This window comes from Eulemur rufifrons, chromosome 17 (genome assembly GCF_041146395.1).
Source record: "Eulemur rufifrons isolate Redbay chromosome 17, OSU_ERuf_1, whole genome shotgun sequence".
Classification (NCBI taxonomy): Eukaryota; Metazoa; Chordata; class Mammalia; order Primates; family Lemuridae; genus Eulemur; species Eulemur rufifrons.
In genome coordinates, this window is record NC_090999.1 from 95,569,923 (window position 1) to 95,641,361 (window position 71,439).

General features: G+C 45.4%; 1 protein-coding gene and 1 long non-coding RNA gene across 2 annotated transcripts; both read left to right on the top strand.

Annotated features, from left to right (window-relative positions):
* Positions 1-869: 869 nt before the first annotated feature.
* On the top strand, positions 870-33,166 carry LOC138397917 (uncharacterized). Its single transcript, XR_011235923.1, has 6 exons — positions 870-1,096; positions 3,616-3,680; positions 5,750-5,867; positions 25,897-25,940; positions 30,716-30,892; positions 32,999-33,166. It is a non-coding gene; the product is annotated as an uncharacterized lncRNA (long non-coding RNA).
* Positions 33,167-54,767: 21,601 nt separating this feature from the next.
* On the top strand, positions 54,768-66,892 carry LOC138398065 (putative neuroblastoma breakpoint family member 5). The gene is made up of 11 exons (XM_069492241.1): positions 54,768-54,933; positions 56,596-56,623; positions 56,718-56,864; positions 57,792-58,006; positions 58,917-58,968; positions 60,065-60,222; positions 61,137-61,188; positions 62,017-62,195; positions 66,323-66,335; positions 66,398-66,567; positions 66,783-66,892. The coding sequence occupies exons 1-11, from the start codon at positions 54,768-54,770 to the stop codon at positions 66,890-66,892; spliced, it is 1,290 nt and encodes a 429-aa protein (XP_069348342.1).
* The last annotated feature ends 4,547 nt before the right edge of the window (positions 66,893-71,439 follow it).

Genomic DNA, 71,439 nt, shown 5'->3' on the forward strand with positions numbered 1-71,439 from the left:
TGTGTATGAGTGTACTGTGTCGTGTGTGTAATGTGTGGTGTATGAGAGTGTGATGGGTGTGGTGTATGGTGTGTTTAATGTGTGGTTATGAGTGTGTGTGATGAGTGTGCTATGTGGTGTGTGTGATGTGTGGAGTATGAGAATGTGTGAAGAGTGTGGTCTGTGGTGTTTGTAATGTGTGGTATATGAGTGTGTGTGTGAATGTGATGAGTGTGTTGTGTGATGTGTGTAGTGTGTGGTGAGCGGTGTGTGACGTCTGTCCCCCCCATGTGCAGGCAAGTGCCGCCCTGTCACCTGGCCACCGCACAGGGCTGCGTAGCGGGCGCGCATGCGCGCACATCCCCGCCCAGGCGGGGCAGCTCTGGGGTTCCCGGATCCCCAACCGGCCCCGCGGGAGCGAGGAGGAGCCGGAGCGTCGGCGCGAGCTCCGAACTTGCGTCTGGAATGAGAAGAGCCCGATCCCGTGTGCACGTGATGGGAAACACTGCACGTCCAGGGACTTTTTCAGGGACTTGCTGTGTGGGGGGTGTGGCCGGGATGCCCTGAAGCTTGGACTGTTCTGGGACAGGAGCGGCTGGTCCCGTGCTGAGGACACAGGTGCGCCCGGCCGCTCCGGCTCGGTCGCAGGGTGGTACGTGGCCCTCAGGGCCCTCGGGCCGCCCAGGCGCTGGGACCCCCGGCCCCGCCTCCCCCGCGGCTCCGGCCGAAGCCACGCCGCCCAGGTGAAGCCGCCGGACGCGTCCCCGCGCGCCCCTTCGCCCTCCCGCGACTTCCTGGTTTGCGGAAGGTGCAGCGGCCCCGGTTCAGGACCTGAGAGGCCCGGCTGTGGTGGCGGCGGGGGCAGGGGGCAGCGGCCAGCAGAGAGGGGGCGGCGGCCACGCCGCTGCTGTCACGGAGGCTTTGGGGGGTGGGGGGAGGCGGGGAAGGGCCGGGGACGCAGCGGACAGGGGTCCGCCACCGCCGCCGTCACCGCCGCGGCTGTGAGGAGCCTCCTTCCCGGCGGCGCGACCCTGGCGCCCGGGGCAGCGGCTTCCAGGCCGGCGCGGGGGCGGGACGCAGCCGGGCTCCGACATGTAACCACTGACCGCGGGACCAAGTGAGTGGGGGCCGGCCGCGTGGGGGGTGGGCGTCCCGCGGCGGCCCCTTCCCGCCCCGCGTCCCGGGTCCGCTCGGCCCCTCAGCGCCCGGTGGGCTCCCGGGGCGCCGGCGTCGGCGGGCAGGGTGGGGGTGCGGCCCGACCCCCGATCCCGGCCGCCGGGACGGCGCCAGGCCGCAAAGTCTCCTCAGCCTCGCGTCCCGGCCGGCCGGGTCGGCGCTGCCCCTCGCGGGGCGGTGGGAGCGCCGGGTCGCCGCCGGCGTCTGGGGGTGGGGGAGGGGGAGGGGGCGGCCGCGGGCACCACCCGCTGAGGGGATCGTGTCCGTCCCCGGGTGTGTCAGGCGCGACGGGTCGTGCCCTGTGAGGTGTCCGGGAGGGAGGCAGCGTTGAGGTGGAGCGGTTATTATTTGAAATGCTCTCTGAGCATTAAGATCACCGTTTCTTTCTTAATTGTATTGATCAATTTCGTCTTGGCTGTTTTCTTCTGCTGTTTCTTCTCATTAAATTGGTCTCTGACGTTTGTTTACGAAGCGCAGGGTCTGCACGGTGCCTGCAAAATACCACGCAATTAGATGGTATTTTGTGTGTGCGCTAAAGTGTTCGTCAGTGGCTATGTTACTTCAGGAGATTCGGTAAAAAGCGATTTTAATAACGATGGTGATTTTGTTTCTAGGTGTCTCAGAGGCGTGAGTTGTGTATTTTTCTCCTGAAACTTACTTTGGAAAGAATTCCTTCTTCCCTCACCCATCCTTACCCCGTCCCCACCAGAGTTCCATGAATATCATGTATATTTATATTACTGTGAAAGGCCTTTTAAATTTCACAGAAGTATAACTGAATCAATATTTAACTTTTACACCTAAGAGGGGTACTAAAGGGTATTAGGAAAATAGGAAAATTGTGTAATTTGGAATTGTTTTCTTCATTGTTTGACATCATGGTGGAAAGGGGGAGTGAAGTACACCTGTGAGGCTGGAGAAGAAATCAGAGTTGAGATTTTTTTCCCATTGAAACCAGTTAATAGTGGGAGGGCTGAGGAAATGTGTATTTGTGAATTAATTTATATGGCTTGTCTTTTTCTATGTTTCTAGATTCATGTCTTGTAACAAAAATTTTCAAAAAAATCAGTATACATTTAGAAGTCAGAGCTGGCTTTAGTTTCTTGAAGGAGGTACCTGTTAAAAACAGCCAATGTGTAATACAAAGACACTAAAGTGTTGTTAGCAGGAATAACTGAAAGATGTTAACACTTTGGACTTGTGGTATCAGACGAGGCTTATTGTTTTACCCTCTGACGGAAAGAGAGATAAAACAGAACTGTTTTGAAAAAAAAGTGTCTTAAGAGATTTCAATTTACAATTTGAAATTTAACCAATGAATAGGTTAAACGTGTGGCAAGTTAGTAAAAAGACAGTAAATTCTGACTGATGCAAATCAGCCTTACAGTTTGTAGCGGGAAAACTTAATCTGGGGGCTGATGTCCAGTTTCCCCAATGATAATTGGTGTGAAAGAAGTCTTTTTTGGTTATCTTTGGAGTCTCTGAATAGTTTGCTACTTTAAACATGCTCAAGTACCATAAATACATCTCAAGGAAAGCATATGCAAAGTATCCCATTCGTGACCTTTACAAATGTCCTATGGTGATCTATGAATAGAACATGGCAGGTGAAGCCAGGTATTCATCATTTACACTCAGATTGCAAGTCTTTAGAAGAAAGGCTGAGAGCTTGTGTTAAGCTCGGTTGGCAGGATCTAAAAACACTTAGGGACACACTGGCCTTCCAATTTTGGATGCAATAAGATCAAAGCGATGATTTGCATTCATACAGCACTTAATTTATAATGTAATTGCCCATATGTTATTTGACTTGCAATACAATTATTCTGTGAAGTGGACAAGGCACTTTATTTATTTATTTATTTATTTATTTTGAGACAGAGTCTCACTTTGTTGCCCAGACTAGAGTGAGTGCCGTGGCGTCAGCCTAGCTCACAGCAACCTCAAACTCCTGAGCTCAAGCGATCCTCCTGCCTCAGCCTCCCGAGTAGCTGGGACTACAGGCATGCGCCACTATGCCCGGCTAATTTTTCTATATATATAATTTTAGTTGTCTATATAATTTCTTTCTATTTTTAGTAGAGACGGGGTCTCGCTCTTGCTCAGGCTGGTCTTGAACTCCTGACCTTGAGCGATCCACCCGCCTCGGCCTCCCAGAGTGCTAGGATTACAGGCGTGAGCCACCACGCCCGGCCTATTTTTTTTTTTTTTTAAGGTAAGAAAACAGTCTCAGAGGTTAAATGCTTTGCCCCAAGTCTCAGATCTCATCTCTTAAGTATCAGTAATCTTAAGTTTCTAATCTGAGAAAACATTTTCGTTATTTCTGCCATACTGTAATCATATAGTTACATTTAATATGTAGAGGTAAGAACAAGATTAGTCTTAGAATTAAGAAAATACAAGCTTTATGGAGATGCTTATTTGTTATAGGAAATAAATATAAAAACTTTTTTTTTTTAGGGCCAATCCAGAAAGAACCTTTGACTTGGTGTTGAAAGTGAAATGTCATGCCTCTGAAAATGAAGGTATGTGTGTTCTGTTAATTCTTCAGATAACTGATTGAGTCTGTCAAAGCAAGTGTTAACATTGTGGAGTATTGGAACATGATAGTACCAGGAAAATAATAGTACTAACTGTGTACTCTGCATTGAGTGTCTCAGGTTTCTGGTAATAACATAGATGCTAGGTCTTTGCCTTGGGGATATAGAAATCATGAATGTTATCTGTGCAGCTGGAATTTCAGGTGTGTGTTAAGCCCATATAACTTACAACTCAACTTTAAGTTATATGGGCTTAAATCGTGATTCATCGATAAAGTTACTGTTAGTTTTGGGAAAGGGTTTGTCTTTTTATTTTCTTTCATTTGTGTTTGAAAATGTAGCATCTTTTTAAAAACATTAAGGCAGATTCTCTGCCAGTATCAATGGGAGCTACACCAATTCCCTTCTGATGTTTCTGGAATGCAGAATGTAGACTGAGTGGCCCCTTGGGCTGGATTTACTTTAGTGGCACAGCACTTTCAGAGAGAGAGAAACAATGGCGTGACATTACTTGGAAGGGTTTCAGTTGTCAGTTCCGTATGAGGTCCTGAAAAGATGAGAGTATAGTACTTTAATATCATGATTTTTATAATTTCCCCCCACATTTGCTGTATTGTACATGTGCATGTGTGTGTGGGCATGGGTAGCAGACAAGAATGAGGAATGTCTCCTTGCTTATTCTTCTAATGTTTCTTTGCATGGCACATCTTCATGGATATCTCCAGTGTAGGACCTTCCTTGTAGTGCACTCAGATCCTGGATAGCATGATGGTTAAGTGTGGGGTTTTGTGGAGACTAGTGGACTGTCCTAAAGCCTTGGTGGAAAGTTTGCTGACACTCTTAGCTCCAGAAACCAGCCAGCAATTATCTTCTCTTAAGCAGTTTAGAGCTGTACACCTTAAAATAGAGGAGCCCCACCCAGCTGTGGTGAAATGGGCATGGCTAATTTTAGATAGGAAGTCACCCACGTTTCTGGCTCCACCAGCCCTGCCTGCTGCACCTCTGCCCTATTTGAACTGCTGCTGTCCTCAGGTCTGTCCACAGGCAGAGAGTGATCCTAAGTTATAGGGAGTATTCTCTGATTAAAGAAGTTATTTTGTGTTGTCCTACATGGAGTAAAGTTTGTCTATTTGCGTTCTTTCCAGGCCCAACGAAGTCATCTTTGCAGAATGAGTACTCAAATGGATATATTATTTTTTCAGCTCCAGTTTAAATCTATTCTATAGTGTATTTGTTATGAATTAATCTTGAAAATAACAACCATAGCATTACCTAAGGTGTGTGGAATAATGCTCACCTGATGTTGTTTGTAAAATAGGCTAACTTCATTTGGCAAACATGGATTTTCCATAATTTTAAATTCATGCTAAAGTGATCTTGAAAGATAGATCAGTCTGCCTTATATAACATTCAATCTACGCACGAGTAAGAGAGATTGTAACCTTTTCATAAAGACTTGTGAGTGATTTCCTCCCTCCTTCCTCCCTTCACTCTTTCCTACTGTTCATGAACTAGTTTGTATCTTCTATGCCTGCCATGCTTTTATTACTTTCCTGCTTTCTGCTGTTACTGTTTAAATCACTAGTTTTTAGAAACATCTTCATGTGTATTTTAAGTTTATCCAGCTTAGTAAAATTTGAAATACAATAAATGATTAAAGTAAGCAATTTTGGCTTCTCTGGGTTGTGATTAATACATTCTATATGGCTAATTGGCACAAAATTCTAAAGATTTTTTTTAAAAGCTAAACTCAACCATGCAAAAACCAGTAACCTTTCTTCTTTTGAAGAAGGACTTCAGTAGTATGATAACTAATATTTTAGTGTCTAACAAGTTACAACTTTTTGTGCCCTAAAAATAATGCTATCTGTAGGTAAGAGTAAAAGTAAAATTTTATGTTGAATTGAGTGTTTATGTAATGTTTTCTTAATTTTCTGTTTTATTGCTAAATCTTAAATGGATAAAGTGCATAAATTATTTAAAAAGTTATTGGAATGTTCCTGTTTAACTGTCAATAGTTATTTTTTTTTCTTTTTTTTTTTTTTTTGAGACAGGGTCTTGCTCTGTCACCCAGGCTGAAGTGCAGTGGCATCGTCATAGCTCAATGCGACCTCAAACTCCTGGGCTCAAGTGATCCTCGTGCCTCAGCCTCCTGAGTAGCTGGGACTACAGGTGCGTGCTACCACGCCTGGGTATTTTTTCTTTTTTTTGTAGAGATGGGGTCTCATGCATGCTCAGGCTTGTCTGGAACTCCTGGCCTCAAGCACTCTTCCTGTCTTGGCCTCCCAAAGTGCTAAGATTACAGGTGTGAGCCACTGTCCCCAGCCCTTAGACTGTTATTTTCATCTGCATTCAAAGCTGGGTCACTAACTGTGTCCAAGTTTAAGCCACAGGACTGGCAAGAGAAATACTTAAGGCAAGAAATTTCTTAGGCAAGGCAGGGGAAAATTTGATATGTCACTTTCCTTGCTAAGAACTTAGCCACACAGTGATACTACTTAGCTATAAGGGAGATTGGAAAATGTCATCTCTAACTTTATGACCAACTGCTGAGGAAAAAGGGAAAAAACATTTAAGTAGATCAACAGTCATTTGGCCGCTCATGCCTGTACTGAATGGGCATCTTGTATGATCTTAGGAGCTCACCCCAGTCCAAGCAGCTTGGACACCTTATTGGCCCAAACTTGTTTTTTGTTCTTCCTTTTGTTTTTCGTCCTTCACCTCTGATGCAAACCGTTTCTTATCTAATTTCTAAACCTAAGCTGCTGTACATATCAATGGATTTAAAAAGAGACACCAGGGAAGAATGGTGGGAATGGAGTTACTCTTTGTGCTAATTCTAGCTCAGCTGGCCAAAAATGGCCAGTTACATTTGTAGTAGAAAAGCACTTAAAACTATGAACAAGCTTCATAAAAGTGTCACATATTAGCTAAAAATTAGTTCTTACAGTAAAAACCTTGACTGGTCTCCATCGTGCCAGAGCATTCTCTTTTGTAGCCTTCCTTTATCTTTCTCCCATATTTTCTTCTTCCTTTTCTTCCCTTGTGCTTCATTTATTCTCAGAATGATTTATTTCTAACATTAATCTTTCTTAAATTTTTAGAAGTTGGAAAGTTAATATATTTTATCATAAGCCAGATCAAATTTAAATTTTTAAAAGAAGCATTGAAATTCTTGATTTTCGGTTTGTTGGAGGAAGTGACTATATAGAAGTACTTTCAAACAAGAATATTTTGTTATAATGTATTCTTGTTTCCAAAGTCAAGTTACTCTATAAAATAATTAATTTTTCTATTAACTATGATAGTAGTCTAATGCTGATAGATGTATTAATATATAGTATATTTATGAGTATATGTATGCATACTTACTGACAGAAGTTTGGAAAATAAAGACATGCATAAACAAGAAAATATAAATCCCACCTAATCCCATATTCTAGAAATTACCATTGTTAAATGTTTCCTTCATGTCTTGAACGTACATACAATATTGATTTTTAAGAGTCATGGTTAATTGGTTGTCTTTTTTTCCATCATTTTACTGAGGCATAATTCATGGACAGAAAAGATATTTAATGATAGGCATGATAGATCTATTTAATCTTAGGTTTTGTACCATTCTGTTAACCATTATATAGATTTAACTAAATTTATTTTTTTATATTTTTCTGTTTTATCAAATGTTCCTTTTAATTTTGTTAAATTTTTTATACATTTTTTTCCTACAGAAGTAGGAATGAAATATTTAACATTTCCTGCCAGTCATTGCTTATGCATTTTGTTCCAGAGTCTTCAATTTAAATGGTGTTCTTTGCCAGACTTAGATTTTCATGTGACTCTTAAAAGAATAACACATACTTCTCTAAATCAGACATCTGCTATGCATAAGCATTGATTTTTTTTTTTCTTCGTAAGAATAAATTTATTTCTTTTGTGAAGTTTGTTGGTCATGACCTATTGAAGTTGTCAGGCTAATCATCATTATAGGTTAAAAAAGGGCATGTTTATATTTCTCCTAAAATTTGGGGAATCAATTTATGTTACTGTATGGACTATGTTACCCATGATTTATTCTTGAATTCTGAATACTATAGTCAGTGGTTGCACTCTTACCTCTCATTAATTCCTATCCATTGTAGCCTTTTGAACTATTCTGGTTATTCTGCACAGTTCATTTTTTAAATCATTCATGTTATATATTATGGACAATTTTGAAAAAAGGAAAAAGATGATTGTTTTTATACCAATAACATAAAAATATCTATTTTTGTGCATATCCTTTCAGATTTCACTATGAGCTTATTTAATATGATTGTAATCATATATAATAAGTTTTCACTTAATAATTTTCAACATTAGTTGTTTCCATGGATGTGAATTATAAGGTTATATTTTAAAAACTGTAGTCCTCCCCACAATCATTGTAAATATTCATGAACTCACCCATAACTTAACATACTTAAGGGAATTCTTTTTCTACTGACATCATATGACCAAATTTAAATTTGTTTAATGTGTTTAACATTTTACAGGTTAAAAAAACTTACAGTTTTTATAAGTATGATTAGTTTTATGTATGACTTCTGTTTTAAAGTTTTAATCGAATATCTGCTTTTGGTTTACTATTTGTCTTTTGTTCAGTATTAAAAACTTGTAAAATATATAACTATTAAGGGATGTGAAAAGATATGACAGTTTTATTTTGACTTCTGCATTTTGACCAGTTCCTTCAGTGATAAACACAATAGTAAACTTTCTAACGAGAAATAGCTAATGTAAAAACTGCAAATAAAATATGGTCTATTGTAATATTTTTGAATGTATCCTCTAGTTAGATTTTTAAGTGCAGGAGATTAGAATGTCATAAATAAGCCTGTGTATTATTTTAAGAGAGTGTATAGAGGAAGGGGTTGTATGTTAGTAAAATACATTTACTGACCCATGTGTGAATTGGTGACCAAGATTGTTAAAGCATTGAGTTCTGAAAGTTTTTCTCTTATCTTTATGTTCAGCAATGGAAAGTTTTACCATATGGTCAAATAACATCTTCATCAGGTTCTCAACAGGATACCTTAGTTAATTTTCAGCTGAGTGCTTACAGGATTTTCTTTGGCTAGCTGGTTGGGTGAGAGTCTAGACACCGAGAGGCCAGGCTTTCGTGGCCTCACAATCTCATCATTGTGCGTGTTGAGTAGGAGCAGTTTCCTCTGATGTAGGGCTCCAGGCACAAACAACCAAGACAAAGGCACAGCTTTTGTTCTGGAAGAGAGGAGCTAATCCAACTGCTGCACACTGTGAAAAACCTTTTGTAAAGAGAGGAAAAAAAACTTTCCTGGAAGGTGAAGGGTTAGCAGTTTAACCTCAGACCGCAAAATAAGCCAGTAAGGGGGGGAAGTGTTGGGTAAGGTAGAAGAGCAAGAGGAGAAACACTCTTTGAGGTCTGTGTGTTGTGTTTGTGAAAACAGATCAAGCAGATGACTGTCAGCGATGGATACTTGAGTTCTGATAATACACACGTATTTCCAACTGTGTCTTTTGACTTACAGTTCTTAAACATATGTTTAAACTTCTTAATTTGGAAAGTGTATGTTGCAGACCACACTATATATGCAGGAAACAATAGATACGTAATGTTTGTCTTTTGTTCTTTTTCCCTAATTAAAAAGCTCCATTACAGACTTTTGTCAAGGTCTGAATATTTATTTCGTTATACGAGGATAATATCTGGATCATTTTTATTCATTTTTCCCCAGTTTCCTTATTTAATATGATCGTGTATCTCTGCAGAAATGGAAAAGTTGGGTAGAGCACATCTCTGGTACATATTAAGACTCCCATTTGGTCTGTGGTATTTTAGTACCTATTCTGTTAGTACATACAGGTCTTGAGGTGGTCAGTGTTGTTATAACATATTATACAAGTCCAGGTAGGAGATGGTTGTAGTTCTAGTGTAAAAAGAATTTGGAGATTTCTGTCTGATCTTATATTGATATTAATGTTATCAGTACTGAGAATTTAGTTATAATCCATTTAGAACTGATGGAAGTTAAGTTGCTAATCCTTGTGTCACCTGCTGGCTTGGACCTATCGATCTGGACCAATTGCTTCTCCTTCTCCTGTCAATACGATATCAGTCTAGAACAATAATTAAGGTTTTCTGCACTTGGGCTCTTTGCTTGGCTGTATTAACGTATGTAACTTATTCCTGAGAATAACCATGTGTAGATATAGGTAAGCAGCTGCTTGTATTGTATTATTTGAGGCATATTCCAAGGTGCAGTATGATGTGGTGCCATCTTTTAATGATTCTTCTCTTGTTCTGACTCCCTTTGGTAACATTAGGCACTTGTTCCCATAGCTGCCTAGTTTCACTTTTACTCTGAAAAAGAGAAAAGGAGAAAGAGGGGGAGAAAGAGAGGTTAGAGATTGTGCTGGCTATCCAGTGATAAAGGATAAGGGAGAAGAAAAAAGGGTAGAAAGTAGAAGGTGACAGTGAGTTGAAGGAAAGAGAAAAGAGGTGAAACACGTGAAATGTACAGGTTAGGTCGGAGTGGGTGGTGAGCTATTGTGCAGTGCTCTAAGTTTTCAACTAATAAATAGTTGATGAAAATTTGGTAAGGAATTATTCCTAAAGACAGAAGTACGCAAGGATGGCGTAAAACAAGTGACCAGAATTAGGAAGGTCCTGGGAGTGGAGCGAGGTAGATTTATGTGAAGATAAAGAAAAAATAACAACCTATCATTTTGCCTCGTGCATTATCTCCATTCACCATGGCCAAATGTCTGCATCTGTGTCTTAGCGTTTCCCCCCTTTTGCCTGACAGTACTGAATATAATGATAGTTAATGACGCAAGGCTTCCGAAGTGTTAGGCGCTGTTCTAGGCAATGTGTGTATGTAGGCTCACATGGTATTTATGAAATGTTTAATTATTTTTCCCAATATAAAATTAGGTGATTTTTTTTTTTGGATAAAAATTCTAGCTTCTCTTGAAAAATCACAGTGTCTGTCAACACTGGGTCCACTTTCCACGTGGCTGGAGCTGGATGATGCTGCCTTCTTGAGAAGGGGTCTGGGGTCTGTTTTTTACTGCATCCTTCTGTTGTTTCCTGCAGGCTCACTGCACTAATTTGCACCACCTACATCTATAGGTGTGGGTACACCTATGTGCTCTAAAAGCATTTCACCTTGAAATCTTTTTCTCCCTTCTGCCTATAAAGAGGGAATATATTTATGTAACAAATAAATAATTATACCTTGACTTTTTCATAGGTTTTAAAGAAAATCTTAATTTTTTAAAAGCTTTATGCCACATTTAAACATGATTTTATGCTGTTTTCTAAATTCTTTGTGTTATGCGTGTGGTTCTCCACATGGAGTCGGGGGGCTATGGGGATCCCCTGGAGTCCTTCAGGGGTTCTGTGAGGTCAGAACTATTTTCATGATAATCCTGATATGTTGTTAGCCTTTTTTACTCCCATTTTCACAAGTAGGTGGTGGATTTTTCTACAGGCTTTGGGATGAAGTTATTGCTCCAATGACTGATGCAGTGTGTACTTGGGACAGTAAACATCATTTGCGGTAACTCACATAAACAGTAGTTCTTTGATGACCTCAGTGATATTTAAGAGTATAAATAATTCCTGAGACCAAAAAGTTTGAGAACTTGTGTTCAACGTTATGGAGGCTAACTAAAACACATCAGTGGCCAATGTCCAAGGACAATTCTGCATAATTACTATTTATTCTATGTAGTTACTGTTTAATTGACCATTTATTTCTTGAAGTGTGGTGCTTTCTTAATTAGTGATGGCTTTACCCTGTTCATTTGTTGTTATCTTTAGTGAAACCATATAAGGGCCGAACACTTGACTCTTTGATATCAACAAGTATTTGATTCATTATATTGCCTTTAAATCAGAATTGATCAGACTTATATTAAAGTAGGCTAGCTACTTAAAATAAGCACATTGATATAAGCATATTAATGTCATGAAATTTACTCTGAAAAAAGTGATATGATAGGGAAGAATTTTATATGCATTATATATTTCCATTGGCTGGAAGGAATGAAAAATAAATTCCATGAATAAAATTGAAAAAACTGCTTTTATAAAGTATACATCAAAAATAAAAACCATGATTTCTGCCTTCAGGATCTTTATTGAAATGAGGAAATATAAAATAGTTAAGTAGCAGTGTAAGGCAGTATAACATATTTCAGAATAACTGGTTTAGATGATATGTATTGCCTGGAAGTGGGACCGTCTGTGAAGTTGCAGTGTTTTGGGAAGGCCTCACAGCAATGGTCCAGAATAGTGCAAAGAATTTGGAGATGCAGATAAAAGTGAACATAGTATTTGAGGAAGGGGGTACAGCATGTATTGAAGTATGAGTAAATCCTTGGAATTTGTCATTTTATGTACGTGAAAGACTGGATGCCTGGATTGAATAGAAAATTTGTACTGGAGTGTAGAGGGAAATAAATTTTAGGTTGGATGGAATTGGGTCGGAAGTGCCGAGTTTGCTACATCAACTGGTCTTAATGTGTAGAGTTGTTTATTGTGTTAAAATTTGAATATTCTGCTTGAGGTATTAAATACCAACATAGATTGAGGAATTGGGTTTTCTCAGTGTAAGCAGTGAGGAGCCACTGAATATTTTTATTTGAACAGGGGCATAATAACACTATTTTAGGCTGGGTGTGGGGTGGCTCATACCTATAATCTCAGCACCCTGAGAGGCCAAGACAGGAGGATGGCTTGAGCCCAGGATTTCAAGGCTATAGTTAGCTATGATTGTGCCAGTGCACTTCAGCCTGGGCAACAGAGCGAGACCCTGTTTCTAAAAAGCAAAACAGGCCGGGCGTGGTGGCTCACGCCTGTAATCCTAGCACTCTGGGAGGCTGAGGCGGGTGGATCGCTCGAGGTCAGGAGTTCGAAACCAGCCTGAGCAAGAGTGAGACCCCGTCTCTACTAAAAATAGAGAGAAATTATATGGACAACTAAAAAATATATATACAAAAAATTAGCCAAGCATGGTGGCGCATGCCTGTAGTCCCAGCTACTCGGGAGGCTGAGGCAGTAGGATCGCTTAAACCCAGGAGTTTGAGGTTGCTGTGAGCTAGGCTGACGCCACGGCACTCACTCTAGCCTGGGCAACAGAGTGAGACTCTGTCTCAAAAAAAAAAAAAATAAAATAAAAAAAATAAAAAGCAAAACAAAGGACAACACTATTTTAAGGAATTAATTTAGTGGCAGTGGGATGAGAAGAGCTAAGTGTCAGCCAGACTAGTTAGTAAGAATTTAGAGTAGGGTTAGAATATGAAAGAGGAGAAATGGATGAGAACTACATTTCAAAGGAAGAACTAACATGATTAGCAGCCGATTAGATATAGAGGATGAAGAGGGTGTGTTAAGGCTGATTCTGAGATTTTCAGCTTTGGTGCCTGGGTTTCATTAGTAGAGTGAGAAGGGTACGATCAGTTTAGACACTAAGGGAATGGTGTAATGAAGTCATTGGAAAAATTTGGCTTAAGATACAGAATTTTCCTTTATGCTTATGAACATCTATAAAAAACACTAATGTTTTACATGGAATTATGTATTATGTTGTAGTTTTGAGTCCAGTTTGAAACTTGAAAAAAGGCTGAAATTTTTTTTTTTTTTTCCCCCAGAAAGATTGAGGTAGTGGTTCCCAACCAGCGCTACACATTACAATCACCTGGGGAGTTTTAAACAAAAATTGCAGACATTTAGTATGGTATGGGGTGGGGTAAAGAGGCCAACTTTTTCTTTTCTAAATGGTGTTCCTTAGGCAATTAATGAACAGAAAGGGTTGAGAACCACCACGTTTAGGTAGAGGAAATAATTTGTGAGATACGGGAAATAGAGTTTCAGTAACAGCTTTTGGGTTTGTTTTAAATTACGTGTGGGGATGTTCCAGCTTTTCAACAAGAGAGAAAAGAGTTAAGTTCTCTTGTGAGAGATTTAGTTGGACATGGGGAAGAATTTTTATTTATTTTTTAAAAATTTTTATTTTTTATTGATTTGTGGGGTACATGTGCAGATTTGTTACGTGGACATATTGCATAGTGGTAAAGTCTGGGCTTTTTATGTCACCTTCACCCAGTGAGTGTACTTAGTACCCATATGGTAATTTCTCATCTCCCACCTCCCACCTCCCACCTCCCACCTCCCACGCTCCATCCTCCATCCTCCATCCTCCTGCCCCTCTGAGTCTCCAGTGTCTGTTCTGCTGGGAAGAACTTTTTAAGGCTGGTCAAGTGAGGCCATGGGAATGGAGAAAGAACAAAGGAATCTGTAACTGGTTGTGATCAATTAGTTGTAAACACCACTGCACTCGGACCATCCTACTGGGAAGAACTTTGAACCATTAGATTTATTGGACACTGCAGGAGGGAAGCTGGGAGGTTCCTGGTAGTGTGTGTGCAGAGTGTAAGCGGATATACCCAGTTTGGTGTAATGTGAAGGAGCCAGACATGCAGGGAGAGGGAACAAGGCCTCTTGTGACCCCTCTAGCCTATAATCTCCAGTACGTGGTTATTTTGTAGGTAAACTCACGTCACAAATAATCCCTGTGAAATTGTGTTCGCTCTTGCAGTCTATGTATTATAGAAGTAGAATTCAGTCTAGTTGGCCTCAAAACCCGATCACTGTTTTCTATTCGCAATACCTAGCAAGGTCTTTCTAATATAATTCCCAAACTTGATAATTATGTGTTTTAAGAAAAATGAGTAAAAATTATTCTAGGTGTTAATAATTGGTAAGCATGTTCAGACTAATAGCTTTCTATCCCTACAAGGAAATGATTCTTTTTGCCAATTTCAGTGTTATATTTACCAATCATAATATTGACCTTAAAGGTTAATGATATAAACTCATTATTAGTTAAGGAAGATGCTATCAGGGAATATTTTAGAATAAAAAAAAATGCTTAATTAGTGACAGAATGAAATATTTGTTCACATCTCTACTTCTTTCATAGTATAGCAAGAGAGACCTGAAATATAATACCTGGGTTATGCTTATTTTGCTTATCATTATACTTTGTCATTAACAAGTTTCTTAATTTTATTGTAGATATTTTAAAAGTGTTACCCACAAGTCCATAGGCGTCTCTAACTTGAGGGTAGAGATGAAACATTGAAATTCAGACTCCGTTGCAGCTTGATGACCTTTATCTGAGCGCCTTCTGGGTCTTAGTCCAGTTTGAGGTGTTCACTTTCGTTCCTATGTCCATGGTCCCCCAGGGACCTCTCACAGGTGCTGAGGAATCGCTGGTCTCCCTCAGCTGCTGTGCCTCATGCCTGTCCTCTCGACGTCTCCCTGCAGTCGTCTCCGTCTGACTGACGCAGTCGTCTCTCCAGACCTTGCTTGGTGCTCTACCAGGATGATGCTGGTGACGCTGGCTGGTGCTGGCAGCGACACGTGCCATCACCTCCGAGCACTGTTTGAAGTGCACCCTGTGTCACTGCTGCTGCTCTTGTCACCTGGGCTGCCATTCGTGATGGTGTTGCCGGCCCTTTGTACTTTCAGCACCACTTGATCCTTCACAGCCTGGACTGTGAGTCCAGTCCCTGCGGAGTAGGGAGGCGGCTTCTCATGGTCTGTGTTGAAGTTCTGCAGACCTAGAGCTCATTTAGTCATTCTATGAAACACTTTCCACAGTGCCCACGTGCTGACAAGGTCCCTGAGTTAGATGAGGTTCATAAACACCCGCTGTAATCCACTGGGAGAGTTTCCCTCTGACTCGTAGGCCTCTATTGCTCTTGGGATGAATTCTGTCTCAGGAGGGTGGATCATCTTATAAATCTTATATTATCTGCTTTCTTCCCTGCTGTTTCACCATGAATTGTCAATATATGTCTGAATTCCAGTCCTAGTATCTTTAAGGTGAAAGTTCTTTTCCCAGGAGGTTCATTTAAAATACTATTTGAATGATTCAGTAGCCTCATACCTGGGCTCATTATTTTGTCACTTTTCAGTTTATGCTCAACACAGAAGCCAGAGTGATCCTGTTGAAATATGTGAGACCAGGTTTCCTCTCTGCTCAAACTGTTCTGTGGCTTCCTTTCCCAGAGGTCAAGACAAGTTCTTCTTTATGACTCTTAAGGTCCTTTATGTTCTCCCTGTTTCCTCTTATCTTTCTGGCTTCATCTAGTCTCCTTTTTTCATTTAATTCTGTATTTTGTACATTTTTTTTTTCATATGAGCAAATGTAATTTTTTCAGGACTGTAGTCTTTTTCAGGGCTGTATAGTATTTTACAGAATAGTAATAATATAACCATTTTCGTATTGATGGACATTTAAGGTTATTTCTAAAACTTTGTCAATTGCAAACAGTGTTTCAACAAACGTTGTATATATTGGTCTGCATACATGAAATATATGATTTCTTGCATTTTACACTTTCCTTAGGGAGAATTATTCTTTTTTCCTGCTGTTACAATCTTTAGACACTCCTTTAGTGAGGGTCTGTTCTTGGCGCATGTTTTAGTTTTTGTCGTTCTGAAAATATCTTTATTTTGCCTACATTTCTGTTTACACGGTTTTAAATGACAAGCATACTTTCTTAAAGGGTTTGAATATATTATTCCACTGTCTTCTGGCTTCCATTGCTGCTATTGAGAAGTCTGCTGTCAGTGTAATAATGTGTCTATTTTTCTAGTTATCTCTTTTCTCTGTAGGATACTTTTAAAGTTATTAACATCATTTTGTGTTTGCAACTTCGTTATCAGGCCTCTAATGTCTTTCTTGAGCTCTAGCTTGGGTTTGTTGTGCTTTCTGAATCTGAAGCTTATGTTGTTTGCCAGTTTTGGAAAAATCAGTCTTTATTTCTTCTAATATTGTTTTCTTCCCTCCCCCATTATACACACTCCATTCTCTTTGGTCTGATCTTTTAGAACTCTAAATAGATTTGTGTTATTATTTTGGTCCCCATTTTTCTTAACCTCCTTTAGGTTTCTCACTGTTTTTATCCTTGTGCCTCATTCTGTTTACTATCTTTTGTGTCTGATTTATTTCACTATTTCTCTTCTCAGTTTTATAAGATTTGCTATTTATTCTATCCATTGAGCTTTTAATTTCAAAAATTATATTTTTTGAAGTTCTAGTTTTCAAAATCTGTCTTTAAAAATCTCTTATTATTTGCTCATGCTTGGAATCCTTATTTTCTTTTTTAAACGTTTTAAATATTTTTATTATATATGTTGTTTCAGATAACTTTAATACCAAAAGCCTTTGAGGCAGGAGCAAAACAAAATATTCTAATTCTGTTGTTTCTGATGGGTTATAATCACAGATGTTTAGATTTTCTATAGTAATTTTGAATTGCAAATTTATGTTTGGCAAGGCCTGAGTTGAGTATTTCTTCTTCCAGAGGATATTTATATTTGCCTCTGTCCTGTGCCTGATATGAGATCTCTCTGGGATTACAAAATCAATTCCTAGGCTTTGTAGATAAAAAAAAAAATAAGTAGTTATTGCATTTACAGTAAATTTCTTAGTGAATTTATTTGTTGAGTCTTAAATATATTCTACATTTAATTTGATCCTAACTTGGATGTATTCTGAAAGAAATGTGATACGTGTTAATTTGGTTCTTTAATATTTTGTTTTATTGTATTTTCATTTTAAAATATTTTTAGTAGTTCTTAATGTAGCTTACAAATATTTTCATCTTAGTAAACTTTGAGTCATTTTAATAGTTGGTATGATTCTACTCATAAATTTTAGCTTATTTCCAAATTATTGAAACTGTGTGTTATTTTTTGGTGTAATATGAAATTTAAATGTTATGAATAAAATGAAACTGTTTTATGAGAGGTTCAGTTAATTTTACATTTCTGAAGTTTCACACTAAGGCTGTGTTTCTTTAAAATGTTTTAGTTCAAAGAGTTAAATATAAGGAGTATTGTGAATAAAAATACATGTCTTTTTATTTATTTTTTTTTTTATTTTTTTTTTTTTTTGAGACAGAGTGTCGCTTTGTTGCCCTGGCTAGAGTGAGTGCCATGGCGTCAGCCTAGCTCACAGCAACCTCAAACTCCTGGGCTCAAGCAATCCTACTGCCTCAGCCTCCCGAGTAGCTGGGACTACAGGCATGCGCCACCATACCCGGCTAATTTTTTTCTATATATATTTTAGTTGTCCATATAATTTCTTTCTATTTTTAGTAGAGATGGGGTCTCGCTCTTGCTCAGGCTGGTCTAGAACTCCTGACCTTGAGCGATCCACCCGCCTCGGCCTCCCAGAGTGCTAGGATTACAGGCGTGAGCCACCGCGCCTGGCCATGTCTTTTTATTTAATCATGTACTTGTAGGAAGAATTATTAAAAAACACTGTCTTATGCTAAATTAAAACATGGCCTCTTGTCTTCCTTCCTCTTTAAGGGAATCATAATAAAAGCTATTGCTTTAGGATATGATGCACATCTTAGCTGACTAAAAGGTATATCAGGTTTTGTATGACAGATCATCTTTCTGCAAGCAACCTATTAACTTCTTTTTCCCCTGTGTTCTTATAAAAACTTTGTGTTGGCTTTTAATGATTAATATCTGAAAAATGTCAAAACATTGATTCTCAGTTGTAAGTTCCTTGTCATAGATTAATCAAAATTGAACATCTGTGGAACAGCATTTCTTTCCCTTTTTTGTTGTTGATTTTTTTTTTTTTTAACTCTCATGAAGGGCACTTGGGACAGATGGCCCCTCACTGTTGATGGTTTGATTACCATGATCACCCATAGCTTCAGAGGAGTGCGAAGAAAAGAAATTGCTTTCTTTGTCAAGGTGTTTTCAATTCAATTCTCACCCATTGGCCCTGTTTGGTTAAGTTTGGAATTGCTCTATCAGGTGATTGATGAGAGTTTTCATTTTATTATAATAGGTCTTATTTAAAAGGAACGGAAGTAAGTAGTAAAATGATGTATCTAACATGCTATGGATTATATGAGGTTCTTTGAAGTTTCATTTTCATTACCTTAGTTAGAATTTGCTAATCTATGAGCAAAAAGAACTTCCTTATTATGAGTTGTGATGCTAAGTTTAGGTTATTCTGGGGAGAAATATTTAGAACGACTAGAATTATCCAGTAAGTTGTTTCTATGGTTTGCATTTCAAAAGCACGAAAATTATTTTACAGTAGTAGAAGCAGTTTGATTTTCCAGATGACTCTTTAGAATGAAGATAATCACAATGGGATCATTACATTAGATTTTATTTCTACCACTGCTTATGTACATTTTTAGGATGGTGAACAAATGGACAAATTTCCAAATTTGCTTGCTTTTAAATGTGTACATTATGTAAAGCAACAAATAGAAGTGTGATCTCTATTTTTGCAACTGGTTATAAAGTAAAAGATCTTGAAATGTTTTCATTTCTATAAGGTTTTTGTGCATGTAAGTCAAACTTCACATGATTATATGAAGAATTTATTTTAATTCCAGATTGAGAGGATATTGATTTGAGTACTATTAATATTCTTTTCAAGGTTTCTTCACATACAGATTTCCAAGTATTGTTCAGAGGAAGTCTGTAAGATTTAGGCCATTGTTTTACAAAAAAAAATTTAAATATTTGTTTTGCTGCAAATATCTTCTTGTAGATAATAAAGTGTGAATGTACTTTAAACTACTGTCCAGTGAATGACCATTAAAGTCAAAGATAACCAACCGGAGCAAACTGGGTTTATTTGTGTGATGCTGTACGTGCAGCAGCATGTTTCAGAGAGGATGTCGTGCTAGAAGCCGGGATACCTGGATTCCAGTGTTGGCTTCGATAGTTACTAGCTCCAGAAATGCAGGATAAAGTATAACTTTCCTAAGTCCGAGTGGTAAAAAGTACCTTTAAGGTCCTTTCTCATTCAGAAAATTCTAAGATTCTGTTCATATATAATGAAACTTTTTGTGAAAATACAAAATAAACAAAAGCCTTAAATGTTTTTACATTCACAGATACACTTACTGTGCATTTACCCTTCTGTTGTTCAAATTGGAACTTAATTGCTTAAATTCTACAAAGCAAAGCATTCTAAGAAAACACAGCAAAAACTATTTCCTCACGTATCTGACATGGAAAGGTACAGACAGATGTCTGTCTTATTTAGATAGGGACTGTCAATGTGTCTGTATGCGGCGTACATAGATAGAGGAAATGAATAGACAGTATATCTTTATGTACACACAACTAAAGTTCTCCATCAGTTATATAGGTCCAGTGTCATAAAACACTCAATTTTGAAATTAAATTCTTTTCTTTGGGATATGGAAGTAGAATTATCCTATTAGTAGACTTACTAGCACAGAAAGGGTTTTAAAAACATTTTGGTAGTGTTTTTCTTTCTAAAAATATTTCCTGCTGTAATTGCTCTGGGTGGTGTTTCTTCTTGGCCCTGTGAAGATCTACCTATTGTGAAATAAAAAATATGTAATAAAGAGAATTTTTAATTATTTATTGCCATATTAGAAAGAATATTTACAATCAGGAAATATTAAATTCCTTAACATGTGACACATAATGGTAATCGTGAGAGATACATGATCTATGCTATTAGCTCTCAAAGTCTGGTGCTTAGACGAGTAGTATCAGTATCACCTGGGAACATGTTAGAAATGCATTTTCTCAGACCAACCTCAGAAGTTCTGTGAGTAGGACTCAACAACATGGATGTGTAGACATTTCTGTTGCACACTAAAGTTTGAGAACTACTGAACTAGACCCTTAAAAAGATACTAAAATTCTATATTCTCATCTACATGTTAGCTTTAAAATAATTTGTACACACATCTGATTATGTTTTATCAAGATTATTTTTAGTCTGAATTTAAGATTTTTCAGCAATGAATTTGTTTTTATTTTCACTGTTGCTTGTAGTCTTAACGTTTGTAATGTTGTGCGGTCTGTAATGTTGTGTTTTTGTTTTTTTTTGGTTGGATCAGTAAAGCTTTTTATTACTGCTTTGTCAGAATGAGTGATATTTTTCCATCAGTGCTGTAAATCTGTGTTTTGCTGGGGTACATGCCAAGGAAAAATGGCATGGTGTTGGTTCTCTGGCTCTCTGGCTTCGCCAAGGTCATTTGTGGCCCTAAATGATTGAGATACTTCCTGAAATCCTTTTTTGCAATCAGGCTGAATATAAAATTACAATGATTAGTGGGTTTGAAAACTATTTTGGCAGATGTAATAAAAATTATAATTTTAACTGTAGTTATTAAACTCCATGCTTTTCAGTCTTTTTCATATACTAGCACATGTAGAAAATGATAGTTACACAGGATACTTGGATAAGCAGATGAGGCACTGTTCTTTTAAAATCAACTTAGAGAAGTGGAGAAGGAAATTGATTCGCTGTTTTTCAATACCTGCATCTGATCACAGACGGAAAGCATTGTGTTACTCAAAAGGTAGAAGACCAGAACTTAAGCTGCCTAATTTCATAATTCTACTTATGCTTTCATTTATTTATTTCATCTCAATCCTACAGTCTTCATATATATGTAGTGTATCTTCAACTGAAAATAGCTGTTTTAAAATGTATTTTCATGTTTTGGTATAACATAATATTAATAGATTTTATGGAAAAAAATTACTTGATTAGCTTTAGATAAGTAATTCACATCTATAACTATTCTTTTCAAATTCTCTTTCCATCACACATGACTGATGGAAACCTTAACCCTGACTGAATCCACCAATTATCTTTTCTGTCTAGGCTGTTGGATGAGGAGGAAATCCCACTTGAATGCTGTTAAATGCCACCTTGGACCTGTACCTAAATTGCGTACTCAGCTTTGCCTGAGACAGCTGTTCACACCTCCTTAGCAGAGAGCTTTGCTTCAGAGAGCTTCCTACTAAACAAAAAAAAAATGAGCAACTTTTACACAAAACTCTTATTTTTGTACCACAACAGATTTACTTAGATTTATGGCTTTCTCTTCTCTTTTTCCTGTAACAATGGCCCACGTCCTCCAGCTTCTAAGGCTCGTCTTGACCAGGATTCCAGCCCTGGCTGTGTTCTCAGGGATCTTAGGCTCTTTCTGTCACTGGCGCTCTGCTAGCTCATTACTTCCTGTCAGCCTTTAAACATGTGCAAGTCTGTGCCCGTCTAAAATTAAAAAACAACAACAAATCTGTCAAACTTAACCTTTCTACCTACCTTTACTTTCTTCTGCCTTTTATAGCCTTTCTTAAATAAATTGCCTCCATACACAGTCTCTCTTTCCTCACACTCTTTCCATAATCTTAAACCTGCATCCTTCTTCCTGCCTTTTAATTGAAGCCCGACTGTGGCTTTATGTCTTTAAATGCAGTTGCAGTTCTTCAGTTGTCACTTTTCAATGTTTGCAGCATTTTTTGAGGATTTCTTTTAGATACACTCTGTTCCCTTGACTTCGTGACAACACACACTCCAGCTGCATTCGCCATACCTTTCTGGTGGTTCTTCCTCACCTGGTTCGTGCCATGTCTGCTTCGGCGGCTTTCCTTGCCAATCCGGCTTCATCTCTTGACGTTGTCTCCCTCCCAATCTACATTCTAGATATATTAGGTTTTTTTTCAGTTTCTAAAATGTGTTCTGTTTTCTTTTAACCTCCAAGACTTCACGCATACTGGTTCTCCACTCGGTAGCATTTTTCCTTGCCTGCTGTATAGCACAAATCATCGTTTTCTTCTCTAACCTGAGTGTCAATTTACCTGTCCTTTCCTTCTGAAGTCATGTAGTGGCTCTCTAAATTAGGTTAGATTTCCTTATTATGTACTCCTGCAGCATCCTATGCAGCTGGTATCATAAAACGCATTAAATTTTACTGTATCATATGTTTTGATGCTCCTCTTTTCTATGAGTGGTAAGGACTCTGCCTTGTTCACCACAAAAATCACACATTTTCTTTAATGATTTCTGCTCATTTATGTTTAGAAGACCTCATTCCTTCATTAGTCATGTTTTTTGACATTATTAAGCCAGTGACTTTTCAAGTTGAGTTGAAATGTTTCTACCTGATAACCTTGCTTAAGACAATGCTTTGAACAACTAGATTTCTTTCCAGGGGTGTTGTAGGTCATTGGCCGGCAGGGACTTTTCCTGTTTCTTTAGTACTGCATAGATTTTTCAATGAAATAAATCGAACTTAAGTTAAATGTGCCACAAACATGTATGAATTATTAGAAATTATTTAAAGTAAGTATTCTTTACATCTCAATTAAGAAAGCTCCAGGCTCTGACATTAGCTAGCTATATGGTTAAAACAAACTCCTCATTGTTTTGACTTTAATTTCCTCACACTAATTCTGATTCTACAATGTAGGTAAATCAAGTACGGAAAGTTATAATCATGCAAAACAATAATAGGATACATTCTACCTTCTCAAAAGTAGTCTCTGATTTGCAATTTTACAAATGTGTAATTTTAAAGATATTGTATATTTCATCATTGAATTCTACAGAATTAAATAAATATTATTCACTTATGAAAATTAGAAACTTCTTCCTGCGTAATTTTATAGTGAAATAGAATCACCTTAGTATTCTAAGTAATTTTAATTTTTGTTTTTAATTAAGGGCCAGAAAATGTGAAATATCTGATTGGGAAAGAAAAGAAAATACTGCTGAATTTATCTTACTTTACATTTTAAAAAAGCTTTAATGGATCTGGAATCTTTGTGATGGTGGCACACAAATCATACTTTAAATATTCACCTTCCAAATTTACTGACTTAATAAAAATTTGTATTTTTTTTTACTACACTGTAACATTTCTTATTAAAATAAGAAATTATATTTATGTCAAAATGAAGTTATATATTTTTATCATTACTTGGTTTCTAGATTGTTGGCAGCAAAGTTTTTTAAAAAATTAAGATATGGAGTCTCTTTTGAATTCCTAGTGGACGTTAGCAAGAAGGAAACCCAGTGTGTATCAGTCATCACTGGCAGCGATGATTCCCACCAGCGGTTCTCATCCTTTCACCCATAAAATCAGCATAAAATTGACCTAACATTGCCAGATCAGATCGAGTATCTGGAAAGTAATCCTCAGGGAACAGAAAATTCAGTTTCTGTGCATAAAGTTGTCGAATCGGATTATTTTATTCAGAGCTCTTTTGTTTCTTCCTTTGCAGTACTTCTGAAAAGTTGCCACAAAGATGTGTCAGATGTGCTCTAAATCTAATCACATAGGTAGGAACCAAGTTAATCCATCTCAAAATATGGATGCACATGATTATAATAAATTTTTGAGTGCTGAAGGATAAAATTCATTTAATGAAAAGAAAAAGGATATTTTCCACTTTGTGATGAAACCAGTAGATGCTATTTTCATGTACTTACTTGTTTTCCCTCTGTGGAAAAGCAGAGTGTACAGAAAAAACTGGTGGAGTAAGAGATGAGGAAAAGTGAGACAGGAAAACACACTTAGGTAAATGCTGCAAACAGTACGGGCAGACAGTAAGGGCTGCACAGCAACGTGTAAGAAACTTGTCAGAAACATTTTCTCAAATGAGAACTGCAAAGTTGAGGTTGTTTAGAAGGGATGTTTGAAATATTCACAGTGCAACCTCTTAATTCCATTGTTTATGAGAACGTTATGCAACATTTCTGCATGATGATTTGTTTACGTGGCTATTAGTTATTGTATTAATTTATCAAGGTAATAACTTTTGTTTCCTATTTGATGGAGATTCCATTATATACTTTTGTTTTATGAGATTTAGATCTTAGCAGCTACCATTTTGCTAAAATTGCCACATATGTATATTTTTTCCAACTGGGAACATAGTTATCCACAGGACATTAATGTTTGAGTATTTTATGGTGATGAATAATGCATTTCACATTTATTTTAGAAATGGAAACATTTTGTTTTACATGAGGACATAATCATTTAATATTACCTTTATAAATTTGTAATACATTATTTTCATATAAGATGTTTTAAATAATTTATTTATGTTAACTTATATGGAAACTTTTTACTCCTTTATAAGTAAAAAGTTTGATTATAGAAAGCATGCTTTTTTTTTTAAGTTAAAATATTTGAAAAATATTCTGTTAAATAAAAACACAGGAGGAACTAGCTCATGCTAAAAATGTTGCTAGACATTTATTAAAGTTTGGAATTAAAACTTTTGAAATTATACATTCTTAAATAATATTTCTTAAAAAGCAATATGGAGTAGTAGAAATAAGCTATAGATTTCCATTGATTGAGTACCTGGAGTGATGGATCTTTGGTCCACCAGGGCCTTTTACTTGGAGTGGAGTTCGAGCCTTGTCATATAGGTCGTACTTGTTGTTCATATTTTATCTTGGGCTTTCAAAGGTTTTTGTCAGAAGTAATAATCTATTATTAAACACTATACTTTTAAGAGACATTTAAAGTATTCAGAAGTTTTTGACAAAATTAAAAAATAAGTATATGACCAAAATATTTATTGGTGATTATTACAACTAAAACTTCACTTTCTTATGCTAAACAGAAGAGTATTGTGAGAAATAAAGAAAATGAAAAGCTGATGTGAATATTTATAAAGCAATATTGATTTATATAAATTACCAAATTACTAGCTATATTAGAAAAATTTCTCTGAACTGTCCTGCAAATATCAACTGTATTTTAAATAAGCTGCCTTATACCTGCCTGCCAACTCACCTATTACTGCAAAGTCTAGGATTCTTAAAGCCAATATGAAGCAAACATTATTACAATTTTTATAAATTTTTATTGGGGATTTTAAATGGAAATTTAAGCTGTATATTTTAGTCTAGTCCCTGAGGGCTATAATGTATTTGATTACATGTTTACCACATTTAAAATTTTCTTTTCAAATTAAAACCAGTATTTTTGTAACCATAGTTAAAATTGAAAATTGAAAGTTCAGAATCTTTAAGACATGTAAATAAAAAAGTGAGTTTCTAAAAGAAACACAGTAATGGTTTTTGATGACCTAAGTTATTAATTTCATTTGTTCTATTCCAAAGGTCAATAAAACCCTTAAAAGATCAACATACTTAACTTGATCAAGGAAAAGAAGTGAACCTCATCAACTGTAAATGTTTCAAGAGAAATTTAAAAATTATAATTAAAGTAGCTTTGACAATTTTAAGAGTATTTAACTAGGACTGTTGCTTTAAACGTGTTCCTTTGCCTCTGTTTAATGATGTGTGTCACTTATTTACAGATCCTGTGGTTTTGTGGAAATTCCCAGGGGACTTTGGAGACCAGGTTGGAACCACATAATTTTTTAAAAAAAATTTAAAATTGAAATATTACAATTACTCCTACTCTTGCTGATGCTGCAGCTGCTACTACTACTGCACATGAATAGCTATAATTATTTTCTCTTGATCAACTGTGAGGAAAAATCTTTGTCAGTTAATTCTAATATTTCTGTCAACTTGATGTTGGAATCTATTGATTATCTTTTTTCTTTCATTTTGAGATCTTCCTAGTTCTTGGTATAATAAGGGATTTTCAACTGAAATGTGGACATTTTTGTATTACAAGACCTGGATCTTTTTTAGCTCATTTAATTGGCTTCCTTCCTTGGGTACTACCTCATCACCAGCAGGTGGGGGTAGAAGTCCAGATTCCTCCCTCGGCCTCCACTGACACATAAGAGGGATTCTTGTTACTGCTGGGTGGGGATGAAAATGTTCTAGTGCCCCTTCCCCCTGATCTCCCCTGACACAGCAGCAGGGGCAGGAGAAGAGCTCATTACCCGTCAGCAGAAAGCCCCAGCGCCCTACTTGGTCTTCTCTGACCCCCACCTCTGTGGGGGTGTTGGTGTGCCTTGGTAAAGCCTTGCCAGGGTGGAAGTTTAGGCTCCCCATTTGGCCTTTACTGGTGTGGGCCATGGTTTTTGCTGTGGTGCTTGGGTAGAGGAGAGTGGTTATTGTGTAAGAGTTTGCTTTCTTGTTCAGCTGCCGTTAACTGGTCCTGTAGCTTCCAGAGAGAGCAGGCTTTTGTTGGGACTTTTTTCATCTGTACCCATTGGCATTTCTCAGTTACCAGCTTGTTCTCCTTCAAGTCTGAGATATTATGAGGCAAGAGGAAAACCCAGGGAACTCAGCACCATAGCATCCCTCAGGCTGTGAAGTCCCCGGCCCGTCTGCCTTTTTCTCTCTCCCGTGCAGCGTCGTCTTTTTATGTATATGTGCAATCCGCCACGTCTCTTACGCTCTCTTTCACATGTTCTGTCTTCAACTCTGTATAATATATAAACACACACACATATATAGTGTCTAGGGTTTTTAGTTATACTTATGAGCGAACCTGGGAAAAGTACTTCTCCATCGTCCTGGAAACAGAAGTCCACCTTGGCTTTAAGGGTAGTTTTTGTACATCAAATGCTACATTAGGTTGTTTTCGTGCCCCCATCCCCCAGCCGGTGCATATAGGACCCCATTGCTTCTGACCTTTGGAGTCTAGACACCAAGTTTCTTTGTGGGGAATTTTTCCTTTCTTTTTAATTGCTTTTACAGCCTTTGTCTTTGGTCTGCAGTTTCACAATTACATATTTATGTATGGATTCTTATTTATTCACATGGTTCAAAGTTATTTTTTATTCTAATAGTCCTTTAATTTTCATTCTATAAAATTCTCAGCCATTAATTCTTTTAATGTTGTCTCTCTGCCCCCATTCTCCTGTTTTTTTTTTTTAATTCCAAAATGCCTTTTAGACCCTTTCCTTCAATCCTCCCCATCTCTTAAGTTCTCTTTCATATGTTCTGTCTTCAACTCTCTATACTGCTGCCTGGTAATTTCCTCCAGTTTCTATTCTAATTCACTAATTGTCTCAGTCTTGCCCACTTTGCTTTCTAACCTATCCATTGAGTAATTTTAATTACTATAATTTTTATTTCTAGATAGTCTAGGTTCTATTAATAGAACTCTATTAATTCTTTCAAGATATCCTATTCTTTTTTTTTTTTTTTTTTTTTTTTAGGATTCACTTCCTTTTTTGTGGTATTAATCATATTGAAGATACTTTATCAGGTTGTTCTTTTTTGTGTGTTTTGCTTTGTTTTGAGACAAGGTCTCTGTCACCCAGGCTGAAGTGTGGTACCACTATCGTAGCTCACTGCAGCACCAAACGCCTGGCCTTGAGCAGTCCTCCTGCCTCAGCCTCCCCAGTAGCTGGGTCTACATGTGTGAGTCTACAGGTGTGCACCACCATGCCTAGCTAATTTTTTTTATTTTTTGTAGAACAAGGTCTTGCTATGTTGCCCAGGCTGGTCTCAAACTCCTGGTCTCAAGCGACCCTCCTGCCTCAGCCTCCCAAATTGCTGGCATTACAGGTGTGAACCAGCACACCCAGCCTATCGATTTGTTCTTTTATTGAAATCTTGAAGGACTAAAGTACTGTCTGGCTGATTCACTCCTGGTGGCTTGTTTCCTTGAGTGTTTTGTGATCTTACGTTTATTTTTGAAGCAGCTGTGCGTGGGGGGATTGTGTGTGTGCTGGGTGAGGATGTGTCCTTCCAGAGTGATCTGCGTTTGCTTCTTCTGGGCATCTCAGTGATGGTCCTTTCTAGAGCCACCTTTATTTTTGCTAATTTCCTAACTTGGGGGTTCGTTGTCCACATGGTTATTTAAATTTGAATCCCAAGCCTACTTGCGGTGCCAGCCCATAATTAATTTTCAAAGGGGAATGTTTATCCCATTCTGCTGAGAGAGCAGGCAGAGTCAGGGAAGATTCCGTGCCTGCCTGAGCTAGTGAGTGTGCTTTGGTTTTTCATCTTACCCTTTCACTTCGGGCCTAACCCTGAAGAAAACTCGGATTCAGTTCCGTGCTCTCTCCGTCACGTGGACACCAGCTCTTGTCCCGTCCCACACAGACACTAAAGCCAATCCCAGACTAGCAGCCCCCACCCAAGGCCCTCCTTGCTTTTTTCAGTTTCTTCTCTGTTCCAAGCATCTGAAGATTTCCTAAAAGCTCAGCTATGCATTTTTAAAGTATGATATGCTTTATCTAGCATTTTTATATGTTAATATTTGACCCCAAAAGGTTTTCACACAAAAAGATTTTATATTTACTCTAAATAATTATTTATTTGTTTGCTTATTTTTATTTTTAATTATTATGGATATATAATAAGCAGTTGCACATATTTATGGGATACATGTGATGTTTTGATACAAACATATGATGTGTAACATTTGAGCTACAACTGCAGTCTCCACCCCCTGGGCCATGGACTGGCGCTGGAATGTGGCCTGTCACTAACCAGGCTACACAGCAGGAGGTGATGGGCTGGAGGGTGAGCGAGCAAAGCTCCCTCTGTATTTGCAGCAGCAAACCATCACTCCCCAGTGCCCGCATCACCGCCTGAGCTCCGCCTCCTGTCAGATCACTGGGACGTTAGAGTCTTACAGGAGCACAAACTCTACTGTAAACTGCGCGTGCGAGGGATCTGGGTTGCACACTCCTTGTGAGAATCTGATGCCTGGTGATCTGAGGTGGAGCTGAGGCAGCGATGCTAGCACTGGGGAGTGGCTGCGAATACAGATTATCATTAGCAGAGAGAGGTTGCATTGTGGTGAGTTGTGTAATTGTTATATATTACAGTGTAATAATAATAGAAATATAGTACACAATGAATGTAATGCTCTTGAATCATCTGAAACCATACCCACCCCATTCATGGAAAAATTGTTTTCCATGAAACTGGTCCTTGCTAACCAAAAGGTTAGGGACCATTGAGCTACAAGATTCAGAATATGAAATATTTGTTGGAGTCATGACATATTTGTAAATATGGAAATTATATATCTTTTGTCCAGCAAGGTACAGTTCAATAGATATATTACCCTTTGGCTAGTTGAGACTATGATGCAATCTGCATAGTAATAATAATAGAGGATATTTAAGCAAAATTACCGTAGCAGAAAATGATGATTTTTTTTTTTTTTTTTTTTTAATGAGACAGAATCTTCCTCTGTCACCCAGGCTAGAGTGCTGTAGCATCAGCCTAGCTCACAGCAACCTCAAACTCCTGGGCTTAAGCAATCTCCTGCCTCAGCCTCCCAGGTAGCTGGGACTACAGGCTTGCACCATGACACTTGGCTTATTTTTTCTATTTTTTAGTAGAGATGGGGTCTCACTCTTGCTCAGGCTGGTCTCCAACTCCTGAGCTCAAGCGATCCTCCCACCTCAGCCTCCCAAAGTGCTAGGATTACAGGCATGAGCCACCACACCCGGCCTGGAACAAATTTTTCTTAAAGTCCATGCTTAGCTATATGAATAGTTTAAGTTCCAGGATTACACGGATTTGTGAAATTCGTTTTTCTATGTGCCTATGTACAGAAACATTTGAATCTTTAAACTGTGTTATACATTGTTCTTTTTCTGTCTTAAGACTTACTATTGCCTACATATTACCAGCTTCTTTACCTGGTTTTCTTCTTCTCTTTACAACTTATACAATGTATTGGACTTTATTTCTTAACTAGAAAAGGATATTGAACGAGACTCAGAAATTCCAATATTTGGGCCCGGTGCGGTGGCTCATGCCTGTAATCCTAGCACTCTGGGAGGCCGAGGCGGGAGGATTGCTCGAGGTCAGGAGTTCGAGACCAGTCTGAGCAAGAGTGAGACCCCATCTCTACTAAAAATAGAAAGAAATTATCTGGACAGCTAAAAACATATAGAGAGAAAAAAATTAGCCAGGCATAGTGGCACATGCCTGTAATCCCAGCCTGTAATCAGGAGGCTGAGGCAGAAAGATCGCAGGAGTTTGAGGTTGCTGTGAGCTAGGCTGACACCACGGCACTCTAGCCTGGGCAACAGAGCGAGACTCTGTCTCAAAAAAAAAAAAAAAAAAAAAAAGAAATTCCAATATTCTTGTTAGCCTGGCGAGCTTGACCATTTTCCCTTCAATTTCTTGGGTTGTAAAAGTATTCAATGAAAATGATTAAGCCTGGCATGCATTATTTATTTGTTTATTTTTATTATGGCAAAATATAGGTAACATAAAATATACATTTTATGTGTACAGTTCATTGGCATTAAGTACATTCACATCGTTGTACAGACGTCACCACCATCCACCTCTAGAGATTTTTCATCTTCCAAACTGCTGCTCATCCCCATTAGGCAACAGTTTTCCGCTCTCCCTCCTCCTGCTCCTGGCAACCACAATTCTTCTTTGTGTCTCTATGAATTTGACTCTCATGTAAGTATTTGTCCTTTTGTGACTGGCTTATTTCACTTAGCACAGTGTCTTCAGGGTTCATCCATGTTGTAGCATGTGTCAGAATTTCTTTCCTGTTTAAGGCTGAATAATACTCTGTGGTGTGTATGTACCACATATTGTTTATCCATTCATCCCTCGGTGGACCTTCTGCCTGTTGTGAATAATGCTGCTATGAATACCAGTGTGGCATGCAGTGAGAAACATAAAACTATTGACATTTTTAACTGCCGACATAATCCTAATAGTGCTATTCTTTGAGTTCAATTGCGTGTAACCATCTGAATATCATGAGAAGTTGAATAGGCTTCACCTCTGAGTGATGATGAATATAGTTCTTAAGAAACAGGCAGGGCACAGTGGCTTATGCCTGAAATCTAAGCACTTTGAGAGGCCAAGGCAGGAGGATTGCTTGAGGTCAGGAGTTCAAGAACAGCCTGAACATCATAGCAAGACCCCACCCCCATCCCCTACAAAAAATAAAAAAAATACTAGCCAGGTGCGATGGCATGCATCTGTAATCCCAGCTTCTTAGGAGGCTGAGGCAGGAGGATCACTTGAGCCCAGGAAATTGAGGTTGCAGTGAACCACTGCATTCTAGCCTGGGCAGCAGAGCCAGACACTGCCCCAGAGTGGCAGGGCTAGGGCAAATGTCAGGAAAGAAACAGACTATTGGAGCTTAATGTGGGGAGAGAAGGTAGCCAAGGTTAGGGAATGTTTGATCTGGAAAAGGAGGCGCGAACAAGGGAGCCAGGACTACGGAGCAGGATGTTCCAGGCCACACGATGAGCTGGGCAGCAGTGGGGCTTGGTGGTGGTGAGTCAGGACCGTGGGTGAGGGGTGGGCTCGGCAGTGGAGTGAAAGGGAGAAGGGAGTTGGTGTCCTCCTAAACTCTTAAGTTACTGTGCTAAGCAGAACTCAAGTTCTTTGCTAACCAGAAAAAGGAAAGTGACTCACCAAGGGCAGTATGGGGCCACTGATGCTACATCGTGCTAATTAACAAATTCCATGTTGGAAATCCTTTAAGTCCACTTGATAGAAAATAATACCCCAAATTAAATATATTACTCTGTGTAAGGAAGAAATGAAGAGCACTCTCTACATTGAACCAGACAGATTTTACCCTTGAAGTACTGACCCAAACGTGGGTTAAGCTGTCCTTCTCACAGGCCGCAAGTTACAGGTGAAGGAATAGAAGCAAGACCATACAAATCTGCAAGTGCAGGTGAAACTTACACCTATTAGTTTTTTTAAGAGACAGGATCTCGCTCTGTCACCCAAGGTTAGAAATACCCATTTTTAAAAAGAAAGAAGTGGGCTGCTCTGATTCTATCAGGCTTATTGTTTTGTACAAAAAAAACACTTAAAATTTTCTTTTTTTTCTTTTTTTTTTTTTTTTGTTGAGACAGCGTCTCACTTTGTTGCCAAGGCTAGAGTGAGTGCCGTGGCGTCAGCCTAGCTCACAGCAACCTCAGACTCCTCGGCTTAAGCGATCCTACTGCCTCAGCCTCCCGAGTAGCTGGGACTACAGGCATGCGCCACTATGCCCGGCTAATTTTTTCAATATAGATTTTTAGTTGTCCATATAATGTCTTTCTATTTTTAGTAGAGACGGGGTCTCGCTCAGGCTGGTCTCGAACTCCTGACCTTGAGCAATCCACCCGCCTCGGCCTCCCAGAGTGCTAGGATTACAGGCGTGAGCCACCGCGCCCGGCCTTAAAATTTTCTTGACGAATTTTCTTACAACTGAGTATGCATATTTCTTTGAATAGTGGCTAGCAAAGGAACAAGTTTCATTCATTACAAGAGTTTTTAAACTTCCAACTTCAAACTTCAAAAGAAGTTGTCCAGAAAGCAGAGTTTAGAAACCCACTGAAGTAGCATGTAAGCCAAATATCAAAATGCTCAAGTGTAAAAAATAAAAAAAGATAAGTCAAGATTTTATTGTCATTTCACAAGATACTTAGTTACCTCTTTTTTTGTTATATTCACAGCTAAGATGTCATTAAATTTTATGATCATAGCCTAAGAATAAATTCACAGTACCCATTTTGAAGTTATTTTTCATGGTATCTTTTTGTCTTGCAGATTTTTTGTTTAAGTTCTTCGTGATTGGAAACGCAGGAACTGGCAAATCTTGCTTACTTCATCAGTTTATTGAAAAAAAATGTAAGTGACATCAGTCATTCTTTTGTGCATGTCTTCTGAGAGTGCTCTCTTGCTCAGATTCCTTTACAGCTAGAAACTCTGATTTTGTTTTCCAGAGGAAAAAAGCCATAATGTAAAAGTACTTTATGAGATTGTATTATTAAACTTTTAGTAATGTGACTGAGTTTTTGAGCATTTCTATTTAGTAATGGTTCAGTGTACAGTTACTCACACTGTAAGTTTTCCTGATGCCAACAGATAACATGGTGACGGGGAAAGAAGCAGAGAGATTCTCTGGCAGGGACCCTGTTCCTGACGGAGTGGCTAGAGGCGCCCTGGGCGTACACTGTAGATAAAATACTAGCATTGGGTCCTCACTGTGGCCAGCAGTGAAGGGAGTGACTGTCATCAGCACTGCTTTGCAGGCCAGGAAATGGGTTCAGAGAGGCTGGTGTGTGCTCTGGGGCAGTCACCTTGTGACCCCAGGCTCTTGACCACACCGCTGTCCTTTGCCATCGACTCTCACTGCTTTGCTGAGGGAAGTTGAATTTTTTATTCCAAACTCTGTGAGGCCTTGGAAGATTGTAGAAGACTGTAGGTTTGAAAGGCCCTTAAAATAAATAGTGCTTTTATAATAATGGAAAGAATTGTGGAGAAAGACCTGTTTATTTAATGGCAGTCTGATGAAGGTTCAAAAATAGAAGTAATTTAATGAAGTGCATCTTAAGCAAATATGCACGAGCTACTGTAAGTGGGGGGTGAAGAGGCGAGAGAGCCGGTATGAGATGTCTTGGCGGAGAGATTTGAAGAATAAAATTCTAAGAACTTACTCTGCTACTTCCTTTTCACCAATCTAGAGCTTGTTGGAGCCTGTGTTTAGTGACATGGACACAGCGTGGGTTAGTCACAGAACCTGTCCTTACTGAATCTAACAAGTATTCATTCACTGGGTGGTCCAGGTTTCTGTGCAAGTTGCCAAGGTTTTGCATTGTACGGCCTTAGAAAAGAATATCCCAGAAGATATTGGGCCACGTACCAAGTTTATGTAATCATTCTCTCCTGGGAGGAGAGCTCCCCCGAAGGGTCCTCCCCAGCTTCTCACATGGAGTGATTCCGGGAAGCTCTGATACGATTTCTCTCATGGCCGTGTTGGAATCAGGGTGCTCCTGGCCTTTATTTGTGGCCTTCTGAAGGCTCCTGCCCGGTGTCCTGCCTGGGAGCTTACTCCTGGTGGGATGCCCACGCTCGCTCTGTGCCGTCTGGGCGTGAGACAGGCTGGCAGCGTGCAGCCAGCCACCCCCTCCTCCAGGAAACAGCACATCCAATTGCCAAGTGGCGTCCCTGATTTCTGGAACAATTAGATTTTGTTCTATAATTAAAAAATATAAATTAGTCAATGGACTGTATAGCCCTGATATTTGATTGTAGTTTCTCCTTTCATCATCACCGAAATCTTCTTTTACAGGCAGTGTATTCCAGTTGGGTTTAGCGAAATACTTATTTTGCCTGTCTCCTGCCCATTCAAACAGTTAGTATTGATTTCTCCAGCAAATTCTTTCCAAATTATTGCCCTGTAACAGTAAAATTAATGAAAATTCTAACATCTGTAATATGCATAGAGTTTTGGTTTTTAGGTTTGTTCAAGGGATTTTTTTGGTTCAACTTTTTCCTCCTTTTTCTTTAATCTTTGGTGTCTTCTCACATTTCCTTTGTGGGCTACAGTGCTTTTCCTTCCTTTGACTTTTATTTTTTTAGAATATCTGTCTATTCAAATACAGTAGTTGAAACTATCACCACCTCATTACCAACTAAGTTCCAGACCTGACCCTGGGCAGAACACCCTCCTGAACAGCATGCTGGTGTTCAGACAGGCACCGTCTGTGAGCACCTTGATGGTGCCCAGCTGGGTATGGTTCTGATATGGCATGGCCACCTCTAAGCCTAAGCTTGCAAATGTGTGAAATTTGTTTAGGGATTTCCAGAAAAAGCTTTATCATCTCTTTGAGAGTAGGGACTGTATGTATTGTATTTAAAACAGTGAATGCTTCTTATCAGTGACCTATCTGAGGAATGAATGGCTAAAGTAATTTCCATTTTCCATTGACCGTTGACTTTAGTGTTACTTGTTTTACTCTATAAGCCTATTACCTTAATGTTGTAAAATTAAATATCTTGTTCTTATTTTTCTTTTTTAGTCAAAGATGACGCAAATCATACAATAGGAGTGGAATTTGGTTCAAAGATAATAAATGTTGGTGGTAAATATGTAAAGTTAAAAATATGGGATACAGCAGGACAAGAATGATTCAGGTAGCTTTTTCTTTAACTTAAAAAATATTTGAATATTGGATCTGAAATAATTATATTTTCTCAATATATAAGGTTAAGACCCTCTCCTAACCCCCCACCTTCCTGGTGCTGATTTCAGAAATGTCACCTCTGGAAACTGATTGATGAGAAAGCTAAAATTCAGTTTAGCTCCATACACCATTGATTTACTAAAGAACATAGTAGAATCTCAGAGTGCATCATAATTTAGAACATCATTCTCAGGAGGATGTGGCGCTGTGTGTTCCGCAGTATGCTTTTAGGTTAAAATCAAGGCAAACTAATGGTGCAATTTTTTTCTATATTTCACTTTTAAAGGAGAATTTTTAAAAGCCTCTTGTGAGGGTTTTGTTTTGTTTTATATTAACTAGAGCATGTTCTCGTGGTTGATACACAACCCACAAAATATTTTTTCCTCTACCCTTTTATTACAATACAATCACAACTGATGCTCACAATGATGACTTCAGATCACTGCAAATGAGGTTGTATGTTTAATATTTTAATTGTTTTTTGCACAGATGCACAAAGTCAGAACAGATATCCACCATTTCAAAATTCAGTGAAATAAAACTCAGCCTACTGTAAACATTTTACTTAATTAAAGTTCAGCATATATACTAAATACTCAATAATTGCTTATAAGATATTTTAACCATCTTTCATCACAGTCATTCTTCTGGAAGCACTGATTAAACATGGTGGATTCAATCAGATATTTATGTCTTTCCCTCTCTGAACCCCACTGAAATGACTATAAAGCAACTGAAATAGCATGTACTCAAAAAGGCCAAGATGGGGAGAGTATACAACTATGATTGACAGGTTTCTGACAAAACAGTAAACATAGGAAGTGGCTGGTGCACAGCAAGGTGGAGGGAGCTCCGTCTTAACCACTGGGAGGGAGGAAACCATTTCTCCCTGCTGAGTCCCAGAAAAGGTCAGGATTTGGAAGCATCAAGTTCTGGGGTGGGGTTGGGGGTAAAAGTGCTCATGCACACGCAGAATAAAAGGTTCAGTCTCTAAGTTGAAATACGGTCTAGACTCAAGGTCATAAGATACAGCGCAGGGTAGGGGCAGGGTGAGATCTGAAAAGAGGGAAGTTAAGCGAAAGTGTCTGAACCCTAACCCTCTTCTCCCACCTCTCCCCTAGTTGCTGGTAGCCAGGTGTATTCATCCCAGGCAGGAGACAGGATTCTTATCTGTAGAACAATGAATAGCCCAAAAGGAAAGGAGGCTTGAAGATACTGACGTTTTGGTTTCCCAGTGAAACAGTCTCCATCCAGTCATCTGACAGTGAAGTCCTCCAAGCCCACCAGCTCCACCCAGACATAAAGAGCTTCTTTTAGGCTTTTTCATTCCTTGTTCTTAATATAAATGATCAGACGGAAATTTGAAGGAAAGTTTCTATAATAAAGAGAAAGCCCAAAGTAAAAAAAGCTGGAATTCTTAGAAAACAGGAAAAAATACACTAAAAAAACTACAGTATTCTCAGAAATAAGAGCAGAGATTGCATTCAAGTACATAATAAGAACAAAATGATATTTTAAAAGATCAACCAGAATAATAGTGTAAGCAGGGTAGTGATCTCCCAGAAAGTAAAACAAGAAACTCGAGGTGACAAGTGAAAGAGACAACACAAAGAATCCCACAGAATTAATCCAGGAGCTGTAAAGCCTGCATGTTAGGAGTTCCAGAAGAGAGAAGAGCAGAGGAAAACTATTCCCTGAAGGAATGAGATTCCAGATTGATTGGCAAATACAAATGAGTGGGAAGGTCCAGACCAGGGCATGTCATGTGAAATTTCAGAATGCCAGGGATGAAGTAAAGATCCAAAAAGGTTCCAGGAGGGAAAGCAGTCACATATAAAGTACTGGAAATTGGGATTGCGTTGGCAATTCCATTGAGCAGCAATGTTGGAAGCTGATACAAATTGGCACATTGCCTTCAAACCTCAATGCAAAAGAATTTTTTCAACCTAAAATTCTAATCTTAGCTAAACTGTAAGTGTGAGAATAAAATCTGAATACCTTCAAATATGCAAGAATGGGGAGGAAACAAAGGTTATCTTTCTTAGAAGTGTACTTTCTTAGAAAGTTCGGAAGGGTATGCTTCACCGGTGTGAGTGCAGAGAGGGGACCGTGAGGCCAGCAGGGGCCCAGCCCAGGAGGACAGCACAGGTCTGGGGACAGTGGAGGCAGAGCGAGAGGGCACTCAGGGTGTGGCAGTGCTGCCTTCCTGGGAGACGAGAGTGACAGGAAAGGAAGGCTGGTTGGCTGTAAGTGGGCTAACCCTCCTAGCGAAGCAGAGAAGCAATAAGCTCTAATATTAAAAGCTCCAATAGTTTCCGAAGCATTCTGTAGAAATAAGGACGCAAATACCAGAAGAAAGAAAACTGTAAGAGAGTAGTTTTTGTTCATTTGTTTTTTCTATGCTCAAAATAGTGTCTAGCACGTTACGGGCTCTATGTTTTCTTTAAATGATCAGTCAATTGAAGAGGAAAAATCACACACCTGAAGGAGGTGCTCACCTCGGGAGAGGCCTCCGGTAGGAACGAAGCAGGAGGTGGCTGTGCTTTGTTTCAAGACTTTTAGTAACATTTTACTTTAAAACTATCTACATGTGTTACATTAGTTGAAATTACTTTTGCAAAAAATTTTAACTCCTCAGGGAAGTATTCTTAAATCCTTAAATTTATATACGTGAATAACTTATACAAGAATCCTTATGTCAAGACAGTTGTGAGGACATTGGTACTTTAAGACAGGAGTCTGCCAACCTCCTCATTTGCCAGCAAATTAATAAACTTCTGCTTTTTCTCCTCAAAAAAAAAAAAAGGTAGTGTTGTAAAATAAATTCTAGAATAAATTTTCAAGAAGGAGATGTAGTACAGCTCACCTGGGTGCCTGCTGAGCTGGAAGAGAAGAGCTGCCTCTTCCCGTGTGTGGGAAGCGCAGCCTCCCCCTGCCCTCTCGGCCCCGGCCGGGCTGCGGTTCCTGAGACGGGTGCCCTGGGCAGCAGTCGCGAGGTGGGAAGGGCAAGCTCCGCGCCGCCACCTACCTTGGAGTCTAAGGGTGGTGCCCTTTGCAAGTAGCAGAGGAAGGATGAGCAGTTTTGTTTGTTTTCTGCAAGCCCACAGTTTTCTTTATTGCCCGAGGGTAGGCACTGTTCCTTTCTGTCTTTGGCGTCTTCTTTTCCTGCCACCAAGCGTGAGGGGCTTTCTTCACACCAGCCATTCTGACTCTCTGACGCCAGCTGGGTGTCCAAGCACTAAACTCAATTCGGATGCCACCAGAGTTAACAAAGACCGTACAGGTTAAGGACGCAGTCCCACAAAACTGTCCCCTGCTACAGATGCTGGTCACAAATGGGGAGCCCGGATACCTGCGCTTCTGCCTGGCCATCTCCAAACTGGGCGGTTCCCACAGCCCCGCCACACCCCCTCTTCAGGTTTGAGGGTTCACTGTGACGACTCACAGACCTCAGGGAGACACTTCCACTGCCCAGTGTGTTACGTGGGAGTCAGTGCAGGGACAGCCATGGAAGAGATGCACGGGGCAGGGGGCGGGGGGGCGTCCACAGAGCTGCCGTGCCCTCTCGGGGCACTGCCTTCCAGGACCCCCGTGTGTTCACCAACCCAGAGGCGCTCTGAACCACCTCCTTGTGGCTTTTGTGGAGGCCTCATGACGCAAGCCTGGTTGTCAACTCAGCCTCCAGCTCCTCGTCCCTCCCCAGAGTTTGGGGGGGCGGGGCTGGAAGTTCTACCCTCTGATCACAGGTTGGTTCCCTGGACACCATCCCCCAGTCAACTCATTAGCTACAAAAAACATTCTTACCTCTGAGAAAATCACCAAAGTTCTAGGAGCTCTGTGCCCAGAACATGGGACAAAGACCCCAAATGTGTTTCTTTTTTTATGATTATTATGCTGCAGTTATTTTTTATTCTGCCAACATTGTGGGGTGTTTACTGGTTACCTAGTGGTGCCCTGGGCCCTGCACCAGCACCAGGATACTCCGGTGAGCGGCCGCGGAGCCTGCCTGCTGGAAGGGCAGACGGCCGGCACGGAAACACGCAAAACCACGTGTTACCAAGTGGGATAGGTGCAGCAGAGGGGACAGCACAGGAGTTGGAGGGTGGGATCCTGCTCGGATGACCTCACTGAGGATATGGTGTTTGGTGGGACCCAAAGGACAAGGAAAACCAGCCTTGTGACAAGGCCAGACGGGTGGAGGGGCTGGGAGCAGGGAAGAGTGGGACCGGAGGCCTGGTACAGTGGGCGGGGGGACGGCCTGAGCACAGGGCTGGCTTTGAGGACTTGGGCTGCCCTGGAGAAGGACTGAGGCCCGCGTGGCAGCGGGGTGGCTGCCAGGTGACCGCAGCGTGGGGGCAGAGGCCTGGCGGTGGTCGGGTGCGGAGGGTGCAGGTGACAGGGGAAGGCGTGCCTGGAGCAGGACGTGTGAGGGACGGGACTTGGCCGGCGGATCGAACGTGGAGGTGGATGAAAAGGAGTCGAGGATACACGTGGGGGTGATTTGCTTTGGAGCCTGGGTGGGGAGTGATGCCCCTTCCTAGGCCAGCGTGGGCCTGGAGGGAGGGACCAAAAGGAATTCTGTCTTGTAACTGTGAAGTTTGCCGTGTTTATGAGGCAGTCTCATGGCCCTGTGGGGGCATCAGTGGGGTCTTAGTGAAGCAGTCTGAGCTGGAGATAAAATTTGAGTCGAATGTCACCAGGAAAGAGAGCCCAGGACCCATGCAATGGAGCTGCAGTCCCAGCAGGGCAGATTGAAGAGGGTCCGGCGCTGGGGCGACAGTGGCCGGCGACAGGAGCGAGACCTGGAGACTGCGGGCCGCAGAGGCAGGAGTGGACGAGGACAGAAGTGCCCACTAGTTTTCAGTGCACGGAGCTGGGGGCCCTCGGCAGGCTGCTGCGGGAAGTGTCAGAGACACACGCCAGGGCGGGCGCAGCAGAGAAGGCAGCGAAGGCAGGCTGAGAACTCCGGGCGGCCCGAGGGAGAGTGGCTGACAGGACCACAGCATGTTTTTGGTTTGGTGTTTTAGGATGGGAGGTGCCAGGGCCACCTTTATTTTGCTACTAGAAAAAAGATATAGCAAAGGGGGAGAGGTTGGTAATGCGGGGGAGAAAGCGTGTTACTGAGAGAGAACAGTCCCGCAAATGTGTGCAGGGCGCGGGGCCGGGGCTCGGTCTCCTGTCTGGTGACGGGCAGCGGTGACTGTGGATCCCGGCTGGGAGACGAGGCTGTTCCCATCTGAGGATATCCCTGTTCTCTAGAAGAGGCGGAGGGGACTTTGGGGAGCTGCCTGGGCTTGGCGGTGGCTCTCTTCTGCCTGCAGACGCCTCACCCTCCTCAGGAGTCTCAAGGGTTCCTTCTAGGTGGGAACCAGTGCAGTGAGGGGACATCACCGGGCTGCTTCCCTGTTCCAGGCTGTGTCCTCAGAGCTCAGTGCTCTGGGAGAAGGCAGGCAGCTCCCGGCCCAGCCCGCACTGCGCTTGCCTGGTGAAAGGCTCACCTTGCTAAAGTGTGAAGTCATCAATCAGGGTATCAAAGTGTCATGGTCAGAAATTTGTCCTTAGCACATGAGAGCTGAAAACAGCAGGTCTGAGAGTTGGTCCTAGAGTCGGTAAGGTCCTGGCTTTACCGCTGGCTGCTGTATGACTTTAGGCAACTTAATTAATCTCTCTGGGCCTCAGGTTTCTCATGGAAAAGGGGGTGGGTAATAGCAGTCCATCACAGAGTCCTTATAAAGCGTCAGTGCGATAAATTCCTACAAAACAAAGTGCCAGCATGTTGCAGGGTTGACTCGGTGGCAGCCATCAGCTGTCGTCTTGCTCACCAGTCATTGTCTGAACCATGCCTGGCACATACTAAGAGCTCAACAGATATTCGTAAAACGAAGGAAGGAAATTGTGTTTCCTTTTGCTTGAGCAAACAAACAACAACAAACTCTCTGGCTTATTGTCTCATTTTTCTGGAAACAAAACAAAACAGACCCTGGGGGTGTGTCATATACTTGGTGCATTCAGGTTATTTGAGTTACCTTAAAGGTGTTGTTGCCATTACCCCAAAATGTTGAAAAGCAGTGTGAGTAGTGAGAATGACTGGAAAGAGTTGCTAGTTTTATAAAATACATGTACTATTTTCACAATCTTATATTACGCAGCCGAGAAACCTACCATGCGCTTACTAATTGGTTAACAGATGCCAGAATGCTAGCGAGTCAGAACATTGTGATCATCCTCTGTGGAAACAAGAAGGACCTGGATGCAGATTGCGAAGTTACATTCTTAGAAGCCTCCAGATTTGCTCAAGAAAATGGCAAGTGACCTTTCATCTCTTACTGGTTTTCAAATGGCAAATTTGGGGGGTAACAACATTTCTTTGAGTTTAAAACATCTATTGGAGTTTCAAGGTTATATTTAGGAAATGTAGAGTTTGAGATTGTTTTTACTATAAATTTAGACTTATTTAGTGTATTTTCAGTATATTGCATTCTGCCTACAAAAGTTACTATGATGATAAAAGCAAATCTGTTACCATTCTGTAATGACTTTTTAGTATTAGATCTTTGAATATTAGAGATCTTGAGTTAAAGTGAAATTTATTTATTTATATATATGTGGGGAGGGGGCAGTGGAGAGAGAGAGAGAGAGACACACACACAGGGTCTCGCTCTGTTGCCCAGGCCGGAGTGCAGTGGCGTAATCATAGCTCACTGCAACCTCAAACTCCTGGGCTCAAGCAATCTTTCTGTCTCAGCCTCCTGAGTAGCTGGGACTACAGGCATGCACCACCACACCCGGCTAATTTTTTGTTTCTATTTTTAGTTGTTCAGCTTAATTTCTTTCTATTTTTGGTAGAGACGGGGTCTCACTCTTGCTCAGGCTGGTTTCAAATTCCTGAGCTCAAGCTGTCCTCCTGCCTCCGCCTCCCAGAGTGCTAGGATTATTGGTGTGAGCCACCATGCCTGGCCAAAATTCAGACATTTTAAGTAACTTTAAGTTTTAGAACCAATCAAGAACTACAATATCCTAATATCGGTGTCTGATGGGATTCTAGGACTATCGGATTACATTCTTGGAAACTGACTAGTTTCTTGCTAAGAAAATAAACATAAGAGAAACACATAAGCCAGAATCATGACAGTTTTCAAAGATCTGTTTAGAAATACAGAAGCTAAGAATGTTAAAAGCACAAAAGGAATTTTCATGTGACCTAAATGTCCACATCTTTACAAGTGAGGGCACAAGAGGCTGGAGAGGTCATGGTTTGCCTGGAGAGCAGCGGAACAGGCCTGTCTGTGAGGACCGGCAGCCCCTCTGCTGGGTAAAAGGAGCGCTCATTCCTATAAGGCCTCTCCACGGGCGGAGTGACAAATTGCGACACAGTCCCCTAGAAAGTACAAAGACGTGTAGATTGTACTTGTGGTAACACACAGATCGTTTGAAGAAGGAAATTGCTGCTTTTGGCAGAGCCGCGTGGCCGGCGCCTTCTCCCGCTGGGCAGTCGTGCCGGCTGCGGAAGCCTCGTTGCTCCTTCCGTCTCTCCAGTGGATTAAGTGCCGGCACAAGATGGCAGCTGCTTTTCAGAAAAAGTTTGAATGCTTCTAACATTTTAAAAAACGTAACTGACATATGTTGATTTTGTATTTACAGAATTATATAGTTTTCTGTCATATTTTGTCTGCTGTGCTAAGAATGCTAAATGGGCTTCTAGTAAGTGAAAATTATGATTCGTCTTCTAAATGTGGTGTTGTATTTTGTTTGATATCAATTTCAGAGCTGATGTTTTTAGAGACAAGTGCGCTAACGGGAGAATGTGGAAGAGGCTTTGTACAGTGTGCAAGAAAAATACTTAACAAAATTGAATCAAGTAAAAGCCTTTCCATTAATAAACTTCTAGCTCAGTAATATCGCCTTTTAATATTTTCAGGAGCAATTTGGTCAAAGAATATTCTCTCTGCGCCTGCCAACCTAACACCGCCACTTACGGGTTTGCAGCTCAGGTCCCGTGGCTGCGGTGAACGCCGCCCTCTGGCCAGGATGGTTTCCGCAGCGATGAAAGGGATGAGAGACCAGTTCCACTGTGGCGGGGGGCAGTCAAGGTTTCAGGCAGCGTTTGCTCCTAGAGCCACAGTCTCCGTGGGGTCCTTCGCTTAAAGGAGGAGGAATGGGCCTTTGTCCACTCTCTGTCAGCAACATGCCGGGTCTGTTGGGCCCGTGGCCACATGTAACGGCGTGATCGGCGCATCGTGAAATGTTGGCGGTTGCAAATGGGGCATCATGGAGCTGTGTAGTCAGGAGTCATTTTATTTCTGAAGCTAACTGAGCATGCCTCAATTGTAACGTGCCTCGTTTTTATATTTGTTGTTTCGGTAAAAATAACTTGAAATAACTCTAATGTGGGCAACTGATGAAATACTACGTAGTTGTCCCTTACTAGAGTTTTTATTTAAATATTACCAAACATATGTGGGTATTCACTTTTTAATTAATTCATTCAAATATCTGAGTGCCTATTCTTTGCCAAGTGCTGGGATACAAAAATTAATCACAATTCTTGCCCTCAAGAAACCATCTTTCAAGGGAGACAATCAAAAGATAATGATAATCCTGTGAGGCTGATGCAGCGATTGAGAGATGCGCAGGCCCCTGGCGTAATGGAGAAGGGGAAACTGCCCCACCCAGAGGGTGGAGGTAGTGTCTGGGTGGGGGGGGAGGCCTCCAGGAAGAGGTGATAGCTGAGCTCAAACTTTCAACGTATAAGGAAGAGTGAGCCAGCAGGGGAGTGAGGGGGAGGGAGTGGCAGGAGGGAAGGCTGAAGAAAGGCAGGAGCCAGCCAGTGGCCCTCATCAAGGATCTAGAACTTTTTCCTGTAGGTTACAGATTCTCAGTGCTGGCTGGGTGCTAGAGTCGCTGGGATGCATGGGAAACTGTAATCCCAGGCCCCACCTGTAGGGACACTAACTTCACTGGGCTGAAGTATGGTTTAAGCATCAGCATTTTTACATGTTCTCTCGTGTGATTCTAATGCTCAGCCAAGACTGAGAATCACTTCAGTGGCGGGGTGGGGTTAGCTGGCGAGTGACGTGGTCAGGGTGTGACTTGACATCCGTCATGTAGTAGGTGGTTATGTTGAGGACAGATTGAAGGGAGGACAGGGCTAGAGGCCAGGATATCAGTTAAGGCATTTTTGAGTAATGTGAGTAAAAAATGACTGATTAAAGCTCAACAGGGGCCGGGCGCGGTGGCTCATGCCTATAATCCCAGCACTCTGGGAGGCCGAGGCGGGAGGATCGTTTGAGCTCAGAAGTTCGAGACCAGCCTGAGGAAGAGCGAGACCCCGTCTCTACCAAAAAAAAAAAAAAAAAAATAGAAATTAGCTGAACAACTAAAAACATAGAGAAAAAAAGATTAGCAGGGCATGGGTGGCACATGCCTGTAGTCCCAACTACTCGGGAGGCTGAGGCAGGAGGATCGCTTGAGCCCAGGAGTTAGAGGTTGCAGTGAGCTAGGCTGATGCCCCGGCACTCTAGCCCGGGCAACAGAGCGAGACTCTGCCTCAAAAAAAAAAAAAAAATCAGGGAAGCAGGCGTCCTTGCCTTCTTCATTGCGGGCCCAGCCTACTGGCAGGTTCTCCACAGGAAGAAACGTAACTGGACTAAAGAAAATTCATGTCAAGAAGGCACAGCAACTGGGCACACAATGCCCCAGATATGAACCTACCTTTGCAGACATTTCAGAAAAACTGCTGCACAATCAGCAAACGTGCAGGATCCATTGAAGAGCTGCCTGGGGCTGTGGGGTGACCCAGGGTTATGGGTCCCTGTGTGCTGTGTGTCCTGCCTGCACCTGACAGGGCATCTGGGGGGGTCTCTTTCTCCTTAGCTCCTCACTTGTCAGTGCACTTTGCACTGCCCTGTGGCCTCTGTCTCTCTCTCTCTCTCTCTCTGTCTCTGTCTCTCTCTGTCACCCCAATGTGCAAGGCAGCCAGGCTGTGCCCAAGGCAGAGGTGGAGGTGTCCTGCATCCTTTGCAAAGGGAAGCCACACGCCATTGGACCCCCACCTTCCCGTCAGGCCTGGCAGGGTGCTGAGGGGTCTCATCCGTCCTGCCTTCATCTTTGCTTCTTCCTCTCCCTAGTGTGCCCAGGGAGCTGCAGGAGGATGCAGGGACTGAAGGACTGTCACAGGCACTGATGGAGCAGGATTTCCTTCCTAGTGGTGCTGACCTGTCTGACTGCCAAGAGCCAATCAGAAGCGCGGCCTCCCTGTCTGCCGAGCATGAGGTCGGCTCTGTTCGGGATGGAGCGGGTGAGTCCTCCCGTTATAAAGCGGGTCAGTCTCATTGGCGTCCCAGGTGGCCTGGCTGTGCTCAGTCCTCTGCCTGGGCTGAGCGATGTCCCTGCAGGCCGACTCAGGAGACCCTGTTGGTTCCCGTCAGGTGCTTGGGCACCGTTTCCTGCAGAGGGGAGGTGGGTCTGGGAGCTTTGCCGTCTGCCCAGCGCCTGGCCGTGTCCTGGCAGCCCAGCCCCCACTGCCCTGTGCAGGCCGCAGATGCACAGGCAGGTCCCAGCTCCTGCAGCATGTGCACAGCAGGGTCGAGTCTCTCCTGAGGGTGGCATCTCGTGTCCCCTGCATGTCCTGGGCGGGGCCTCCACTCTGCACGTGGAGCTGCAGCTCCATGAGGCCCAGGGGCAATCAATCAGGGGCTCAAAAGTCCTTGTCTCTCCCGCCCTGTCCCCAGGGTCTCTGCTCTCACCTTGGCTGTCCTGGGGCCCTTGGAAAGCTCCAGGCTCAGGCTCACAGCCACCCTGCCAGGCCTGGGCTCCCGTGAGGAGGAAGGGAGATGCTCAGACACACGTCTCAGAAGGGAGCTGAGTGTGGGAGGGGACGGCCCTGCCAGGCGTCACTAACCACGGGCCAGGGGAGGCCAGTTCTCCTCTGCAGTGGGGTCACAATCACAGAAGGCCACCTCCTGCATGGCTTCCCTGCGATAGTGTGAACCGTGTGTGTGTGCAGTGCACAGCCGGGACCGGCAGCGGTGGCACAGGCGGTCTGCCCCGCCCACCCTCTCCCTGCAGGGAAAACCCCGGCAGACACAGCACGAATGTCGCCTGAATTACACATGGATGTTTTAGTGAGGATTTTCTCCACATAGCTGTGTAACACCATGCACAGAATTTGAGAGTGTGACAGACGCTGTCCCTCGCCCTGTGCACGGACAGTGTCTCCGCAGCGTGGGTTGCGCAGGCTCGGCCCAGAGGGAGGAGGCTCCGGCCAGCAGCAGGAATGTGCCACACGTCTAGCTGTGCTGTAACCGTCCCCTGAGGGGACCAGGCTGGGGAGACCTGGCTCTGTAGCCATTCAGGGGAGGGGCGGGAAGGGGGTCCACGCAGCTCAGGGGCCACCAGCGAGACCAGGCTGCGTGGACAGCCCCTCGGTCTGCGTCTGCAGTGGTGCAAATGGAAGGTCCCTGCGGGAGGACCAGACTCCCCAGGGCGTGGGTGGATTAGGGACACCTGTCTAACAATCTGTGGAGGAGGGTCCAGAATCGGTGAGGCCCACACGTCTGGACACAGGAGAAACCTGACAATGATCAACCTTGCCATTTGACACCGTAGTGCGGTGTCGCCCAGCTCAAATATTTGAATGACCTAAGGGAGCTGAGGGGAGATGAAGTTTGTGACAATCATGAGGCTAAATAAGTAAAACCGTGAAGGAGCCTTCGGGGCGTCAGGAGTTGGCCATGTTCCCAGGAAGGTTCCAGGGAGGGAAAGGCAGGTGGGGAGGGAGGGAGCTCACCTCCCGGGATAGTAGAGAAGGGACCAGGTGACGTGCTGAGTCCTGGAGGAGATTCCTGCCTCAGTGCCCTTCAGTCCTGCCGAGCGTGCGACCCTCGTCTCTGGGCTTGACAGTTCTTTCCACAGACAGGCGTGTCGGGTGGAGATGTTTCCCCAGAGCCCAATAGGAGCTATCACGAGCTCTTAGTGAGTGTCCCACTTGAGTGAGGGTTCACGGTGGCAAACTGTGCCTTCAGTCACTCTGGGGGCCGCCAGGCCGAGGGAGGAGCCTGTGCACAAAGACCTGGATGCTGGAAGGACCCTGGTGCAGGGCTGGGGTGGGGGCAGCCTGACCCCAGGGGACGATCTGCACAAGGACAATTTGGGGGGAAGTGAGGTTGGATGAGAACGTGGGGCCACAGAGAGCAGGACCCCAAGGCGGGGAGGTGACGTGCATCGTGTCGTGGGCTGCGGAGAGGAAGATCTTGGAGGCAGAGCAGGATGTGGTGAGAGCAGGACTGAGGGGGCTGAGCCCGGTGAGGGACTGACAGTGTGGAGGTGGCAGCGTCGGGGGGCCCAGTCGGGAGGACACTGGGGGATCCAGGCGGCGATGAGGAGAGTCTGAACAGTGTGAGCTCTCAGGAAGGTGACGCAGAGCACATGGGGGTATCTAAGTTTGAGTGTCTTCCCCTTTTGCCAACAGAACCAGGGAGCCCCTCGGCGTTCATGCCATTTTCTCATGTAACCACCAGAGGGCAGTGTGGGACTGCTTATGACAATGACGTTCCACTTCAATACTTTTATAGGCTAGCATTCAGAATGACTTTTATTGTCTTAGAGATTTTTTAAAAAAACGTTTACTTGCTATTACGCTTTAAATCATTTGTAAATAACGAAAACTTCGTACAAGAAGCAAATATAAGTTTATCCCACTAACTGGAAGATCTCTTTACACGTGTAGACATGTAAAATTATCAATCAATGACTGAAGGTGGATCTTAACTGAACAAAATATTAAAAATTAACTGAATATGGATAAAATAATTAAGAACTAAAACTAAAGGTCTTAGAAGAAAATGTAGGGGCAAATCTGTATGACCTTGGATTTGACAGTTTTGTAAACATGTCACCAAAAGCTTTAGCAATAAAAGAAGAAAGAAAAAAACAGATAAATGGGGCACCACCAAAATTAAAAACTTTCCTGTATCAAAAGACACTCACAAGAGATTGTAAAGGCAGCTCATGGGATGGCAGAAAATACTGGCAAATGATAAACCTAGTAAGGATTTTATATCCAGAAAATATAATGAACTCTTACAACTCAAGTACAGAAATACAAACATCCAACTAAAATGGGCAAAGGAATCATATAGACATTTCTCCAAACAAGATACATGAATTGCAGTGAAGCACATGGTAGATGGTCAACAGCATTAGATATTGGGGAAATGTAGAAGAAAACAACAATGAGACCCCAGTCCACACCACTAGGACGGCTATGATTAAACAGCATCAATACTTGTGTGAGTGCCTTGATTGAGGTCAAAGCCTGGATGAATCCTTTGTGACGTGGGCTTTGCCTCTGGGCTCTTGGCTCTGCACGTATTTTGTCTTCATTGGAATCATTACTTTTTTCTTTCTTCACACACTCATTGCTTCTTCCTCTTCATCCTCACGGCAGCACCTTCCCTTAATGGCTTGGGGCATGCTTCCCACCTGAATTAGTCTCACATTGACCATGGCATGGTTCCGACTGTCTCCTATGGGGGCTGCCCTCGTGGTCTGAGGCTCCTCTGGGTCCTCTGTACTGACCTGACTCCTGCCAGTCCCGATTGCTTTCAGCTCACCTGGGTGGTTTAGGAGAAAGTCCAGGACTCCAGAGAACCAGAACCCGTCTCTGCCCGGGCTATCTCCAAGGGGGAGAAAATCAGAGGGATGTTTCTAAAACAATGACCCACACGAGAGCTGCGATTCTCCAGCAATTAAATCAGAGGGAGAAACCTCAAGGAGAATGGAGGAGCTAAAAGCCAGGGTGGGGAAGCAGGGTTCCCTCTCTTGTCCCCTACCAGGTGGGACACCTTATGTGGACAAGGGGACAGTTCCCAAAGAAAGGCCACCACGGACATGGGACTTGGTCTGCTCTAGCTGAGTTGTTCCTGTGGCTACCAGAGTTCTGGGGACCTTTTCCCAGGATGTACATTTAATGGTGGCCTTTTTTCTTACGTGAGAATCTCTAGGGATACTTCTCTGAAATAGATTCTGGGGCCTTTTCTCCAGAGATGTTTTAACAAGTGTCCCAGTGACTCATATGCATGTTCTTTAGCTCTGTGTCTAGTAAAGTCTGGGTGCCTTTCAGCTTCATGTTATTGTATTTAACTGTCCCAAACCCTAGTGGTGAGTGCCGCCCTATTTTCCACATGAGGATTATAGCCTTGAAGAGGGTAGAGAAATTCTCCTTTAAAGTATCCCTGGCCTGCGAGAAGCTGCATTTGAATCTCAGATCGCCTGTGCCGAGGCTGTGCTATTGTTGCTTCCGCACTGACCCAGGATGGAATTTGGCTGGGACGGTGGTTGGGATGAGAGGTCTTTGGTAAAAGTGAATTACTCCTAGTGACGGGGAATGATTCACTTGACTAGTATTGACTGTTTTCCGTAGCAGGTGCTCGTGGAGACACTGGGGACCTGTCGTCACCAGGGCGGACAGAGTCCACTAAAGATCATCTTCCTACTGAAGAGATTATAGATAATCACCTAATATACTTCTTTTGTGATTCTGTTACATATAGTTTATCCTTTGTGTTCCTTTGTCACCTGAGACCAGTCATTGATTGAAAACTGAGTATAAATAATAGAACTGGATCAGGCATAGTGGATCCAGCCTGTAATTTCAGCACTTTGGGAGGTCTAGGAGATAGATCACTTGAGGCCAAGAGTTCAAGACCAGCCTGGGCAACATAGTACCACAGCATTTCTACAAATAATATTAACAATAATGATAAATGAGCTCTGGGTACTGGTGTGCACCCGCTGTCATAGCTACTCAGGAGGCTGACGCAGGAGGATCCCTTGAGCCCAGGAGTCTGGGGCTGCCGTGAGCTGTGTTCACGGCCCTGTACTCCAGCCTGCACGACAGAGCAAGACCCTCTTCTTAAAGAAGAAAACACAGGACTAAGAACTATAGAATTGTGATAAAAGATATGTCCCTGGACGGAGCCATCTGAGATGTTTTAACAGTGGAAATAGCCATGTTGGATCCCAAATCCCAGAAACTGAGATGCGAGTTCCTGGTGGGAGAGCTCAGTGCTTTGGACAGGGAAGCTGAGGCCCAGGCTTGTGAGGTGGCCCTGCTGCCACCAAGGGGTGAGGGAGCTGGGGACAATCTCTTAGTCCTTCTGGGCCTCAGTTTCCCCATCAGGAAGTGAAGGTTCCTACTGCACCTCTCCCAGGGTCCTTCCTGCTGGGTTTGCTCTGAGTCTCTGGGGGCTGAGCTGTGTGATAAAGGTGCCCTGGGACCCACAGCGGAGACCTGACCTTGGTTCCTACTGTGACTGTCCCCTGCAGGACCCTGGGCTGAGGCCACACCCTGAGAACTCAGAACAGAGGGAGCAGATGGAAGAAGGGGAGCCGGCAGGTTTGGGGGATGAGAATGACCAAAACAAGGACATGGGAACGATGGAGCAGGTGGACACACAGGGGGTGAGAATGAGGACAAATTGGGTTCAGAGATCAGGGGTCAATGAGAGACATCTGTCATCACCCAAACCCTCCTCCGCCTGGGCGAAGCAGTGGGGATGAGAGAGGAGCTCAGGGCACAGGGATCCTGGACACCTGGCCAAGGACACCCACAGGCTGGACACAGAGCTGGTTCACACTGAGGGAAGCACCAACCCCAAGCGGAGGAGGAAGTGACCGTGAGGCCCTGCCCAGCTCCAGCAGCCTCGTCTTCAGGGCTGTCCTGGCAGTGGACGTCCTCCAGGTGAGGGTGGGCTGAGCAGGAGAAGGGTGGACATGCTGCTCTAGGCCAGTGACCTGGGGACAGGGGACCCTTGCACATGAAGTAGTGACACTTGTCTATTCTCTGTCCCTTTCAGTTGAGAAAGGTCTGGTGGCAGCCCAGGGAACGGGAGGAGAGGTCACAGACACGTCGTCCCCATGACGCAGTGAACAGGAAGGGAATTCCTGAGAGCAGTCCCGGTGTCACCAGACCCCCACAGGGGACTGTCCCTGAGTTCGGATACTGTAGGGCAGGGGTCTCTCTACAGAAGGAGACACGCAGCTCTCTGGCAGGAAGCATCGTGTCCCTCACAGGACACTTGGGGAAGGAGTGTAGACGGGATGCTGGAGTCAGAAACCACTTTTATTCCGTCGCTGACAACCACTGCGGGGAGCCCCCTGGTGCCGGGCCCAAGTGGGAACCGTGAACACGGAGATGATGACACCGTGTCCCAGTGTCCGTGGAGCTCTCAGGCCGGTAGGCCGTGCATTGTGGCAAGTGTGGTGACGGTGAGGGAAGGTCCCATGGGGTGTGGGGGTGACCTCAGTGGCTGTCCTGGTCCCCCTTCTGTTTGTTTCTAACAGCTGGGTGGAGCCTGTGGGACACAACAGTCCTGACCTCCCAGGACATGACCGGCATCTACCCTCCAGGTCATGTCAAGGTCAACGCTGCCAAGGTCTCCAGGGAGAACTGCTGACTCCGTCATGGCCACCTGGAGACACCATGAGGCAAGTTTAATTGGACCCGTAAGTCCATGTCTGCCAGAAAGGGTACGCTGGTCCCTGTTCTTGCGGATAATCAGATTTTTCCATACTTTCCTAACCTCCCGTCACATCAAAATTAATTAAACGATGACTCTATTTTTAGAATTTCAGTAGCTCATAATTTACTCTCGGATCTCACATTAAAGAATGAATGTGGAGGGAATAAAACAGTTTCCGTGTTCGCAGGGAACACTCAGGGACTGGGGCTGGACTGGCTTTCCCACGGGCTCGGGGAACATCGTGACTCTTGTGCTCAGAGACACAGAAACATCCCACACCCTTGTTTCACTCTCTCTCCACCCTGTCCCCATCTGTAAAATCCGACATCTGTGCTTACCTAGGGACATTGAGCTAAGTCAGTTGAGCTCAGTGAGGGCAGTTCATGATCCCTGTGGGTAGTGTCCTGTGCTCGTCACACTGGGGAGCAGAGGACAGGCCCTCTGGTCCCCACTGAAAGGAGCTGAGAGCCGTCTGCTCTGAATTCAGCCAGGGGTCTGTGTAGGTGGGAATCAATAGCTCACCCCACTCGCTCCCCTGCCGATGAGGAAGAGGATGATGAGGAACAGTGATGACCCTGGGTTTTATGCACCTCGTCCTGATTCATGTCCACACCATGTGGAGAACGTCCTGCAGAGAGTGTCCCAGCTTCTTGTGTCACAGTCACGTGCCACACATCCTTAGCATGGGTCCTCTGCATGTGTTTAGGTCACAGATCATATCTAGATTGTAGCAACAAGAAGAGAAACAGCGCAGTGACGGACTGGAAATCCTTGGACGATGTCCGGTCGGGCAATGGGTCTCTACAAAGGTCAAGAACCTGCTCAGAAAGTGACGCTTTGGAGAACACATGGATGAGCTGGGTCCAGTGTCCTGTGGTGGGAGACACCTGACTGCATCTGGCAGCACCTGGTGACTTCTGGAGCAAAAACACTCTCCACTTGCCTGAAATGCTGGCCCTGTACACCAGATCAGAAGGTCTTTAATGCAGCAAATAAGCTGGGAAAATGGCTCTGCCTCTATGGCCAAGGAATGACATAGATCCCCTTGGGGTGACACAGGAGGAAGGAGATGGAACTTAGGACAGTGGCCAAAATACAGTACGTGAACTGGCTGCCTGCTGTGGAGCTGAGTGAGCTTAGAGAAATAGAAATGTTATCTTTTCAAAAAATGTGTTTGGTGAAAATGGGGACCCAGTGGCCACTGGGGCTTAACATACGTCTCATAACTGACGTCATTCCACAGCGTAGTGTGGGGGTGGTTTAGGGTGGAGGGACACACTGTCAAACGTGGCCGAGCAGTCCTCCCTCCTTGACTCTGACACGAACGCTCGGGGTCCACGATGACACGAGTTCCACCCTCAACTCAGGCAGGCCCAGCAGCTGAACTGCAGAGACCTGGGCCACAAGGCGTCTCCCCGGTGTCAGACTCACCAGACCGGGGTGGGACTGGAAGCCAAGAACATGAGGAGATGGCTCGGGGGCCCCTCTCCCCTGCCTGCCTGTCCCTCTCAGCTCAGCCTCACCTGTTGTGTCCCTAAACCACATTGCACATGGGCACCAGGGAGCCTCATCACCCAGAGTCATGACCTTGACCTTCCCATGTTTGGTTAGTGGAACAGAACCACAGCTCAACGGTTTCAGGTCAACACACAGATCTACGGAACAAGGTTTCGTAAAGGTTCTCTGGATCCCTGTCCTGTGCAGCATGTGAATGAAATGACCAAAAATGTAAAACCTGCCATGAGGTTGACAAGTCTTTTCAATAGAGATGGTCACGTCGTGTATTCAAGGACCTGCACATGGACTAGTTTGATCACTGTGACGGCTGGGAAAGGGAACACGAGGGAGTAGAAAGAAATCCATTAGCAGCAAGTATGAAGTTTAATGTTCAGTGACAGGAAGGAACAACCCAAAGCGGCCCGCACAGAGGGGAGGACGTAGGTGGTGGGAGGTCACACGTGACACAGGTACAAGCAGAGACACAGCCCCCTGGGAGAGGACTGAAGCCAACGTAACCCTGGAATGCAGCAGGGACACTCAGGACAGAAACCACATGGAAAAACTAAGTATTTGTTCACTTAGTGTTACAAACTGCATTTTGTTCTATACTTTCTAATGGATTTGGAGGGACGGGAGAAGATACAGAGAAGAAAGTCATGAGAGATCTACATTTTTACATTGCAAAAGTTTGACATTATTTAATTTAGGAAAAATCCTAAGATGTGTTTTCATGGTGAAGAAATGGTGGGATGACTACTTCACAACCATGAAAAACAAAACTCGTCGGGAAACTGTTTCTGCCTAGATATTTCCATACAGACACAGAAATGGACAAGAGGGAACATGCTTAGATTTACTGAGAAATGAAGGAGTCTATGGCGTAAGTACATGTCTACACCACTATGGAGCATGGCCGATCGGGAGGTGTCCCCATGAGTGGTGTCCCCTTTAGGCCAGACCACCTGACTTATGCATCGGCATGGCCCAGGCACCTGGGGGGCAGGGCTCCTAACATTCCGTGCACCCGCACAGAATTCTGTTATGACGACCGAAGACCGTTACGCGGCTCGCTGAGCTCCACTGGCTCAGTTTCACTGGACTCTGAGCTCCTGGAGGTGACTTCAGCGCTGAGCTCTGGGATCCTGAGCCTGAGTGTCCAGTGCTGTTGGCGGATCACATTTTTCTGACAGTAAGTGAAGAAGTCCAGTGCTGGTCCTCCCTCAGTCCCAATGAAACCTATTGGATTTCATTTGTTCCTCACCCACCATGTGTTTGGGTTTCTTCTCCCCAGTCCCTGGCTGTGCCTCTCCTGCCACACTGGCCAGCATGGCAGGGTCCCTCTGCCCCCGGTCCAGGCAGAGGGCAGAGATGGACAGCCGGGAACTGCGCTCCCAGCTGGTGGACGCGAAGGAGAAGATTCTGGACCTCAGGGAGAAACTATATATATCGGAATCAACCGCTTTCTCCCTGGCCAACCAGCTGCGGAAATATAGTAAGTTCTGTAGGTTCCCATGCTCAGTGAGGAACGGTTGTGTGTGTTCTCTCTGAGAAAATAAAGTCTCTAGACTTGGTGCTTCTCTTCCCTTTATCAAAATAAATTCCATCCTGATTATATTCCCAGGAAGGGAAAAGGGGGTATTTTAACCCTATTTTTCTGAGGATGGACAAACTGAGGCACACAGAGTTTGGCCACGATTCCAGGTGAGTAGGGTGGGGCATGAGGTAAAATGTCAGTTATTTATTCCTGCAGCTGCCAAGGAAGTGCTGTGATTTGGGCACAGGCTACACCGGTTTGTCTCAGGAGCCTGTGCACTGTACCAAATCCTGCAGTCACATAATGTCACTGTGGTTGTAATTTCTGGGACTGATGAGCTTCCATTCAATTCAGGCTTGTGTTGAGGCCCAACAGGAAAGCACTGAGCTGCCCCCTGGGGAAGGTTGGGATGGACACAGCCCCTGCTTCAGAGGAGCTTCCAGAGGAGTGTGATCCTAACGGCACTTGTGACATTCCTTAGTGACCCTGTCCAGGGGGCTGACTCTGGTGGGAGAGAAGCTTTCCCACCGCTGTGTGTCCCCTGAGCTGGGGAACCTTCAGGGACACAGGACGGCCAGCAGGTGCAGGTGGACCGTGACAATCTGAGCTAGGAGACATTGGCCCGCGTGTGAACAAGGGACGAAGAGGACAGCAGCAGCCCCTATGACAAGCAAAGCCGTGGGTGGGATGGACCCCACCCCCACCCCAGTGCGCCTGGCCACTGCCAGCCCTTGTCCTGCTCAGGAAGAGAAGCCCGAGCGACTGAGGGGTCCTGGGACAAGGGCACGTGCACAGCAGGATTGGAAGGAATCTCGCAACTCTGAGGCTGAACTTGCATCGTTTTCCTACAAATTATTTTCCAGTAAATCAGAGGATTATTTTTAATCAAAAGGAATGAAAGAGAATAAAAATTGAAGCCTGTTATGGAAGTGAAGAGATGAGTTCTGGGAAAGGACAAACTGTGTTTTATTAACACCTTTCCATGTAATCATAACATAAGCATATGAAATACTGTGAAGAGGAAGAAGATGGAAGAAGGCTGAAGACCGTGTGTAGAGCAGGGACCCTGGGAATGTCTCCAGGTGCCAATGCAAGTTGTTTGTCTACGCTGTGCCTCAGTTTCCTCCTCTGTTTACACGGTGCTATTGTAGCACCTATTAATTGGAGTTGCAATGATACATTCATTAATTCCTGTGTCGCTTTTACAGCAGAGCCTGAGAAGAGGAGCCACTGTGAGCTCCCAGTTCTCTCACTTCCAGTGTGACCCGAGCCTCACTAGCGTGTGGGAATTTTCTCTCGGGTCCTCGTGGTCTAACGCCTGATGTTTCCCACAGGTGCATCCAGATGCAATATCTACCTGTGAGAGGCTGCTGCGCTCTTTGCATTCCCAGCACGAGGGCCCGACCAGTCCTGGGGTCCTGGGGGCCTTCCTAGCTGTGCAGGCATCACTGCATCACGCCCCATGCAGTGATTTGCGTCACAGGCTGCACCTTGGTCACGTGGCCCCTGATCAGAGTCAGACCTTCGGGGATATGAACTCTGACTCTCCTCAATCCCAATTCGATTTATGCCAAGTACCTTTATGTGCCTTTCAGCTTCTCCTTCCTCATCTTGCAATAGGGATTCTCAAGGCCATGGAGATGGGAGGGTGAGAATTAAAGGTGTAGAAATCCCCACATAGGACCTGGGACTGGGGATATTTTGGTCCCTGGAAGGGACCCTGCTACCTCCCCTGTGGGCAGTGGCCACAGCTTCCCACTGAGGCCGGCGTGCGTGTCTTTCTCAGAGTGTGGCGAGTTCAGGGATGTCCTGGAGTCCGTGCTGGGGGTGAGGCTGGACTTCCGGGAGGAGGAGCGGGCAGAGACACCGACCCTGGAGGACGAGCTCAGGTAAGGGTGCTGTGTGTGGGGCAGGCAGGGGACATGTGAGTCTCTGACGTGGGCAGCTCAGCTGGGACATCTAAGAGCCCACCTGGGCCACGAGAATGGCAGGAATGGATGAGGCTGGCACGTTTTTCACAGATATTAATAAAACAATATGAAAACAAAACTAAGGATGTATTCTGGCCCACAGCCGTGACTCAGAGCCATGTTTTCTCCTTTCAAACAAGAAATTGTTAGGGTGAAAGTCACGTAACATAAAGTTAACCAAGTACAGTGACAACTCAGCAGCATTGAGTGTAGTCACACTGCGCATTCAGGTGATGGAAACACTAAAAGCCCCGACTCCACACTGAGCGATATATCCCTGTGACAACACTGCACTTGGACCCCTCACAGTCATACAAGTAAAACTTTACAATGTTGTGCAGTCACCGTCCCATTTACTCTGAATCACACTCACCCTGACTGAATGTGGCTTGTGAGTCTGTTGCCCAAAGAATGTTGTCCCCTTGGCCTGGTCATCCTGTGTCTTTCATGCTTTCGACTGGCCCCAGCTGGACCTGCCACATTGCTTCCTGTGGCTGCATGTCCAGTCGCTCCAGAACGTGCTGGGTGTGTCTTCATGTGGAAAAGGCCCTGGCCACAGTGAGGGACTGAGGGACACCATTGTGAAGCCAATTCAGGAAGACACCTGGCTCCTCTTACAGGAGAAACAGGAAGGGAGCGTCAAGGATCTCACAGGGGCAGTCTGTGACGCATGGGAGGCTTTCCCTGCACATTCTTCTCTCTCTTTGCCACAAGCAGGTCACCTAATACGTGCTAGAATTGCACTTGGAAGGCTTCCTGGGGACATCTTTCCAGAAATGTCTGCCACGGTCCATATAATCTATTGTCAACTGTGCCTTTTCATATTTGCTTTTTCTCCCACCATAGGGAAGCCAATAGGGTCATTGAACAGCAGGCCCGAGAGCTGACCCTATTGAGGCAGGTGTTGAGAGAGGGGAGAGACGGCTCGTTTCTCCTCCAGCAGCACCTGCAGGCCCTCCTCCTGCAGGACAATCTTGACAGCTGCCAGGGCCAGGGCCTCCGTGAACACCTGGCGGAGGGGCGCAGGCTGGCAGAGCACCTCGTCCACACGCTCAGCCCAGGTGAGTGGCCATGGGCCCTTGGGACTCTGAGGTGCTCCCAGGTGCCGGCTCACAAGACACTCCACTCACAATGTGGCTCTTTACCCGGCTGTCCTGGTTTGCACGTCACATTTATGGCCATGACAGGAACAGGGCTGGCCGGTGGGAGCAGAGGACAGAATGCTCAGGGTGGGGGTCCCAATGTCCCCACTCTGTCCTTCCTCCTGATGCATCATGGCCTTGAATTTATCAATTCTTTTTTCATGGGTTTTGCTTTTGTGTGTTGTGTCCAAGGTCCCAAATCTAGGTGACCAAGCCCAAGGATTTGTTCTGTAAAATTGCGCTCAGTCAAAAGGCCACACTCAGGGATCCAGAAGGACACATGTGACCCCAAGGCCCAGGGTTCCCCACTCCACAGTGGACCTTATGCATATTTAATTAGCTTCATACTTAAGAATGTCTTTTTTGAGCTACCTTAAATGGCATTGTGTATTAATTTCAAATTCCAGCTCTTCATTGCTGATATTTAATTAATTGATTGCATATATTAGCTCTGTATCCTGCAACCTTGCTACCAATGGTTTATTCATTCCAGAAGCATTTTGTTGGTGCCCTCATTGCTAATTCTTTGGGATTTTTTATATAGACACTAGCTTTTATTTCCTTTCCTCATCTTATTGAAACAATTAGACCTTCCAGTGTGATGCTCAGTAGGAGTACACTTCTGACGGTTTGGGCACTTCTATGACTGCAACGGCCTATTTTTTTTATTTCTCAAAGTTCTGCAGACTCATACTCCAGCAATTAGTCAATTATGCCTTAGATTTTCTTACCATAGAAATGGTCCACATGTAGAGGTCTGTGCCGGTGTTCGTTGGGATGGTGTGGAGCTACTCAATGTCTGACTGGACATTTCTGAAATTCTATGCAGAAAACCACGAAGAGCAGGAGGAGGAGAAGGAAGAAGAACCACCAGCCCCCAGGTAGCAATGAGCAAGCAGGGTCTGGAGGAGGGTGGGTAAAATAGGGGAGGCCCAGTTGCACTGGCCAAGATGTCAAAGTAGCCACAGATTTCACAGCAAAGGTGCATGAAAACTGTTTGTTCTTTGATGACATTCACAGAACCAGTGAAAAATTCCTTCCATTAACAAGGTTGTTCAGTGTCTTCAAGGCACTTCCCAGTAACTAGAACAAGTCAGTCTTAGGGATTTCTACAATCATGGAATCTACCTGCTCTCCCTCCCATGGCTGAACTCAGTACGAGATGCCATCTGCTTTCTGCGTGGTTGGCCTTCGGTTGTTGGAAGTGACCCCATAGCAGGGGATATGAGCAGACTGAAATATTTCCACCATGTCACTGCATTGCTAGATGGGGTCCTAGAAGGCACAAGAGCTCCTGGACCTACACTCTCAGGAGCCTGTGCTCACTGTGCCGCTGCGGGAACAGTCAGCACGGTCCACGCAGGAGACTGAGCCACTTCGTGGTTCTCTGTGTATGCTGTCTGCCAACACTGTACCAAAGGGGACAGTTGTGTCCCCTTCCTCAGCAGCTCCTTACATGGCCAGTTCACAGAGCACTTGCTCCTCTCTCACTCCTGCCCTCGAGGCACCCACATTCTTCCTTTCTCATAAGAGGATAGTTTTCTTTCTTTTCTAAATGACAGCCCCTTGCACTCTGTGGCCGGTCCTTCATGGCTCTCATCAGCACCGCCTTGGATCTGGTGTCCAGTCCCTCTTGGTTCGGTCCTATTCTTTATCCCACCAGGCTGAGCAGAGAGGAGCAGGAGAAGGAGAAGGCGAATGGAGTCCTTCAGGGCCAGTTGGGTGAAGGCCACCTGACTTCTGCCAGTCACCATGACCTGGCTGACACTGACCAGCCTGCCTGCACCGGTGCCATCCTGTTTGATGAGCAGGGCAGCTCCAGTGTGCTGGATACAGGAGGGCTGTTTTCCTCTTCCTGTTTCAGGGGTGGCCTCGCCGCCTCTGGGACCTCTGCCTGTGTCTCCTGATCAGGACCAGCCGGGGAAGCCGTGGTGCCTGATCTCTCTGAGCTTAACATTCTCTCCTGTGCACCCCCAGGCTCAGCGGGGAGGAGGAGGAGGTCAATCCCACCCAGCAGACCTCACTGCGGGAGCAGCATATCACTGTCCGCAGTGGCCAGGACCTCTCTGAGTCCCGCCGCCCTTCCCACAGTGCTGCCCTGCTGCCTGATGCGGGAGACGTCTGTGCCTGCCCAGGTACAGCTAGTGAGTGTGTCCGGTATAAAGTAGATGAGTCCAAGTGTCCTCCCAGGGAGCCTCCATGTTCTCTGTGCCCCTCACCTGTCGCCAGGTAGAGAGATGCCAGCAGGCCCCGGAAACACACTGATTTGAATGAGGGTGGCCGCCTGAGCGTTAGGCACAGACATCAGGTGTGTCAGGCAGCCAGGCAACTCCCGAATCCCGGGCCAAACACTTACCCAGGGGACACCACGACAAGGTCACAGTGGGCACACCAGAGCTAAGCAAAGTGGGGGAATTGAAGGAACTGTAACCGACTCTCAGCCACCGCTGATGCCTGTGCACGGCAGGGGTCTGCACGAGCTCGTTCTTTCATGTTGGGACTTGTGATTTGTCCTGCAGGTTCTGATAATTGTTACAAAAGCACCAGTGACTGTCCCAGTAGGTTGGTGGTCTTGCCTGTGTCTGTGTAAATGTTACTGTAGTTCCTGGATTCCAGGCGCAATCTCTCTGTCCCCTCTAATTCAACTGATCCTTGCCAAGCCTGTGTCGGAATACCAGAGGAATTAAACCTGTCATGGCCACATCTGCAGTTGTCCTTGATATCAACAGAGACGGGGCACATAGCTAGAGAAATCCGGAAGAAACCGTGCAAGTGTCTTGTGACCTTGAGACCGAAATATGTTTTAACTTTTCCCAGTAAGTTCAGACCTCACCATGACAATCACCCGCCACGCTGGGGGTGTTTTACAGGACGGATCAGCACGTGGTCCTTCCCCACTGCCTCAACGTCCGCAAACGAGATGGGCACAGCTCTCTAAGGGTGTCTGAGGTCACACGGGTCATCTGTCTCCAGGCCCAGATGGGCCCAGCGTGTGTCATGGTGGGAATGGCACTATTTAATGTCTGGACATTTCTCAATTTGTTTGCAGAGAACTATGCAGATGAGGAAGACAAAGAAGATCTAGAATCACTGGCCTCCAGGTGACAATGAATTATCAGGGGCTAGAAGCAAGGGTAGGACATGGCAGGGCAGGGTGGTGTCTAAGGACAGAACGTGAGGCCAAAGTAACCAAGATTTCACACTCGAGGCAAACCCAGCCCACTGGTTGTACTGACACATTCAGTGCCATGGAGCTGGCAGAGCCCTGCAGCAAGGACGTCACCTCCCCAGTGGTCCCTCTACTTCATGGCACTAGTAGCGTGAGTCTGACAAAGGGAACTGACCGGTCTAAGGGGCGTCTTGCCCTTGGATAGATCCCGGGTTCTCCTGCGTGAGGCTGTGACTGACAGGGCGTGCATGTCTGCTGTCTACACTGTGGTTTGGGTCATTGACAGGAATGTCCTCGGAAACAGTCTCCCATGGCACAAGTTTCAAACACGAGTCCTAGAACACACAAGATCTCAGAGAGTGTATACCACCTCAGGCCCCATGTTCCCTGAACTGCTGCGTGTGAAATTGACCATCATATGTCCCCAGTGTTGAGCCAGGGTTATGGGTCCCTGTGTGCTGTGTGTCCTGCCTGCACCTGACAGGGCGTCTGGGGTCTCTTCCTCCTTAGATCCGCATCTTGTCAGTGCACTTTGCAATGCCGTGTGGTCTGTGTCTCTCTATCTGTCTCTCTCTGTCTCTGTCTGTCTGTCACCCCCATGCTCAAATCAGCCGAGCTGTGCCCAAGACAGAGGGGGAGGTATCCTGCCTCCTTTGCGAAGGGAGGCCACACGTAATTAGACTGCCACCTTCTGCTACCCATGGGGCCGCGCAGGGTGCTGAAGTGTCTGATCCGTCCTGCCTTCACCTTTGGTTCTTAGTCTCACCACTGTGCCCAGTGAGCTGCAGGAGGACACAGGGACTGAAGATCGGTCACAGGCACTGACAGAGCAGGATTTCCCTCCTGGTGGTGCTGACCTGTCTGACTGCCAAGAGCCCATCAGAAGCGCCGCCTCCTTGTCTGCCGAGCATGAAGTCGCCTCTGTTCTGGAGGGAGCGGGTGAGTCCTCCCCTGATAAAGCTGGTCAGTCTCACTGGCGTCCCAGGTGGCCTCGCTGTGCTCAGTCCTCTGCCTGGGCTGAGCGATGTCCCTGCAGGCCGACCCTGGAGACATGGATGGTTCCCGTCAGGTGCTTGGGCAGAGTTTTCCGCCCAGAGGGGAGGTGGGTCTGGGAGCTTTGCCGTCTGCCCAGCCCCTGACCGTTTGTCTGCCAGCCCGGGCACCTGGGATCTCTGCTTCCCCAGGCACACACCTGACAGGTGACATCTCCTTCGTATACTCGGTGTCTTTCTGTGTTGCCACGGTCACTGGGTGGTCTCACTGACCCGCAGGGACATGAGAGATGGGTGTTCTGGGAGGACGTAGCAAAGAGAGCACCAGGATCGTTCCCACTGAAGCCTCTTCTCCTTTCAGCCCCCACGCAGGAGGCCTGTCCCCAAGGGCCTTGGAGTGGAGACTTGAGCCCCTGCGTGTCACAGGTGCAAGCTGCAAACACACAGCTGCAGCCAAGCACCCTGGTGAGCGCCTGTCTGCGGCTGCCGCTGGACCAGCAGTGGGGTCGTGGCTGTGGCTTCGCCACATGGAGCCTCCCCTGCGAGCCCTGGATCCTCGCAGCCAGCGCTGACTCTGGGCACCAGTGGCTAATCCTCCCAGGTGGGCAGGACAGGGGAGCAGGAGGCTCTGATGTGGGGGTTGCTGTCACCATGCCGGGGGGCAGGGAAGGCATAGCGGGGCCCCTCCATGCTCACTCAGGGCCAGGTGGAAATCCACGGTGCTCTCCCATTGTGAGAAGAGCAAGGTCTTGGGTTCTGGTTCAGGCCTGCCCTCAGGTCCTGGCATGACACTTCTTGGTTGTTCACCTTGGCTATGTCACCTGTCTTCTTAGGTCTTCACATTTCAATTCACACACCTGAGAGCCCTGAAAAATAATGTCTATATTTCATTGTTTATGTGATCATTAACCCAATTTCCAAAGTGGCTGATTCAGTACCAATTGTTCAACTAAAACTGTGACCATGTCATATCTAATCCTTCTGTCTTTCGGTGGTTTGTCACTTACATAGCGATTTCACGTGGATTTTTTTTTAACAATGTTGCTCCTGGGCCCACCCACAGGTCAGTCTCCCGACATATCCAGGTTTTCTTCCAGTTCTTTAATCCTCTTTTTGAAATAAAGGACAACCTTTTTTGTGAACTGTCCAAATCAGTTTGCCCTGTGACCGTCCCACCTAGTTGGTCACCGGCAGGCATGGCAGGGCCGTGTCCTCAGTTTCCTTCTCAGAAGGACCCACTTCTGCTCAGACTGTCTTACCAGGGAGCTGCCAGCCCCCACATCCTGTCCTGCCCCTCCTTGCTCTCTGTCCCTCTCCATCTCCCCCTGGAGCCTGTGGGGCTGCCTGGGGCTCCTCTGTCGGGCGATGCCCTCATATGAGAGGTGACAAGCCCCAGGTACCCAGGACTCCATGAGGGTCATGAGCGGTCAGGAGCCCCAGTCTGGCCCCTTGGGGAGGGCTCCTGTGAAGGGCTCAGTGCTCACAGGTCGTGAATCCCGGACTCGTGTCCCGGTAACTTGTATCATCTAAGCCTCTGCTCTTCCCTCCGGTCTGTCTTCCAGTTCTTGGATTCCCAGGAGCCCCGCCAAGACTCCCCCGGCTGGCGCAGGCAGTCTGGCCCCGGCTCGCTGGCCCGAGAGCCCTGAAACCGAGGATGAGTGAGAGAAAGTTGCTGTTCGGCAAGTGGAGAGTGGCGTGCAGTGTCCCAGGCCTGCAGCCGCGGGTGCAGAGGTAACCCCACCTGCGGTCTCACACGCACGCACGCACTCCTGCTGCTCTCTGTGCGAGGTGACAGGTCGTCTCCGGCTGCTCTTTCTCTGCCACGTGTGTTCCCTCCAACAGCCGCTGTAACCTCCGTCTGGGCTCGATGGTCAAGTTGATCATTGACTTTGCAAGGCCAGCCAGGTGCCTGGAATGCACCTGCCAGAACTCAAGAATTTTCCTTCTTTTCCACCCTTGGGAACCCGTAGCTCCCTGGGAATGGTTCCTGCCGTGACTCACTCCAACCTCTGAATGAGAACAGTTCAAAGTGAGCACACCTTTGGCTCATGACCAAAAGGAATGTAGAACCTGGTCCCAGGCAGGAGACCTGCACTGGCCTTGTGAGATTTGTGTCCAGCCCCAGAGGTGCAGGGCTGTGTGACGGGGGTCCAGCGTCCAGGGACTCTGTGTCCAGGCACTGTGGACTCATTGGAGCTGACATGAGCTGAAGAACACTGGAGGCGCCCTAAAGTGATGTCAGTGCAGAAATAGTTGCACAGGGCAGGACATCAATCCTCACAGACCATGGGGTGCTGAGGCATCTGCTCTCTCTCCATGTCATGCCTGTTTCTACCTCTGCACGTGCAGTCAAGAGTCTAAAATGCCACTCCCTTGACTGTTCAGATCAGAGGCAGTGAGACTGGGTTTTTTGAGTTAACTTGGAAACATGTGAGTCTGGGGAAGCGTTATAATATGAACAGCCAGGATGACATACAGGAAAACAGGACAATCTGCCTCACCAGCCCTACTGACCAGAGAGGGTTGACACTAAAACTGTCAGAAAGAGGCCTCAAATCCATAGACCAGGGGGAAAGAAGCCAATCTTGAGAGAAAAGTGGAATAGGAAGAGAATGAAGGGAAGTGAGGGTCGTCTATACAGGGTCTCTGAATCGCACTGCCTGTCCTGAGAACTTGGGGAGATTCCAGTTGAGATGAATGCATCAAACTTGAAATTCTCACGTCAGTGATCTAGGGGGCAGTCCGAGCATCAATATTTTGAAAGACTCCCAGGTGATTCTATTATGGGGCTGTGATATTTCAAAGATTTCTTTGGTCTTTGGCCCTTATCCTGACATACAACTCCTCAAGCCCTTGGAATCTCCAGAGTGATGGCATTTTTATGGCAATGTTGACTGATGGCTGGCGGCCCCTAGGTAGCTTCAGAATGGGGGCAAGGTCACAGGGCTGGGACTCTCAGCTCCAACCTTCCCCTCGAGGAAGGGGAGAGGGGCTGAAGGTTAAGTTGTTTGTAATGGCCAATGGTTTAGTCAGTCTTGCCTATGTATTGAAGCCTGCATCAAAACCTCACAGTCCAGGGCTCAGAGAGCTCCTGTCTAGCTGCACCGTTGAGGCTTCTAGAGGGTGGTGTCCCTGGATGGTCGTGGAGCTCAGAGCCCCTCCCCTGTACTCACCCTGTGTCTCCCTCATCCGCATTCTTTATAATGTCCTTGCTAATAAACCAGTAACCATGTTTCCCTGAGTTCTGCGAGGGTCTCTTGCAAATTCGTCCACACAAAAGAGGGGGGGTGGGAAGCCCAACTTGAAGACATAATAGGATTTAGTATTTTCTTTGGAATATTTAAAACAAATGCTGAAGTTTACATTTCTCTCGTTAATGTCACAGCCCACGCATGTGGTCAGCACTACAATTAAAAAACTTTACTTTTGGTCAATGACTGTCATTGAGTGAAATCCACAGATGGAACTCTTAGATCTCATTCCCCTGATGAGAATAGAAATATAAATCAAAAATGAAACTCAGGGAATGGTTCCGCGTTTATACTTGTCTATGCTCCTGCAGACGCTGGCATGAAAGAGCACATCAGGAATCTGTCCTGGGGAAGGACTTTGGGGGAAAGAGGAGGGCAAAGGGAGGGTGCAGTGAAACCTACGTTGTCCTGTTCAGGCTCCACTCAGATGTTTTCCTGGTCTGGACGTGGACAATGTGGTACAAATGCCCTAAGTAGTAATCAGGTGTGGAATAACCTTCAGTGAATTAGGGACAATAAGCTGAGCCTTGGTGAAAGTCTCTGCTCCCTCTGCACATTCCATTTAGAATCTCTCCTTCATCCTTTCTTTGCCGACCCTCTCTAGGAAAATACTTTCACTGTTTCTAAATCCTGATCCCTGTCCCAGCCAGGGTGACCCACAGCCTCCAGTGGCTTATTGATTTCTCCATTGGACCCTTTCTCTCCTCCTTCCAAACAGTGTGGAAAGGGCCTGAGGCCTGGATTCTAGATCCGGGGTTGTTAGCAACAGGTCACGTGGCTTTAGTGGACTCTCAGCCCTTCAGGACCACGCTTTCCTCTTCAGATCAAGGGGGACTGTAAGAGATGAGTCCAAGGTCTCATCCCTCCTGCCTTCATCTTTGGTTCTTCCTCTCCCCAGTGTGCCCAGGGAGCTGCAGGGGGACGCAGGGACTGAAGGACTGTCACAGGCACTGACGGAGCAGGATTTCCCTCCTGGTGGTGCTGACCTGTCTGACTGCCAAGAGCCCATCAGAAGCGCCGCCTCCTTGTCTGCCGAGCATGAGGTCGCCTCTGTTCTGGAGGGAGCGGGTGAGTCCTCCCCTGATAAAGCTGGTCAGTCTCACTGGCGTCCCAGGTGGCCTCGCTGTGCTCAGTCCTCTGCCTGGGCTGAGCGATGTCCCTGCAGGCCGACCCTGGAGACATGGATGGTTCCCGTCAGGTGCTTGGGCAGAGTTTTCCGCCCAGAGGGGAGGTGGGTCTGGGAGCTTTGCCGTCTGCCCAGCCCCTGACCGTTTGTCTGCCAGCCCGGGCACCTGGGATCTCTGCTTCCCCAGGCACACACCTGACAGGTGACATCTCCTTCGTATACTCGGTGTCTTTCTGTGTTGCCACGGTCACTGGGTGGTCTCACTGACCCGCAGGGACATGAGAGATGGGTGTTCTGGGAGGACGTAGCAAAGAGAGCACCAGGATCGTTCCCACTGAAGCCTCTTCTCCTTTCAGCCCCCACACAGGAGGCCTGTCCCCAAGGGCCTTGGAGTGGAGACTTGAGCCCCTGCGTGTCACAGGTGCAAGCTGCAAACACACAGCTGCAGCCAAGCACCCTGGTGAGCGACTGTCTGCGGCTGCCGCTGGACCAGCAGTGGGGTCGTGGCTGTGGCTTCGCCACATGGAGCCTCCCCTGCGAGCCCTGGATCCTCGCAGCCAGCGCTGACTCTGGGCACCAGTGGCTAATCCTCCCAGGTGGGCAGGACAGGGGAGCAGGAGACTCTGATGTGGGGGTTGCTGTCACCATGCCGGGGGGCGGGGAAGGGATAGCGGGGCCCCTCCATGCTCACTCAGGGCCAGGTGGAAATCCACGGTGCTCTCCCATTGTGAGAAGAGCAAGGTCTTGGGTTCTGGTTCAGACCTGCCCTCAGGTCCTGGCATGACACTTCTTGGTTGTTCACCGTGGCTATGTCACCTGTCTTCTTAGGTCTTCACATTTCAATTCACACACCTGAGAGCCCTGAAAAATAATGTCTATATTTCATTGTTTATGTGATCATTAACCCAATTTCCAGAGTGGCTGATTCAGTACCAATTGTTCAACTAAAACTGTGACCATGTCATATCTAATCCTTCTGTCTTTCGGTGGTTTGTCACTTACATAGCGATTTCACGTGGATTTTTTTTTAACAATGTTGCTCCTGGGCCCACCCACAGGTCAGTCTCCCGACATATCCAGGTTTTCTTCCAGTTCTTTAATCCTCTTTTTGAAATAAAGGACAACCTTTTTTGTGAACTGTCCAAATCAGTTTGCCCTGTGACCGTCCCACCTAGTTGGTCACCGGCAGGCATGGCAGGGCCGTGTCCTCAGTTTCCTTCTCAGAAGGACCCACTTCTGCTCAGACTGTCTTACCAGGGAGCTGCCAGCCCCCACATCCTGTCCTGCCCCTCCTTGCTCTCTGTCCCTCTCCATCTCCCCCTGGAGCCTGTGGGGCTGCCTGGGGCTCCTCTGTCGGGCGATGCCCTCATATGAGAGGTGACAAGCCCCAGGTACCCAGGACTCCATGAGGGTCATGAGCGGTCAGGAGCCCCAGTCTGGCCCCTTGGGGAGGGCTCCTGTGAAGGGCTCAGTGCTCACAGGTCGTGAATCCCGGACTCGTGTCCTGGTAACTTGTATCATCTAAGCCTCTGCTCTTCCCTCCGGTCTGTCTTCCAGTTCTTGGATTCCCAGGAGCCCCGCCAAGACTCCTCCGGCTGGCGCAGGCAGTCTGGCCCCGGCTCGCTGGCCCGAGAGCCCTGAAACCGAGGATGAGTGAGAGAAAGTTGCTGTTCGTCAAGTGGAGAGTCGCGTGCAGTGTCCCAGGCCTGCAGCCGCGGGTGCAGAGGTAACCCCACCTGCGGTCTCACACGCACGCACGCACTCCTGCTGCTCTCTGTGCGAGGTGACAGGTCGTCTCCGGCTGCTCTTTCTCTGCCACGTGTGTTCCCTCCAACAGCCGCTGTAAGCTCCGTCTGGGCTCGATGGTCAAGTTGATCATTGACTTTGCAAGGCCAGCCAGGTGCCTGGAATGCACCTGCCAGAACTCAAGAATTTTCCTTCTTTTCCACCCTTGGGAACCTGTAGCTCCCTAGGAATGGTCCCTGCCGTGACTCATTCCAACCTCTGAATGAGAACAGTTCAAAGTGAGCACACCTTTGGCTCATGACCAAAAGGAATGTAGAACCTGGTCCCAGGCAGGAGACCTGCACTGGCCTTGTGAGATTTGTGTCCAGCCCCAGAGGTGCAGGGCTGTGTGACGGGGGTGCAGTGTCCAGGGACTCCGTGTCCAGGCACTGTGGACTCATTGGAGCTGACATTAGCTGAAGAACACTGGAGGCGCCCTAAAGTGACGTCAGTGCAGAAATAGTTGCACAGGGCAGGACTTCAATCCTCACAGACCATGGGGTGCTGAGGCATCTGCCCTCTCTCCATGTCATTCCCGTTTCTACCTCTGCAAGTCCAGGCAAGAGTCCCTGCTCTCTCCGTGCAGTTCCATTGGGAATCTTCCTTCTTCCTTTCTTTGCCGACCCTCTCTAGGAAAATACTTTTACTGTTTCTACATCCTGATCCCTGTCCCAGCCAGGGTGACCCACAGCCTCCAGTGGCTTATTGATTTCTCCATTGGACCCTTTCTCTCCTCCTTCCAAACAGTGTGGAAAGGGCCAGAGGCCTGGGTTCTCGTTGCGGGGTTGTCAGTAACAGGTCACGTGGCTTTAGTGGACTCTCAGCCCTTGGGCACCACGCTCTCCTCGTCAGACCAAGGGGGACTGGACGTGGATGAGTCCGAGGTCTCATCCCTCCTGCCTTCCTCTCCCCAGTGTGCCCAGGGAGCTGCAGGAGGACGCAGGGACTGAAGGACTGTCACAGGCACTGACGGAGCAGGATTTCCCTCCTGGTGGTGCCGACCTGTCTGACTGCCAAGAGCCCATCAGAAGCGCCGCCTCCTTGTCTGCCGAGCATGAGGTCGCCTCTGTTCTGGAGGGAGCGGGTGAGTCCTCCCCTGATAAAGCTGGTCAGTCTCACTGGCGTCCCAGGTGGCCTCGCTGTGCTCAGTCCTCTGCCTGGGCTGAGCGATGTCCCTGCAGGCCGACCCTGGAGACATGGATGGTTCCCGTCAGGTGCTTGGGCAGAGTTTTCCGCCCAGAGGGGAGGTGGGTCTGGGAGCTTTGCCGTCTGCCCAGCCCCTGACCGTTTGTCTGCCAGCCCGGGCACCTGGGATCTCTGCTTCCCCAGGCACACACCTGACAGGTGACATCTCCTTCGTATACTCGGTGTCTTTCTGTGTTGCCACGGTCACTGGGTGGTCTCACTGACCCGCAGGGACATGAGAGATGGGTGTTCTGGGAGGACGTAGCAAAGAGAGCACCAGGATCGTTCCCACTGAAGCCTCTTCTCCTTTCAGCCCCCACGCAGGAGGCCTGTCCCCAAGGGCCTTGGAGTGGAGACTTGAGCCCCTGCGTGTCACAGGTGCAAGCTGCAAACACACAGCTGCAGCCAAGCACCCTGGTGAGCGCCTGTCTGCGGCTGCCGCTGGACCAGCAGTGGGGTCGTGGCTGTGGCTTCGCCACATGGAGCCTCCCCTGCGAGCCCTGGATCCTCGCAGCCAGTGCTGACTCTGGGCACCAGTGGCTAATCCTCCCAGGTGGGCAGGACAGGGGAGCAGGAGGCTCTGATGTGGGGGTTGCTGTCACCATGCCGGGGGGCGGGGAAGGGATAGCGGGGCCCCTCCATGCTCACTCAGGGCCAGGTGGAAATCCACGGTGCTCTCCCATTGTGAGAAGAGCAAGGTCTTGGGTTCTGGTTCAGACCTGCCCTCAGGTCCTGGCATGACACTTCTTGGTTGTTCACCGTGGCTATGTCACCTGTCTTCTTAGGTCTTCACATTTCAATTCACACACCTGAGAGCCCTGAAAAATAATGTCTATATTTCATTGTTTATGTGATCATTAACCCAATTTCCAAAGTGGCTGATTCAGTACCAATTGTTCAACTAAAACTGTGACCATGTCATATCTAATCCTTCTGTCTTTCGGTGGTTTGTCACTTACATAGCGATTTCACGTGGATTTTTTTTTAACAATGTTGCTCCTGGGCCCACCCACAGGTCAGTCTCCCGACATATCCAGGTTTTCTTCCAGTTCTTTAATCCTCTTTTTGAAATAAAGGACAACCTTTTTTGTGAACTGTCCAAATCAGTTTGCCCTGTGACCGTCCCACCTAGTTGGTCACCGGCAGGCATGGCAGGGCCGTGTCCTCAGTTTCCTTCTCAGAAGGACCCACTTCTGCTCAGACTGTCTTACCAGGGAGCTGCCAGCCCCCACATCCTGTCCTGCCCCTCCTTGCTCTCTGTCCCTCTCCATCTCCCCCTGGAGCCTGTGGGGCTGCCTGGGGCTCCTCTGTCGGGCGATGCCCTCATATGAGAGGTGACAAGCCCCAGGTACCCAGGACTCCATGAGGGTCATGAGCGGTCAGGAGCCCCAGTCTGGCCCCTTGGGGAGGGCTCCTGTGAAGGGCTCAGTGCTCACAGGTCGTGAATCCCGGACTCGTGTCCCGGTAACTTGTATCATCTAAGCCTCTGCTCTTCCCTCCGGTCTGTCTTCCAGTTCTTGGATTCCCAGGAGCCCCGCCAAGACTCCCCCGGCTGGCGCAGGCAGTCTGGCCCCGGCTCGCTGGCCCGAGAGCCCTGAAACCGAGGATGAGTGAGAGAAAGTTGCTGTTCGGCAAGTGGAGAGTGGCGTGCAGTGTCCCAGGCCTGCAGCCGCGGGTGCAGAGGTAACCCCACCTGCGGTCTCACACGCACGCACGCACTCCTGCTGCTCTCTGTGCGAGGTGACAGGTCGTCTCCGGCTGCTCTTTCTCTGCCACGTGTGTTCCCTCCAACAGCCGCTGTAAGCTCCGTCTGGGCTCGATGGTCAAGTTGATCATTGACTTTG

Bases quoted from the DNA above. Each gene is read 5' to 3' on its own strand.
- LOC138398065 (XM_069492241.1), top strand. From the start codon at position 54,768: ATGGCAGGGTCCCTCTGCCCCCGGTCCAGGCAGAGGGCAGAGATGGAC. The intron at 58,969-60,064 runs GTAGCAATGAGC...GTGCACCCCCAG, and splicing joins GAAGAACCACCAGCCCCCAG to GCTCAGCGGGGAGGAGGAGG. The intron at 61,189-62,016 runs GTGACAATGAAT...TTTGGTTCTTAG, and splicing joins CTAGAATCACTGGCCTCCAG to TCTCACCACTGTGCCCAGTG.